Here is a 72089-nt window from a genome sequence, read left to right on the forward strand (position 1 = left end):
CGGGAGGCGTAGATGGAGTCAATGGATGGGAGGCAGGTTTGTGTGATGGACTGGGCGGTGTTCACGACTCTCTGAAGTTTCTTGCGGTCCTGGGCCGAGCAGGTGCCAGACCAGGCTGTGATGCAGCCCGATAGGATGTTTTCTATGGTGCATCTGTAAAAGTTGGTAAGGGTTAATGTGGACATGCCGAATTTCCTTAGTTTCCTGAGGAAGTATAGGTGATGTTGTGCTTTCTTGGTGGTAGCGTCGACGTGGGTGAACCAGGACAGATTTTTGGAGATGTGCATCCCTAGGAATTTGAAACTGCTAACCATCTCCACCTCGGCCCCGTTGATGCTGACAGGGGTGTGTACAGTACTTTGCTTCCTGAAGTCAATGACCAGCTCTTTAGTTTTGCTGGCATTGAGGGAGAGATTGTTGTCGCGACACCACTCCACAAGGGTCTCTATCTCACGCCTGTATTCTGACTTGTCGCTATTCGAGATCCGGCCCACTATGGTCGTATCGTCAGCAAACTTGTAGATGGAGTTTGAACCAAGTTTTGCCACGCAGTCATGTGTGTACAGGGAGTAGAGTAGGGGGCTAAGTACGCAGCCTTGTGGGGCCCCGGTGTTGTGGACTATTGTGGAGGAGGTGTTGTTGTTCATTCTTACTGATTGTGGTCTGTTGGTCAGAAAATCGAGGATCCAGTTGCAGAGTAGAGAGCCAAGTCCTAGATTTTGGAGCTTTGATATGAGCTTGGCTGGGATTATGGTGTTGAAGGCGGAGCTGTAGTCAATAAATAGGAGTCTGATGTAGGAGTCCTTGTTTTTGAGATGCTTTAGGGATGAGTGTAGGGCCAGGGAAATGGCGTCTGATGTGGGCCGGTTGCAGCGGTATGCGAATTGCAGTGGATCAAGGCGTTCTGGGAGTATGGCGGTGATGCGCTTCATGATCAACCTATCGAAGCATTTCATTACGACTGGAGTCAGGGCCACTGGACGGTAGTCATTGAGGCACGTTGCCTGGTTCTTCATTGGTACCGGTATGGCGGTGGTCTTCTTGAAGCAGGTGGGGACCTCGGAGTGGAGTAGGGACAGGTTAAAGATGTCCAAGAATACCTCTGCCAGCTGGTCAGCGCAGGCTCTGAGTGCACGACCAGGGACCCCGTCCGGGCCTGTCGCCTTCCGAGGGTTCACTTTCAGGAAGGCCAATCTGACTTCGGAAGCTGTGAAAAATGATAATCGCTTATTGTCACAAGTAGGCTTCAAATGAAGTTACTGTGAAAAGCCCCTAGTCGCCACATTCCGGAGCCTGTTCGGGGAGGCTGGTACGGGAATCGAACCGTGCTGCTGGCCTGCCTTGGTCGATGGTGGGTATGGGTGAATTATGGGCTGCTGGGGCACTCGACAGCGGGTTGTTGGTTACCTGCTCGAACCAAGCATAGAATGCATTGAGTTCATCGGGGAGGGGTGCGCTGCTGCCAGACATACTGTTCGGCTTTGCTTTGTAGCCCATTATGTTGTTTAGTCCTTGCCACAACCGCCGAGAGTCTGTCTGTGACTCTAACTTGGTTTGATATTCTCTCTTGGCATCTCGGATGGCTTTGCGGAGGTCGTACCTGGATTTCTTGTATAGATCAGGATCGTCTGTCTTGAACGCCTCAGATCTGTCCTTCAGTAGGGAGTCAATCTCGCGATTGAGCCATGGTTTCCGGTTGGGGAACATATGTACTGCTTTCTTTGGCACGCAGTCGTCCCGCTGAGTTCTTAAATATGGACCAGTCCCCTGTCTCTAAGCAGTCACATAAGAGCTCTTCTGTCTCCTCGGACCAGCACTGCACAACCTTCTTAGCTGGATTCTCCCGCTTGAGTTAATGCTTGTATGCCGGGAGAAGGAGCACCATCTTATGGTCTGATTTCCCAAAGTGCGGTCAGTGGATGGAACGGTAGGCGCCCTTGATTTTTGAGTAGCAGTGGTCAAGAGTGTTGTCGCCTCTGGTGGGACAGGAGATATACTGGTGGAATTTTGGCCGTACACTCTTGAGGTTGGCCTTGTTGAAGTCTCCGGCCACGCTGAACAAGGCCTCCGGACACCTCCCCAGTCTGATTCAACTCCACATAATCCCTAATCGCCAACCGCACCTTTTCACAAAAACCTCCATCCACCAACAACCCCGAGTCAAACCTCCACCCTCTGCTCTCGTCCCGTACTGAACCGAATATCTAGTCAGTGGGGTGCATGGTCCGAGATAACTATCCCCGCATACTCTGCTCCCTCCACCCCAACCAAAATCTCCCGACTCACTACAAAGTAATCAATCCTCGAATACACCTTATAGACGTGTGAAAAGAAGGAATACTCTCTTCCCCCTGGGTTCTGAAAGCGCCATGGATCCACCATACCCATCCTCTCCATAAACCCCCCTAGCTCCCTTGCCATTCGTACCCTACCCATCGACCTGGGGCTCGATCTATCCACCCTCGGCTCCAGGACACAGTTAAAATCTCCTCCCATGATCAACTGGCCAATTCCGGGATTGCTGCCAGCAACCCCCTCATAAAACGCACATCATCCCAATTTGGGGCATGCACATTTACGAACACTACCGGCGCCCCTTCCAATACCCCACTCACAATCACTTATCTCCCACCTGGATCCCTCACCTCCTTCACACTCACGAATCCCAGTTTTTTGCTAATTAAAATCGCCACACCTCTCGATTTCAAATCAAACCCTGAGTGAAAAACCTGCCCGACCCACCCCTTCCTTAACCTAACCTGGTCCTTTACACGGAAGTGTGTCGCCTGCAAAAAGCAACCCCCGCTTTCAAGCTCCTGAGGTGCACAAACACCCGTGACCTTTTAACCAGCCCATTCAGTCCCCGGATGTTCCACGTTACCAACCTTACAGGAGGCTTGCGCCTCCAATCCCCTCTACTGTCGGTCATCTTCCCCACTTAACTCCTGCCCCTTTAATTCCACTCTGTACCTAGTCCATCCCAGATGGCCCCTTTCTTCGCCCTTGACCATGTCATCTCTCACCCCCTGCCGCGTTGCAGAAATGAACTTCTAGTTAAAGCTGGAAAGAAGACACAACAAGATGTCACATTTTAAAACTTTTACTATAACAAATGGATAAAACACTGTTAACTAAACACTTTTAAATAAACACTGAGCAACTTATACTTTAAATTACAGAAAAGAGAGTCCCCATTTAATTTTTAGCACAACCAAAAATCTCCTGTTGTGGTTATATGTTATATTTTCCCTTAAGGGGACACTTCATCCTCCTGGAACTAGGCTAAAATTATTTTCAGTTTCTATTCTCTTGCCTCCTTTCCAATTTCCCAACCAGGTAAATCTGATTCCAGAACAGAATTTCACTGTGAGAATTATAATGTAGATGTATTCCTTCTAGCCCCAAGCTAGGTGAATGTACCAGCCTCCTTTAAATTCTGGTGAACTCAGTCTCCAATCTGAGTGAAAGAACTGGGGCAGGATTCTCCGTCGGTGGGATCCTCCGCTTCATCAACAGCGCATTTACGCCTGAGGATTTCCCGACGGTGTGGTGATGACCACAATGGGAAACCCCATTAGCTGGCTGCCAGGACAGAGGATCCCTCTGGCAGGGATCCTGAAATTCAGGCAGCGAGCCTGAAAACGGATCTAGCGGGATGGAGAATCCCACCCCCTACCTATGTTCTGCATGATGAACAATAGGGTCAGTATTTGTTCAGCTTAAGGTGCAGGCTAGGCTGCATCTATTACTTTGCTCTTACTTTCAGACAGGTACAAACCACACAAGTCAAAACTGCAAACAGCTGTCTTTCTGTAATATTTATGGATTTATAGGGAAGTCTGTAACCTGATGTCAAAAATGGCTTTCTCTACCCTGTCCGTGATGGCAATGGGAAGCATATTAGCTTCATATCTCAGTAGAAATACTAATTAGTTATATTTTATCCCAATTCCTTTCATCTTTGAAGTAAATGGATGGTTTACAGCATCACTGTTTACAACTTCATACATATAACAGCTTTCTGGGACGTTGGAAAACTCAGGGTCTCACCCATGTTGTATTCAGGGATTGTGATCATTGTCTACAAGAGTAAATACTTTTCACTTCCTTCTTAGTAAAACAATCTGAGTCTTCCTTTGAACACTAACAAGCAAACCACTGTCAGCCAGAATCATCAATATCTACCATAACAGTGGTGATCTGAATGGTGATATACAAACACATTATCATTGCTTAGGAGTTTGTTTGGGTATCTGGGAAGATTCTAACAATGCCACTTTATAAACTAATCTCACAAACAAAAATAACAATCGTACACAATCATAACACCATTATTAATTGGAGGGATTAGAGAGGAGGGTGGGGGAATATTGCTTAATTCATTCTCATTAGGGATACTTCACACTTCAATTCCTTCCGTTCTATATACAATGTATAGCCTGAAGGGGCATGGAGACAGGTTATTGAGAGGACAGGTCTTCAGTGGAAGAACTGTTTGCAGCTATTTGAATGGAGTGTGCTACAGTCACCGGAGAATTGAGTACATACCCTTGTGGAGGCAGAGGTTTCTACTAATTCCACTAGAAGGCTTTAATAATAACGTGAATAAAATATTTGTTTGGACTATTTGAAGAACTTAATCCTAACTCAACAGTATTGTTTCCAACCCAGAACATTCACACGTAGAAAGCAAGAGGCAGTTTGAAATGATTTTGTTTCCGTCAAGCTGGACAACCAACTGATGTTGGGAAGTGCAGTATGTTTGTTATTTCATTATTGGGTATTATTACATAACGGCAAATTGTAAGTTTGATGTAAATCCAGTCATAACAGGTGTTCTGTATATTCACTTGTGTGATAAAGGCCATTTAATCATTCATAACTGGCCTTGACTTCTTAAAGTGATTTCTCACTTTATTGACAAGGCTTATGTACAAAATATCCAGTTTGGAACTCATGCTAGAATCTAAAAGCATTTTATTCTCGAACAATTATCTTGGCACATTATAACTTAGATGCAGAAATCCTCCATTTTCCATCTCGTGAAGCTTCAGGTGTTGGGATGATGATTTGACTGTAAAAAGCTAATTTATTTCCTGCTAATATTGAAGTCATTGATTTTTTTTTGTCTGGCTCTTTAGCTGGTATAACATTCCAGCAGTGTGCCAATAAACCTTAAGACATTTTACCCCTGGAATAATTGCTTCCTGCTCAACGTTTTTCTAATATGGAGCACAAATGGCTTTAATTACCGGAGGACGACAGAGGGATCAGCAAAGTATTGGTTGGAATTTGAAGTTTTAGGAAGTGCCATGTGTTAAATTGAAAATATTTGAGTATAAAAAGCTTGCTTTCTGTCTCAATTGATTGAAAGTAACAAAACAAGAGAATTTATGTTTAAACCTTACAACGTCAGACTGCAAAGTTGCGCACGTCATCACCCTGAACTGGCAGGCCAGTGTTACCACTCCCGAATACCCCTCTCTTTCTACTGAGCTGTTGTCACCCTGTACAGACTAAAGGCAGTAACACAGTAACATCAAGGCACATTTTTCACAGATGACATTACACAGTTGGTTTCACTCCTAACTCTTTCTCATCTGCAGCTCCTCCTTGTATAAAAGTCAACTGTCAGCTTAGCCCATTTTAAATTATCAGAATTTACAGTGCAGAAGGAGGCCATTCGGCCCATCGATAGACCACCAAGTCAGGCAACTGGAATGACTTGTGATCCTAACGAGTAAGAACACAGGAACACAAGAAATTGGAGCAGGGGTAAACCAGCCGACCCATCATGCCTGCTGCGCCATCCAATACGATCATGGCTGATCTTGGGTTTCAACTCCATTTTCCCGCTCATTCCCAAAATCCCTTAATTCCCCGAGGCCAAAATTCTGTCCATCCCAGCCTTAAATATCTTCAACAATGGTGCATCAACAACCCTCTTGGATAGAAAGTTCCAAAGATTCAACACCCTTTGAGTGAAGTCATCTCTCCTCATCTCAGTCCTAAATGATTGGGCCCCTTATCCTGAGACTGCAACCCTGTGTTTTAGATCCCCCGCCAGCGGGAACAGTCTTTCACCGTCCACCCTATCAAAGCCTTCAGAATTTTGTGTGTTTCATTGAAATCACCTCTCTTTCTTGCAAACTCTAGATAATATAAGCCCAGTTTACTCAGCCTCCCATCATTGTAGAGTAACCCCCTCATCCTAGGGACCAATCATGTTCACTGCACCGCCTCCAATGCAAGTATATCCTTTCTTAAATGTGAAGACCAAAACTGCCCACAGTTTTCCAGATGGTAAACCCCTGTATAATTGTAACAAGATTTCAGTATTATTGTGCTCCTAATTGCTTGCTGCACCTGCATGCTAACTTTCTGCATTATTTGTTTGAGCACGCCACATCGCTTTGAACATCAACAGTTAAAAGTTTCACACTTTTAAAAAATAGTCTGCTTTCCCATTCTTATGACCAAAGTGAATAACTTCACACATCCCTGCATTATTCTCCATTTGCCATCTTATTGGCCACTCAGTTAACCTATCTATAGTTCTTTGCAGCCTCTTTGAGTCCTCCCCACAGCTTATCTTCCCACATAGCTTAGTATCATCAACAGACTTTGATACATGCTCTCTGTCTCTTCATCTCAGTCATTAATATAGATGATAAATAGCTGAGGCCCCAGCACTTATCCTTGCTGCACTCCACTATTCACTGCCTGCCAACTTTTTTAAAAATGCCCCATTTATGCCCAATCTCTGCTTTCTATCCATTAATCAATCCTCTATCCATGCTAAAATTTTACCCCCCAACTTCATGAGCCCTAATCTTGACAATTAACCTTCTGTGTGGCACCTTATCGAATGCCTTTTGGAAATGCAGGTAGAGTACGTCGATCATACCAGTTACATCCTCAAAAAACTTAAATAAATTTGTCACTGGGATTTCCTTTCAGTAAAATCATGTTGACTTGTTTTGAACACACTAATGGTGTTGTCAGTACCTTATTTCACCTGTTCATTTAGGTCTAATACCCACTTAATATTCCAATCACATACTTAATTTGCTGATTCTGAAGTCTATTTGAAAGCGTGTTTCGCAATTTTCCACGTGAAAATTTTCTCAAAGTTGGCAAAAGCATGGCCTGATACTCAACCGGACTAACAAACAGCTTTATGGATTATGCTCTTTTATGTAAATCTCGCCACAGCCCCATAGGTTGCACTCCTCTTTGAGAGCTGATTGGTGGTGATCTAACCTGAGAGTCACCACACCAGAATTAAATGTAATTGAGAAAATGGGAGGAGAGAGAATTTTCCCATGATAATTCCTATGTAGGCCACAATAATGGAATAGCCCCTCTCACATGATGATTTGCCTAAATTTCTGAAAAGCGCTTGACAAAGAATTATTAGCGAAGTGGTGAGATTCAGGATGAATCAAATATATGGGATATTGGCTGAAGAGTTGGAAACATCAGTTAGCTCTGTCAGGCTAGGGAAATATGTTCAACGGAGCAGTGCGCCTCAGAAATCAGTATTGGAGCCCCCCTTTCTACATTACATCAATGCTTTCAATTGAAGCTCAAGAAAAAAATGATCAAATTTGCAGATGAGATGAAACAAGATGACTACAAGATTATGTGACGCATGGATAGAGTGGATGGGCAGGCACTCTTTCCCAGGGTGAAGGGGTCAATCACCAGGGGGTATAGGTTTAAGATCTGTGGGGAAAGGTTCAGAGGAGCTGTGCGAGGCAGGTTTTTTACGCAGAGGGTGGTGAGTGCCTGGAGCGCGTTGCCAGAGGAGGTTGTGGAAGCAGATACATTAGTGGCGTTCAAAAGGCATCTTGACAAACACATGGATAGGATGGGTACAGAGGGATACGGCACAAGGAAGTGCTGAGGGTTTTGGCAAAGATTGGTATCATGACCGGTACAGGCTTGGAGGGCCGAAGGGCCTGTTCCTGTGCTGTATTGTTCTTTGAAACTACAAGTGACAGTTAATTTAAAGAAAATTGCACAAGAAATACAAGATTTGGTCAAAACATGTAAAATATGTAGAACAATGTTAAATAATGTTTTATAAGTGCTGGTGTATAGCACAGCTCAGAGAAAGGAAAAATGTATCACATGTATACCCCATTGTGTCAATGCTTTATTTACTATGCTGTTACGGTTTAATGGCAAATATATTGTTAAACAGGTGATGGGTATTCATACACCCACAAATGGGGATAGCTGAGACACTCCAGGGTGGAAGTAGTGTTGACTATGAACTAGGTCAATAAACGTTCTCTAGCAAAGCAAACTGCTGTGTCTTAAGTTTTAACTTCACCAACTAGTATGGATTCAATTAAAACATTGAAGGTATCAAAATAGCCCAAGATAAACTTAAAATAAACTCACAGATTCTACTAGATGCAGCATTAGAGTATAGGTTTGTAACTTTTTGATTTTTTTTTTCGACAGCGCTGCTCCAGGAGCAACGGCTGTGGTTCGGATCCATCAAGTACAATGATTTTGCAGGAAAGATGAATGCGGAAGTGCTACTACAAGATGACGATGCAGGAATAGAAAGAGAAAAAACTATGGGGGCGATTCTCCCAAATGGAGCCCAAATGTTCACGCCATCGTGAATGCCGTTGCATTTCACGACGGCGCGAACCGGGCCCGGGTACAACCTATTCTGTCCCCCACAGGGGGCCAGCACGGCATTGGAGAAGTTCACGCCGCTCCAGCCTCTTTTCCCAGCGCCAAATGGGCGCCGCACAAACCCGCGCATGCGTAGTTGGGCTGCGCCAACCTACGCATGCGTTGGGGACCTCTTTAGTGCGCCGGCCCCAACTCAACATGGTGTTGGTGTTCAGGGGCCGGCCACACAGGGAAGTAGGCCCGGCGGGGGGGAGAGGCCCGCCCAGCGATCAGTGGGCCCCGATCGCGGGCCAGACCCCATCGGAGGCCCCCCCCCCCCGGTGAAGGAGACCCCCCCCTCCCCCGACAGGCCACCCCCCCCAACCGTTCGAGCAGAGTTCCCGCCAGCAGAGACCAGGAGTGAACAGCGCCGGCGGGACTCTGTCGTATCTGTGCGGCCGCTCGGCCCATCCGGGCTGGAGAATCGGCGGCCCCACCGATTCCAGCGGCCCAGGGCGTTGTGGCGCGGTTGCGGTGATTCTTCGGCCTGGCGCGGGGCTCGGAGAATCACCCTCTATGTCCATGCCAAAGATATATTCCACCATTGAAAAGGAAGCCTTAGCATTGCTACTAGCCCTTCAGCACTTTGAAGTATATATCCAGCATGGCAATAAACAAACTTAGTTTGGATTTCCTCCGGGTGCTCCGGTTTCCTCCTGCAAGTCATGAAAGACGTGCTGTTAGGTGAATTGGACATTCTGAATTCTCCTCTGCGTACCCGAACAGGTGATGGAGTGTGGCGACTAGGGGCTTTTCACAATAACTTATTGCAGTGTTAATGTAAGCCTACTTGTGACAATAACGATTAATATTAGTATTATTTGTTTTTATTATTACAGATTATTATTACCATAGAAGATGATCCATTCCTGCTTGAATCTGCCCCAATTGTCCGTTACATTCTCGTCGAAGACAAGTGGGTCAATGTTTTGAAGTCCATGTGCCATACAGCGAGCTCTGACACCATGTAGTTCGGCGTGGTCCGTTTAGTCAACGACTGCACAAGGGACTTCCAACAAAACGGGAGATTTATTAACTAACCATATGAACTCTGTTTAACACACCTACTGTGCCCAAGGTCCCCGGAGAATTCTGCGAAACTCCACACCCATGACACTCCACATGACCGCCATGTAGTCACGTGATGACCCGGTCTACATTCAACATATTATTACCAGAAACTTTAGCAATAAGCAAATAGAATTCTGAAGTGTCCAGCCAAAGCATCAGAGCACAATTCAGAAGAAGTCACGCCCAAACTATATTGTATCCTGGTCAGAACACAACATGAATACTGCGTTCTGATCTTTTCATTGAAAAATACAAGTCATTCTAGAATTGATGGAGTTCAGAACTCCACACGACTGAACCCCACCCTCCGACATTTCGAAGGATTAGAAAAATGTGGGCATTTCAGCCTTGGAAGGAAGTTTCTGAGAATTGATCTTCTGCAAGATTTTAAAAAGGAATAGAAAAGGAGAGAATGGAGAAATCATTTTGAAATGCATTGCCAGAGGAGGTCCAAACGAGTGAAACTCAAACTTACAATTGGTATTGAAATGTTCTTCACATAATGGGAGAATCTTTTACCTTCACCCCTTGGATGGTCAACCAGTGGAGTGGATCGTCTGACCTTCAAAGAAACTGTCCAATAGTCAGAATTCATGGGCATCAATGGAAATGAAATGTGGGTGGGTTCTAGAACAGGCAGATGATCTGTTCCAGTGGATTATAACCCAAGCGGTGAAGGTCCAAACTACCACCAAAGAGTGACAAACACATGAATTGGAACTCTGATTAAGGTGGTAGGAGCAAAACCCCATACATTATAAAAATAATCATTTGGGTACTGCAGTATTGAGTCATTATTTTTATTTTTTCTTCTTCCCCACGAACATGAACCTCATGTGAATATTCATATTGCAAATATTTTCAGCACAGACTGCCTCATTGATAAATGTCACTGGGCTTTAACCTTCTCATGTTTTACTTGGGCCGTGATACTCAAAATTCTAGATTGGAATAAAATAAACATCAACATAGGCTGTTTGAAGGTACCTGTTCCAGCAGTTTCAGCTCAGCAGCACACTGCCTCACATGGTGCTTTTTTATGTTTACAAAGGAGAGCACATTTTGTCTCAAATCTAGCTTCTGGCTGTATAAATTAACCAGCAGTAAAACAAATTAACCATTAAGGACCTGGAAACAGATGTATATGGCACCGAAGCAAAGTGAATTGAAACCAAAAACTTTATTACCACATCTATGTCACAGGGTCACATTTCTAATTAGTAATTTTTGAATTTCCTCAGGAAATGCCACAAAGGACGCCTTGTCCAACCTTCCACGGGGAAGCAGAGTAGAACAGATCTGTCTTTCCACTTGGGAGAAAAATGTGTATTCCAGCCAATCATACCAGGAACAGGAAAATGAATTAAGCTGAAGCATTATACTTGTCACAGCTGTAAACTAAAACCTTTCAAATCATTTCCTTTGCTTTTACTTGAATTTTGCATGATTCATGCAACACATACTGTGCAGGATCATAGGAATTGCTAGAGGGAGAAAGGTCAAAGTTCACCTGGTTTGCCATCTACCGTCCTGGTGATTGCCTGGATGGGTGTGTAAAGGGCAGAAGAATTTCAGCATTGATAGAATATGATACGGTGCATTTTGGTCAGAAAAGAAATTCCTACCCCTTGGAAAATCGAAGTCTCAATGGGAAAGAGGCACAAAGGGATCTAGGAATACAGATTCACAGATCAATTAAAAAAATGCAGGTTAAAAAAGCCTTAAAAAGTGCAAACAAAGCACTGGGGCTCATTTCTAGAGGAATTAATTTCTAACTTGTTGAAAGGGTTCAATATGTTAAAGGAAAAAGAGAATTTATGTTAAACTTAGACTGAACTTTGTACAATGCACAGTCCTGGGCGCTGTATAACAAAAAGGGCACAGTCTGGGGACTGGGGAGTGCTAAAAGATTTATACAGATAATGACAGAACTGAGAGGGCGCAACTGTCAGCAATGATTGATCAGAATGGGGCTCAATTCTCTAGAAAAGAGAAGACTATGAATGGGCTGATAGGGATCTTTAAAATTATGAAAGGCTTGGTGGTGTAGATGTAGAGATATTCCCACTTGTGTCGGGAGTCCAAAGCTAGGGGCTGTACATATAAGATAGCAACTAGGAAATTCAGGAGAAATTCCTTTACTCAAGCCAAAGGTATCAGTAAGAGGTAAGAGTGGCAAACTCACTACTGCACGAGTGGTTGAGACAAAGGTGTATTTAAGGGAAACTAAGTACTTGAGGGAGAAAGGAATAAGGATTTGTTGACAGGATAAGATCAAAGTCAGGTGGAGGAGGCTTTTGTGAAACATAAACACCGGCATAGACCTGGAGGCTGAATGGACGTTAATGTGAAATTCTTTGAAGCAGTAATGGATTTGTTGACCAGGGAGGCTGTGGCTGCTGCTGGTAATGCAACCTACTGAGCCCCGCGATCGCAGAGGGACCCAGGCCAGATGGGAGGAGGAGAGTCACAGGGTGATGGTCACAAGCGTGGTGGGACAGCAGCAAGGGCAGGTGGTGGCTTCCCACCCTGTTTCTGGACTCTGGTTCTAGACAATGTAATACAGCTTGTGGTGGTATATATTATCGAGGCCCATTAGAATCCAGAAAGAGCAAGGATATCACTGAGAATGCCAAAGACCGACTAATAGAATCATTGAATCCCTGCAGTGCAGAAGGAGGCTATTCGGCCCATCGAGTCTGCACCGACCCTCTGAAAGAGCTCTCCACCCAGGCCCACTCCCTGGCAACCGCACAACCCATAACCTCTGGACACTAAGGGGAAATTTAGCATGGCCAATCCACCTAACCTGCACATCTTTGGACTGTGGGAGGAAACCAGAGCACCCGGAGGAAACCCACACAAACTCCGCACAGTCACCCAAAGTCTGAATTGAATCCAGTCCCTGGCACTATGTAGCAGCAGTGTTAACCACTGTGCCACCATGCCGCTCAGTGGAAGGGATAACTCACTGACATTGTATGAGGTGGTAGGAAAGGTAAAGCCCCATGCTAATATTCTAAAATTATGTCAAGATTCCATGGGTCACATTATTCACACACCTACACTTCCAGCATAATGTTTGGATTCTTGCTTCAAGCCGAAGGTATCCTAACATATCTGTGTTCTTTTATCAACCTTTCAGACCAAATTGTTCTGACCAAATAACTAAGACCAACATGCTTCCATTTTCACCAGCTTGGTTAAGATAAATGGAACACTCCAAATGATTTATTCCCAAATTCTTTTTAATGTTAACCATGTTTTGGAATTTTTCTGGATTATTCAAAATAGCATTGAGCAAGGAGTGGAGCAAGATAAATCCAATTATGTTCAATAGACTATTGGGCGCAATTCTCCCAAAGAATGACTAAGGACGGAATTCTTTGGCCGCGCTCGCCCGGCGACTGGAAATTCCTGTCCGAGGTCAATAGACCTTTACATGAACCTCAGCACCATCCAGGATAAAACAGCCTGCTGGATTGTCACCCCATCCACCATCTTCAACATTCACCGACGCACAGTGGCAGCAGTGCGTACCATCCACAAGATACACTGCAGGAACTCACCAAGGCTCCGGCAGCACCTTCCAAATCCATGATCTCTATCACCTAGAAGGTCAAGGACAGCACATGGATGGTAACATCGCCACATGCAAGTTCCCCTGCATGCCACACACCATCCTGACTTGGAAATAGATCGCCGTTCCTTCACTGGTGATGTATCAAAATCCTGGAACTTCCTTGCAAACAGCACTGTGGGTGTTGTAATGCCTTATCGACTGCAGTGGTTCAAGGAGGCAGCTTACCACCACCTTCTTATGGGCAGTTAGGGATGGGCAATCAATGCTGGTCTATTCTGCGTCGCCCAAGTCCGATGAATAAATTTAAAAATCAGATTATTAAATAATCAGATATTTTATAACAATTATTTCCCATTGACTGGCAGGGAATCGCATCTGTCGTATGTAAACGGTAGTAAACTATGATCCCAGCCTAGTAAGGGCAACAGAATGGAAACCATTGTTTTAAATGTTAAATTGACAGCACTTGGCCTGCAGTTCGCATGTGTGTAGACTATGAGTCACTTTGCCATACTACATTTGCTACAACACATTCCTCCTGGATTAGTCATTTCAGATGCACTAAGAAGGGTTATTGAGTTGATTCTCCAGGCAGCAGAAGCAGTTCCAGTATGTACTGTATAATGGAAAACTACACTGACGAGCTTAAACGATTTGCTAAATGCACCCTATTCCCTCCTCACGGTCTGAATATTCTTACTGCTGCCAATTCTGCAATCAACTTTCCAAACTTTAATCCACTGTTTACAAAGCATCAAATCCTGCAAGTGGAAGAATCATAGCTAGAAACCTAAAAGCTTTTGTATATTCCACACTATTTGCTTCAAATTGCAATGCTATATATCTGCAAATACCAGAGAGCTGTCAATAAAAGAAAAAAAAAGACTTCAGATGGTCAAATATATTAAATGTGGAACTTGTTCAAGGAACAGGTGCTACGTGTCCTTGATATGTATGTCCCTGTCAGGCAGGGAAGAGATGGTCGAGTGAGGGAACCATGGTTGACAAGAGAGGTTGAATGTCTTGTTAAGAGGAAAAAGGTGACTTATGTAAGGCTGAGGAAACAAGGTTCAGACAGAGCATTGGAGGGATACAAGATAGCCAGGAGGGAACTGAAGAAAGGGATTAGGAGAGCTAAGAGAGGGCATGAACAATCTTTGGCGGGTAGGATCAAGGAAAACCCCAAGGCCTTTTACACATATGTGAGAAATATGAGAATGACTAGAGCGAGGGTAGGTCCAATCAAGGACAGTAGCGGGAGATTGTGTATTGAGTCTGAAGAGGTAGGAGAGGTCTTGAATGAGTACTTTTCTTCTGTATTTACAAATGAGAGGGGCGATATTGTTGGAGAGGACAGTGTGAAACAGATTGGTAAGCTCGAGGAAATACTTGTTAGGAAGGAAGATGTGTTGGGCATTTTGAAAAACTTGAGGATAGACAAGTCCCCCGGGCCTGACGGGATATATCCAAGGATTCTATGGGAAGCAAGAGATGAAATTGCAGAGCCGTTGGCAATTATCTTTTCATCCTCACTGTCAACAGGGGTGGTACCAGGGGATTGGAGAGTGGCGAATGTTGTGCCCCTGTTCAAAAAAGGAACTAGGGATAACCCTGGGAATTACAGGCCAGTTAGTCTTACTTCGGTGGTAGGCAAAGTAATGGAAAGGGTACTGAAGGATAGGATTTCTGAGCATCTGGAAAGACACTGCTTGATTAGGGATAGTCAGCACGGATTTGTGAGGGGTAGGTCTTGCCTTACAAATCTTATTGAATTCTTTGAGGAGGTGACCAAGCATGTGGATGAAGGTAAAGCAGTGGATGTAGTGTACATGGATTTTAGTGAGGCATTTGATAAAGTTCCCCATGGTAGGCTTATGCAGAAAGTAAGGAGGCATGGGATAGTGGGAAATTTGGCCAGTTGGATAACAAACTGGCTAACCGATAGAAGTCAGAGAGTGGTGGTGGATGGCAAATATTCAGCCTGGATCCCAGTTACCAGTGGCGTACCGCAGGGATCAGTTCTGGGTCCTCTGCTGTTTGTGATTTTCATTAATGACTTGGATGAGGGAGTTGAAGGGTGGGTCAGTAAATTTGCAGACGATACAAAGATTGGTGGAGTTGTGGATAGTAAGGAGGGCTGTTGTCAGCTGCAAAGAGACATAGATAGGATGCAGAGCTGGGCTGAGAAGTGGCAGATGGAGTTTAACCCTGAAAAGTGTGAGGTTGTCCATTTTGGAAGGACAAATATGAATGCAGAATACAGGGTTAACGGTAGAGTTCTTGGCAATGTGGAGGAGCAGAGAGATCTTGGGGTCTATGTTCATACATCTTTGAAAGTTGCCACTCAAGTGGATAGAGCTGTGAAGAAGGCCTATGGTGTGCTCGCGTTCATTAACAGAGGGATTGAATTTAAGAGCCGTGAGGTGATGATGCAGCTGTACAAAACTTTGGTAAGGCCACATTTGGAGTACTGTGTACAGTTCTGGTCGCCTCATTTTAGGAAGGATGTGGAAGCTCTGGAAAAGGTGCAAAGAAGATTTACCAGGATGTTGCCTGGAATGGAGAGTAGGTCTTACGAGGAAAGGTTGAGGGTGCTAGGCCTTTTCTCATTAGAGCGGAGAAGGATGAGGGGCGACTTGATAGAGGTTTATAAGATGATCAGGGGAATAGATAGAGTACACAGTCAGAGACTTTTTCCCCGGGTGGAACACACCATTACAAGGGGACATAAATTTAAGGTGAAAGGTGGAAGATAGAGGAGGGATATCAGAGGTAGGTTCTTTACCCAGAGAGTAGTGGGGGCATGGAATGCACTGCCTGTGGAAGTAGTTGAGTCGGAAACATTAGGGACCTTCAAGCAGCTATTGGATAGGTACAAGGATTACGGTAAAATGATATAGTGTAGATTTATTTGTTCTTAAGGGCAGCACGGTAGCATTGTGGATAGCACAATTGCTTCACAGCTCCATGGTCCCAGGTTCGATTCCGGCTTGGGTCATTGGCTGTGCGGAGTCTGCACGTCCTCCCCGTGTCTGCGTGGGTTTCCTCCAGGTGCTCCGGTTTCCTCCCACAGTCCAAAGATGTGCGGGTTAGGTGAATTGGCCAATGATAAATTGCCCTTAATGTCCAAATTGCCCTTGGTGTTGGGTGGAGGTGTTGAGTTTGGGTAGGGTGCTCTTTCCAAGAGCCGGTGCAGACTCAAAGGGCCGAATGGCCTCCTTCTGCACTGTAAATTCAATGATAATCTATGATTAATCTAGGACAAAGGTTCGGCACAACATCGTGGGCCGAAGGGCCTGTTCTGTGCTGTATTTTCTATGTTCTATGTTCTACTTTCTCTTGTCAAACATTTATTTGCAATCTCTTCCAGCCCAATGACACTCTGGGGTATCTGTGCTCGTCTGACTCCGGCCTCTTGAATGCCTCTGAATCACTCCCCCATTCATGGCTGTGTCTTCAGCTGCCTAAGTCCTAAGCTCTGCAATTCCCTACCTAACCCTGTCCACCTTTTTAACCTCTACCTTGCTTTCCTCCTTTACCACATTTCTCAAATTGCTCCTCTTTGAGAAAACGTTTGCCATCTGTCCTCATGTTCTCAACATCAAATTTGTTTTGTAACACTCCTGTGAAGCACCTTGGAACACATTATTATAACATATAATGAGTTAAGTAAATCCTAATGCAAAAAAATGAGTATTTGGTTTAATAACTTGAAAATGCTCATAATTATTCGGTTTTGGTTTTGGTTTATCATCAGGCACATGAAGAATGGCTACAGTCGAATCATATATATTTCGATAAACATCCATTTAACATCAAATGTGTTCTAATCAATACTTTAAATGTTTTGCCTTCAATTCAATGTGCATCTGTATAAACGCAGATTTACATGTGCCTTTCTGGGAAGGGACTCTTAGATTATTCTGTCTCGCTGCACTGTTAAATATTCCATCAGACTGAAGAATATTCCTATCACTATTCTTTCCCCAAAATGTTCTACTCTTGACTTTGAATTGCATCCGCCACTTGTCTGCCCATTCTTCTAACCTGTACAGGCCTTTCTGCAATCTCATTCATTCTTGCGGTTTACTATAGGCACGATCTACCGGCTGTTCACACTGGTGGGATATTCCGGTCCTATGCCGGTGCACGGATTTCCCGGTGACAAGGGGTGCAGTCACCAGGAAGTCCCATTGACAATAGCAGGGTCGCTGGTGGGCTGCCCCCACCGCCGAAAAACACGTGATGGGTTGGTCAGAAAATCCCACCCTTTGTGTCTAATTTACTACCAGTAAGAAATGTAAGTATTCTTCTTATCACAAAAATATTAATATAAATGAAAAACAAAAGCATTAGTCAACAAAAGAGACACGTGTAAACTAGAAGAAAGTTTTTAAATGATCGCCAGCTCACAAAACGGTTTTCACTAAAAACGTTTCTGTTTAGTTTTTGAACAATTTCCTGTGAACACCTCCCTCTGCCAAGTGTCTCGTACACACAAAAACATATTTCCATATTTTAAGAGTCCCCAAACCAAACTATTAAGATATTCACGCATATAGAGTTTGTATTTATCTCATAAGAAGTGCATAAGCTCCCGCAAAATGGCCACTTTAACTTCAGGGTGCTACGAGCCAGCTTTTACAGGACATAAGGGCCAGATTTTGAAGTGGGAGCTGCCAGAGTGGTGTCAGCAGCAAAGGCAGACAGCAGCCATATTGGGGCCTGCCGCTGACATGCCGAGATGAACAGGCAGCTCCTCAGAGGGCCAGCAGTGTCGACGGGGCAGAAGGAACGATGAAGGAGAAGTGAAGTTCTGGCACTCTCATGGGCACAAGTAAGTCCAGGGAAAAAGCAAGTAAGGGCAGCACGGTAGCATAGTGGTTAGCACAATTTGCTTCACAGCTCCAGGGTCCCAGGTTCGATTCCGGCTTGGGTCACTGTCTGTGCGGAGTCTGCACATCCTCCCCGTGTGTGCGTGGGTTTCCTCCGGGTGCTCCGGTTTCCTACCACAGTGCAAAGATGTGCAGATTAGGTGGATTGGCCATGATAAATTGCCCTTAGTGTCCAAAAATTGTCCTTAGCGTTGGGTGGGGTTTCTGGGTTATGGGGATAGGGTGGAGGTGTGACCTTGGGTAGGGTGCTCTTTCCAAGAGCCGGTGCAGACTCGATGGGCTGAATGGCCTCCTTCTGCACTGTAAATTCTATGAAACAAAGGCAAGTAAACTTTAATTGGCCACATGTCCAAATGTGACAGCTGTGCGTTAAGTGCATCCCAAGCTAGGTGGTGGAGCATTAAACTGACTGCAAATACTTTTCTTGATAGTTAATTTATTTATTGAATGCAGCATTACATATGTCTGCCTGCTACCTATTAGCCAGTTTTAATATTTAGCAAATTCCCAGAGTCAAGCCGTCACTTCCTCTTTAGCTGAATTTAAGTTGATTAGTTCGCCACTTAGTCTGTTGTGGGGACATTCCTTGGCAATGTGCAACACACCATTGTTTGTGTCTCCTCACAAGTGCATAAGATGTTTGCCCTGAGGCACCAGTGGTGGAGGTTGGCTGCACACGGCCCTGATTTACCCTGAGTCAGTTTAGTCGGGACCAATCCTGTTGTGGAAGATCAAAGCCCAACATTCAACAAGTGGGATTAGTCACAAGCAGTTTATTAATGACTTCTCGTGTTTCCCATTTCTTGGTCCAAAGGGAGTCCGCTGGTAGGCTTGCTCAGAGAGATTGCTCTATATCGGGCACCAAGATGGAAGGTGGACAGTAGGTGGATTGAATATATCTTTGTGGAGTGGGTAAGCGAGGTGCATTAGAAATGTTTCCAACGAGCTTGTGGGTTTTCATCAGTTAGCTGCTATGTAGGGGGAGTGACGTTTGCGAAAATAGGAAGCCAGCTGAGGGGTGTTGAGTGCAGACTTTCATTTACGATGCGCATTGCTGCATTCAGTTGAGTCTCAACAAGATGTGAGTGTGTGATGACCTGTGCCAGACAGGTGCACAGTAAACTGCTGCGGAGTATGATAGGGTAAGTGTTGAAGTCTGGAGTGTTGTGGCAGCTATGCCCCCACATAGATCCAGCAAGTTTGGTTAATAAGTTATTTCTGGTTATGACTTTTGCTGCTGTATGTTTTTTAAATTTTATTAAGGGATTTTCATATTCTACAGAGTAAAGATGAGCGTGAACATGTACCGAAAAAAATCTATACATCGGATGACTTTCATTATTTTTCTTCGGTTACAGTTTCTTCGTTTTTCGTTTTTCAGTCGGCACTTAGTTTTAATTGGATCCCCTGCTTCTCTCTCCCACCTTTCTTCCACCCCCCCCCCCCCCCCCTCCCCATCTGGTCATCTTGTGTGCCCTCTTTCCTCAGTGGGTCTTTTACCCTGTTCCTGTTGGGGTGGCGTGACGCCGTGTATCTTGTTGGGCATGGTTGGGCTCCATATCTCGTTAAACCCCCTCTTTCCCCTCTCCCACCCATCCCCTCACTTTTCGTTTGTGTCTGTTGTTTTACTGTGGCTCCCCCCCTCCCTCCCTCTGGCTTATTGCCTGTTGGCTACAAACAGGTCTTGGAACAACTGGGTGAATTTCATTATCTCCATCTGGAGAAATCCTGACGGGTCAGACAGCCAGTCTGCAGCTTTGGGTGGTGCTTCGGTTCGCCAGCAGAGCAGGATTCTCCGGCGAGAGATTAGGGAGGCAAAGGCAAGGGCGCCGGCCCTCCTCCGTATGAAGAGATCTGGCTGTTCTGATACCCCAAAGATTGCCACTCTCAGTCACGGCTTCACCCTCATCCCCACCATCTTGGACATTGCCTTCAAGAAGGCTGTCCAGTACCCGACAAGTCCGGGGCAAGACCAGAATATGTGGGCATGGTTGGCCGGGCCTCCTTAGTACCATTCGCATTTGTCCTCCACCTCTGGGAAGAATCTGCTCATTTGGGATCTGTATCAGTTAGCTCTGTGTACCACTTTCAACTGCATTATGCTTTGCCTTGTGCATGTGGAGGTGGAATTGACCCTGTGCAGTGCTTCGCTCCAGAGTCCTCACCCTATTTCAAACCATAGGTCTTCCTCCCACTTTTCCCTTGTCTCGCCCAGTGGTGTGTGTGCGCCCTTCCCAGTAGTCGCCCATACAGGGTCGCCACAGTTCCCACTCCAAAAGATGTCCGCGTCCAGTAGGTCCTCTGCAATTGTTGCGGTGGTCGTGGTTATGTCCTTGTTTCCCTATGCAGGAAGATTTTGACCTACATATCTTAGCTTGTTTCCCCTGTTAGCTGTAACTTCTCTGTTAGTTCCCCTGGTGGCATCAATCTATTGTCTGTGTAGAAGTCCCTAACTCTCAACGTCCTCCCCGTCCTGTCTCCACCTTTTGAAGGTGGCGTCCATTTTGGCTGGCGCGAACCTGCGTTGTTGCAGATGGCGGCCTTAATGGATATTTTGGTTAATCTGAAGTGCTGTTGTAGTTAGTTCCACGACCCGAGTGTGGCTATCATACTGTGCTCGTTGAGTATTTGGTCGGTGAGGGTGGAAGCGCTGCCGTGGTCAAGGCCCGGAGGAAGGTCCCCATGCAGGAGCCCTCCTCCATTCTCACCCAGCCGGCTTCTGGCTCCTTTATCCATGCTTTCCTCTTTCTGCTGTTGCTGCCCAGTGGTAATATTGCAGGTTTGGGAGGGTTGGGCCTCCATTGCTTCTATTTCTCTGCAGGACCTTTTTCAGAATGCTAGGATTTCCCCCTAACACAAACACCATGATCAATTTTTTCACTGCGTTGAAGATGGCCTTGGGGATAATAGGTCAATATGGATCTGAACAGAAAGAGGAACCTGTGCATTACGTTCATCTTGATTGTCTGCACTCTCACTGCCAGGGAGAGTGGGAGCATGTCCCACATCTGCAGGTCCTTTTTAAATTCCCCCACCAGGCTGGCCAGGTTCCACTTGTGGATTTGTGTCCAGTTGTGGGCAATTTGGAGCCCAAGTAACTGAATTTGTGCCAGGCTTGTTTGAATGGCAGCCCCTCCAGCTCAGCCCCATCCCCTTGTGTTATCACCAGGAAGCTCTCACTTTTGCTCAGGTTGAGTTTGTAGCCCGAGAAGGTGCCAAACTCTTCCAAGAGCGCCATGATTCCCTGCATGCTGCTTTGCAGGTCCCAGATATAAAGGAGCAGGTCATCCCCATAGAGCGAGAATCGGTCTCCTCTCCAAATCCCCTTTTAAATCTTTGCTGCCCTGAGCGCGATCACTAGTGGTTCGATCGCTAGGGCAAACAGCAATAGGGATAGCTGGCATCCCAGCCTTGTGCCTCTATGCAGCTCAAAGTACTTAGAGCGGGTGGTATTTGTCCATATGCTCACCTTGTGAGCGCTGTACAAGAGTTTCACCCAGACGGTGAACCCTGTTCCAAGCCTGAACCACTCCAGTTCCTCTACGAGGTATTTGTATTCAACTCAGCTGAACGCTATTTCTGTGTCCAGGGAGATGATCACCTCTGGTGTTCTCTCACTGGGTAGGTCTTTATCACATTCAGCAGATGCCTGGTGTTTGATGTTAGCTGTCTACCTTTGACAAAGCCCGTTTGTTCACTGCTACCACCTCTGAAACGCAATCCTCCAGTCTCTTGGCCAGTATTTTTGCGTCTACGTTTAGCAGCAAAATGGGTCTGTCGGACCCACATTCTGTTGGGTCTTTGTCTTTCTTAGGTATCAGCGAGATTGAGGCTTATGCTAGCGTGGGTGGCAGGGTGCCCCTCACCAGCGAGTCTGTGAACATCTCCCGCAGGTGCGAGGCCAGTGCTGTCGCAAATCTTTTGTAGAAGTTTGCCTGGAATCTAGTCCTGGTGTCTTCCTCGCCTGCATGTAGTTGCTGCTCTCCATAACTTCTTCCAATTCTAATGGTGCTTCCAGCCTCCGTTTCCTACCCTTCTCCATGACTGGCATGTCCAGTCCATCGAGGAACTGTTTAATCCCCAAGTCCCCAGCGGGGGGCTTGGAGTGTACAGTCCCCAGTAGAAGGCCTTGAATGCGTCGTTGACCTTTTCCGGTTCCGCTACTCGTTTGTCTCTGCTGTCTCTAACCTCTGCTGTTTCTCTTGTGGCTGCCTGCTTTCTCAGCTGGTGAGCCAGCAGGTGCCTGGCAGAGTTGGTGCACTGCTTTCCTTGTGGAGAGCAGGTCAAAGTCCATTTGTAGCCTTTTCCTCGCCGCCAGGAGCCCTATGGTCGGGGTCGTAAGGTTTTGCAGGTCTAGCTCCAAAATGGAGTCGACAAGCTGTTGCCTAGCCACCCTCTTTTCCCTATCTCTTTGTGCTTTATAGGCAATAATTTCACCCCTGATCACAGCATTCAGCGCCTCCCGGAGCGTGGAGGGTGTGACCTCCCTATTCCGGTTATTAGTAATATACTCATCTATGGCCTGTGATATTTTCTCGCAGAAAGACGTATCGGCCAGAAGGCCCGTCTCCAACCTCACATCCATGTAATGTGAAGCATGGTCGGAGATTACAATCGCGGAATATTCCACTCTTACTAGCTCTGGAAGCACCAATTTCCCCACTACAAAGAAGTCGATCTGTGTGTATACATTGTGTTACTGGGAGAAGAACTCCTTCCACCCTGGGTGGATGATCCGCCATGGGTTCACTACCTCCATCTGCCCCATGAATATGCCGAGTTCTTTCACCATGGTGGAGGTCTTCCCCATTTTGGGGCTCGACCTGTCTGTCCATGGGTCCTGTACACAGTTAAAGTCCCCCCCCCCCATGATAAGTTAGTGCGTGTCGATGCCGGGGATTTCCGCCATTTCTTTTTTTTAAACTCCGTGCCATCCCAGTTGGGAGGGTACATGTTCACCGGGACTAGCAGGGTCCGGTCCAGGACACTGCTGACCGTGATGTACCGTCCCCCTGGATCCGTAACCGTCATCATCACAGTAAACATCATCTTCTTATTGAACAGTATGGCTAGCCCCCTGCTCGTCCCGAGCAGCTCTTCTTTACCCACCTTTTCCTCAGTGCGACTCTTGAAGGAAGACTATGTCAGTTTTCATACTTTCCAGATGGGCGAAGACTCCGGATCTTTTCACTGGGCTGTTAAGTCCCCTGACGTTCGGCGGCACTGTGACACAGTGGTTAGAACTGCTGTGTGACGGCGCCGAGGATCCGGATTCGATCTCAGCCCCCAGGTCACTGTCCCTGTGAGTTTACACATTCTCCCCGTGTTTGCGTGGGTCTCACCCACTGTGTGTTCGCCATGTGGATGAGCCCCTGCACTCCAGGGTTTCCCTTTGTACAGGGACCATTCAAAATGGTTTCTTGCGGTGCCTTTGTGTTCCAAGTCGCCACATGTGGCCTGTTCTTGCCAGCCTAATGCCCTTACTACCCTTGTTCCTATGTGTCCCCTTTGGTTCTTTCACCCCCCTCCGTCCTCTTCCAACCCCCTTTCTGTTGCTGTCCCCCCCCCCTCCATGTTCCCTTCCCTCAATTTCTTCCCCTTCTTGCCCCCCATTAGTGATGTATATCACCCCCACTCCCTCATCCCATTGCCAGGTGTTCTCTCCCTTGCGGGAGACAAGGCACAGACCCTCTCTCGCCTGTGCTTCCTGGTGCTAGCTTTCCTACTAGTGTGGTGACTCCCCTCCCGGGGTCGGCTATATATCTACTCTTCGCCTGCTATCTGCTTCCCCTCCTGCAGTTGTCCTCACCCTTTCCTGCGCTCTTCTGCCCTCGCCCTTGCCTTCCTATGTTGTAGCTCCGCCCTCCCTTGCAAGTGTCTTTCCAATTGGTTAGGTAAATAAATAAAGTCCCTTCAGGTGCTATTTTCACCGCTGTCCCTGCTGCTGTTTTTCCAGCCCGTTCTCCAGTGACCTCACCACAGGTGCCGTAAAGAAGTGCTCCCTGCCCTGGAATGTGACCCAGAGTTTGGCCGGGCACAGCATCCTGAGGCACGATCAATTGAACAAAGACTAGAGTTGGATACAACTGAGGCTTTATTGCTCTAAGATGTGTGGCCTCCCACAGCAGCTGGCGAAATGGCTGCTGAATGGAGGACACGCATATTTATACTCCGCCTACTGGGCGGAGCCAGCAGGCAGGGACTACTGGCGAACCTGTAGTACAGGTCCTAACTTACATCACCTAATATAGGTGCAACAGTGGTTTACCACATTCACCCCCTGTTAAAATTGAGTCCGGTGGGGTTGGTGGAGAACTATATACAGCAATGAATCTATATTTACAGTATTTGACCAGAAACAAAAATGTCTTTTGAAGTCCGGCGGACCAGTTAGAGGTTTAACTGGTCCGGTGCCTTGATGTTCCGCTGGGAGCGAGGTAGTAGTGGCAGCGATGCCGATGCTGGCACGATGTTCGGTGACTCCAGGAGCGTGCCGAAATCCTCTTCCTCCTCGGGCGTGGGCATGGGAAGGACGGATGGTCCTGGTGGGGTTAATGCTGGGAGCGCCGGGGGAGGGGAGGGTGGCGCCGGGCCGGAGGGGTGTGTGTGTGTGGAACCTGCTGGTGCCAGGTCCCTGAGGGAGATAGTATCCTGGTGGCCGTCGGGGTACGCCACGTAGGCATACTGGGGGTTTTGCATGGAGCAATTTCACCCTCTCCACCAACAGATCCGCCTTGTGGAGTCGGACGTGCCTACGGAGCAGGACTGGTCCTGGAGCCGCGAGCCGGATGTGGACTTCTGGGGAAGGCAAAGAGACGTTCATGGGGTGTGCTGTTAGTGGCAGTGCACAGCAGTGACCGAATGGAGAAGAGTGCATCAGGGAGGCGAGAGGCTGGGAGGTTCCTGGACTGTAGGGCCAGTTGGACGGCCCTCCACACCGTCCCGTTCTCCCTCTCTAACTGCCTGTTTCCCCGGGGGTTATAGCTGGTCGTCCTGCTGGAGGCGATACCCTGCTGAGCAGGAGCTGACGCAGCTCAAAGCTCATGTATGAGGATCCCCTGTCACTGTGGATGTAGGCGGGGAAACCGAACAGAGCGAAGATAGTGTTTAGGCCTTTGATGACGGTGGCAGACGTCATATCAGGGCATGGGATGGCGAAGGGAAATCTGGAGCACTCATCGACCACACTGAGAATATATGTGTTTCGGTTGGTGGCGGGGTGGGGCCCTTTGAAATCCACGCTGACGCGTTCAAAGAGGCAGGAGGCCTTCACCAGGCATGCACGGTCCGGCCGGTAGAGGTGCAGCTTGCACTCCGCACAGACCTGGCAGTCCCTGGTGATTGTCTGTGCTTCCTCGACGGAGTAGGGTAGATTGCAAGCCTTGACAAAATGGTACAACCGTGTGACTCCCGGGTGACAAAGGCTGTCGTGCAGGGCCCGGAGTCGGTCTACTTGTGCGCTGGCACATGTACCTCGGGATAGGGCGGCTGGGGGCTCGCTGAGTTTGCCGGGGCGATACAAAATCTCGTAATTATAGGTGGAGAGCTCGATCCTCCACCTCAAGATTTTATCATTTTTGATCTTGCCCCGCTGTGTGTTGTTGAGCATGAAGGCTACCGACCGTTGGTCAGTGAGGAGAGTGAATCTCCTGCCGGCCAGGTAATGCCTCCAATGCCGCACAGCCTCAACAATAGCTTGGGCCTCTTTTTCGACGGATGAGTGCCGAATTTCTGAGGCATGTAGTGTGCGGGAGAAGAATGCCACGGGTCTGCCTGCCTGATTGAGGGTGGCGGCTAGGGCGACGCCGGATGCATCGCTCTCTACTTGAAAGGGCAGTGTCTCGTCTACTGCATGCATCCCGGCCTTGGCGATATCGGCTCTGATACAGGCGTAGGCCTGTTGTGCCTCGGCCGCCAGGGGAAAGTGTGTGGATTGTATGAGTGGGCGGGCCTTGTCTGCATAGTTTGGGACCCACTGGGCGTAGTATGAGAAGAACCCCAGGCAGCGTTTGAGGGCCTTGGGGCAGTGGGGAAGGGGGAGTTCCATGAGGGGGCGCATGCGGTCGGGATCGGGCCCCAGAACTCCGTTCTGGACCATATAGCCAAGTATGGCTAAGCGGGTCGTGCTAAACACGCACTTCTCCTTGTTGTAGGCGAGGTTGAGGAGTGTGGCGGTGTGCAGAAATTTGGCAAGGTTGGCATCGCGGTCCTGCTGGTCATGGCCGCAGATGGTGACGTTGTCTAGGTACGGGAAGGTGGCCCGCAAACCGTACCGGTCGACCATTCGGTCCATCTCCCTTTGGAAGACCGAGACCCCGTTAGTGACACCGAAGGGAACCCTGAGGAAGTGATAGAGACGACCGTCCGCCTCGAAAGCAGTGTATGGGCGGTCCGATTTACGAATGGGGAGCTGGTGGTAGGCGGATTTGAGGTCTACCGTTGAGAAGACCCGGTACTGTGCACTCTGATTGACCACATCAGATATGCGTGGGAGGGGGTACGCGTCGAGCTGCGTGTACCAATTGATGGTCTGGCTGTAGTCCATGACCATTCTGTATTTTTCCCCAGTTTTAACAACTACCACTTGGGCTCTCTAGGGGCTGTTGCTGGCCTCGATAATGCCTTCCCGAAGCAGCCGCTGGACCTCGGACCTGATGAAGGTCCTGTCCTGGGTGCTGTACCGTCTGCTCCTGGTGGTGACAGGTTTGCAATCCGGGGTTAGATTTGCGAAGAGAGATGGCGGATCGACCTTTAAGGTCGTGAGGCCGCACACAGTGAGGGGTGGTAGGGGCCCACCGAATTTGAGGGTTAGGCTCTGGAGATTGCACTGGAAGTCCAGGCCTAGTAGTAGAGCAGCGCAGAGGTTAGGGAGGACGTAGAGGTGGAAGCCGCTGAATTCTACGCCGTGGACCGTGTGTGTGACCGTACACTACCACCGGATCGTGACAGAATATGATCCGGAGGCCAGGAACATTCTATGGTTGGTGGGGTGTACCACGAGGGAGCAGCACCTTACCGTATCTGGGTGTATGAAGCTTTCGGTGCTCCCGGAGTCCAGCAGGCAAGAGGTCACGTGGCTGTTGTTTTTCACGCTGGTCGATGCGGTGGCCAGGTTGTGCGGACGAGACTGGTCAATTGTCACTGAGGCGAGTCGTGGTCGGTCGTCGCTGGCGTCGGATGATGAGGAGCCTAGGGGGCCCAGGTCCTGGAATGCTGTCGGTGTCCATGCCCCGTGGGGGAGGCAAGATGGCGCCGCCTGAAGATCCTGCGGGGGACAAAATGGCGGCGCCCATGGGCCACACGTTGCGGGGGTTGGACAAGATTGCGGCGCCCATGGGCCGCACGTGGACTGAGGGGGGGAAGATGGCGGCGCCCACTGGCCGCGCGTGGTCCGCGGAGATGAAGATGGCGGCGCCCATTGTGTGTAGACTAGGGGGGTGGGGGTGATAGCGGCGACTGTGTGGGCCTGGCACACCGCGGCGAAGTGGCCCTTTTTGCCGCAAGCCTTGCAAAGGGCCGTGCGGGCCGGGCAGCGTTGGCAAGGGTGTTTCTGCTGGCCGCAGAAGTAACATCGGGGACCCCCGGGCTGCGAGGGCTGGTGCGTGGCGCAGGCATACTGGCTGGGTAAGGCCCCCGCTGGGGCGGCCGTCTCTGGGATCCACAATGCGTAGGAGGGGTGGGCCGCGCGGCTGGGGGTGTAGGCCTGACTGTTGCGCGAGGCTAAATCGAGCATGGCCCCTTCTAACAGTCTTTGACGTATGAGGTCCAACCCAATGCCCATAACGAACACGTCCTGCATAAGGAGGTTCGAATGTTCAGTGGCCATAACGTCCTGACAGTCACAGTCCCGGACGAGTGGGATTAGGGCCCGGCAGAAGTCTTCTCTGGACTCACCAGGGAGTTGAGAGCGAGTGGCGAGTACGTGCCTGGCGAAGAGCATGTTCGGCTTCTGTGCGTAGTTTTCTTTGAGAAGCGCCATGGCGTCGGCGTAGTTCGGGGCGTCCTGGATCAGCAGAAACACGTTGAGTACAGGATCTGTATCTTCTGAGCCTCCTGAACAGGGGTGGTCACTGAGTTGACATACGCCTCGAAGCAAGCTAGCCAGTAATTAAAGTCCTTTTTGGCGTCGCTTGATTGCGGATCCAGCTGCAGGCGATCTGGCTTGATTCGGAGGTCCATCTTTTAGAAAATCTTAGAGCAATAAATTGAGGCACGATCAATTGAACAAAGACTACTTCCCCTTGTCCAAGATGGTCTCTAAATCATCTGTTCTGAAAGAGTATTTCCTGGCCCAGGTTGGAAGCACTTTGGGCAACTAGAAGAGTGTCCTGGAAATCTCTCTTTATAAGTGGTCTGAGTATTTCCTTAAACAATGCCCTTCATATGTGTACCTAAACAATATAATTACCATGCCATTAACACTGTGCACTAATTGCACCCGATAAGTCAGCTTCACCAAGTTTGAAAATTCAATTCCGTACCGGATAGACCACTTAATGAACTCCTTGAGGAGTTTAATTTGCAGCAAGGCAATTTCCTGTTCCTTCCCCAACTGACTCTTTGAAAATTTGAAATTGTCCCTGAGGCAATGGGATCCAGTGGCCCCCATCCAGGAACCCAATTTTCAGATCCTGCACGCATTGGTTCCTGACCCTATGGCCCGCTGGCAATCTGGCTCCAAGTTTGTAGAGCAGTATTTCAGGAGATCCTGATGACTTTTACCACCTGCCCCAAGGAGGATAGTTACCAGTTAACCATTAGACAACCAGCACATGACTGCTTAACCGCTCACACTAGATAAGAATTCCACACTGATGGCACTTGGTTGGGGAAGCGGCTGTAGTTTGATGTCAAGGTTAAAGACTGGCTTCCGCTGACACAGGAATGGGCCTCTCAAGGCAGGATTTCAGAATGTGGACAATGGTCTAAATTGAATGGCCAGTCACAAATTCAGCTATTCCTTATGCTCCACTTGTGGTGCAGGTGGTCACATCTTCCCTGGTTCATCCTCACGTGATTGAGGGTTGCCCAAATTTTCTGTAGAGGTTGAAGCCTGGGACTTCACCACACGAGTCAGTTACCAGGTTGCAATTGACTCAGATGTGAGCCATCAAGAGGTGGGGCTGTTGCCAGTTTGTAGTGTGTAGTGTGTGTTACAGTCGGCAAAATGAGGTATCAGATGGGTCCTGTGTCAATGGACTGCTTTATTAGCTGTCAGCCTGTGGTGCTCTTTGAGGAGGATATATTCCCTGCAAGCAGCTGGAGGTTTGATATGTGTGAGCACAGGAAGCCACTCGAGCTGTGTTGGTCTCAACGTCCCAGAAATTATCCTCAAGACTTCCTGGAGGTGGATTTCTACCATGCTTGTGTGCTGGCTCCTCAGCCCAGCTGAGCAGCAGTATTCTGCTGTCAGGTAAATCAGGGCAAATGAAGCAGCACATAGTGTGCTTGCTCTGCTGTCTCAGTGGTACCCACCAGTTTCCAAATGAGATCCGCTCATCTTGACCACTGGCTCTGGCGCTCTGGAGGAGTTGCCAGTAGCCAAGAGCGATGCCAAGGTATTTAGGCACTGAATCATGGATGAGTGGCTGGCCACAATACTGGACATGAAGTACTTACAGACCTTTGGGTTGTCCATGTGGAAACTGCAGACAATTATTTTCAAATATTTAAAGGGCAGGAGATTTAAATACATCGACAGCTTGACAGCTCTTAACAGATCCAATGAGTCTACGCATGTTTACGCACATTTGGGTCTATTTTTAACCATCCCAAAGGATGTTTGATCTCTCCCAAAGTGTCCTGAGGCCACATCCAAAAGAGAACCTTACCTCTCCAAAGTACTCCAGTAAGTTTAGCTCTTCTCCTACGAGGTCTAAAGTGCACAAATCATGTTTGGTCATTCCATTAGCGAAAATCAGGCCTGATTGAGGCAACTGGATTTTAACACATCAAATTGCCTGCATGAACCATGGATATGCTATTTTGAATTAGCCCTCATTCCTCCCCCTCAGCTCCTACCCAACCCCAGTGAAAATGGTGTGAGGGATGGGACTTCCAAATTTGTGCCTCCACAGCAGCTTTTGCAAAGCAGGAGAGCCTCCCTACCTGCACATAGATTCAGGCCTAAAACCTTGGGAGAGGTCAAGTGTCCTTTAGAATTGTTAAAAGTAGACATGGATGTGCATAAATAGTGCAGAAAATCATATTAACTTGATAAATATTGCGTGCCATGGCTTCCTTTGCAGTTCCATTAATTTAGATTGAAAAAGACCCCCTCTTTACAAGCATGTACTCAATTGCTCCCCTTACTAATAATAATAATCATTTATTGTCACAAGTAGGCTTCAATGAAGTTACTGTGAAAAGCCCCTAGTTTCCACATTCCGGCGTCTGTTCGGGAAAGCCGGTATGGGAATTAAACCTGCACTGCTGGCCTTGTTCTGCATTACAAGCCAGCTGTTTAGCTCACTGTGCTAAACCAGCCCCTACTAATGGAGGCCTTGAAGCATTGGAGCCAATGAAGTGCAAAAATCTTCATGCCAACTGGAAGACCCACCAAACCATCAGTTCTCTGAAACAGATATTTAGAATACTTGGGGAATAAATATGGAAAACACCCTTAAACTGTGGTAGAAAAGCAAAAGTGAAAATTAATTCAGGAAGACACCTCTAAATGTTCTCCAGAGGGGATATTTAACAGACATTTAACACATCTGCCAATGGCATGAATTAATTATGTCCCACCTTATACTTAGCACAATCCTTGGGAGCCAAGAATTCCATAGCAGTGAGGTGACTACCACAGCTAATGCCCTAATGGCAGCATAAAAAAACAACATAAATTAAAATCAAAAGCAAAAGATCCAAGGAGTAATGAGCGAGACATTTAACGAGAGTGGGATATCCCTCGCAGGCAAGTGTAGAAGCTAGCTTCCAGTGTGAAGGAGCATTAGCATCTGGACAAGTGTATGGCATTTTACTGCAAGGGTACACCGACATATTGAGTGATGCTGTAACAAAGTGTAAAATAATTGATTATGAAATTCTTATTATTTCTTTACTGAGTCTCTTTGTTTTAATTATTTTTAAAATATCAAACTTGAAATTGAAGTTACACACTCAATCAAAAACCTGCATATTGGCAAGAGAGACAAAGAGTTAAAATTTAATGCCTGCAAAAAAGGTGGCACATGCCATGGGCGAGAGGGTGCTGCCTGTGAGGAATGTAGGAATTTCAGATATATTTGGATTGTATGTATGTTCAACACCCATGTTAGTGTCTGTATGATTGCTGCAGTAATATTTTTGGTTACAATTAAAGCATCATAAAAGTTTGGCTAATGGAATTTTGTCTCTGTGAAGAAGGTTCCCTGGGAAGTAGGTAATTAGAGACATTTGGGTGAATTCTCCACCACACAACTGCGTGTTCCTCAGTGGCACACCATCACTGGCAGCGGGATTCTCCATTGCCGCGCCGGCCAATCGAATTTCCCATTGTAGCCACCCCACGCCACCGGGAACCCGCAGGCAGGGGTGTGCTGCCGACAGAACGGAGAATCCCACCGGCGGAGAATTCACTCCTTGTGTTTCATGTTAGTGAGCTGATATAGTTAATGGGAGGAGCCAGGAGCTGAAGCAGGCAGATATTGAGTTTCAGTGTTGAGTTCAGTTAAAGATTTGATTGTAGACAGGCTAGCAGGTTCTCTTAAAAAGATTATGCCTGCGAATGGAACAGAAGTTTCTGAAAAGGCTGGCAGGTTAAACAGCAGTTTGAAACAGGCAAGAATCTGCAAGCTGGCTCCTGAATTATCTCTCTCTCAAAGGTTTATCCAAGACATTGCTTTACAGCAAGTATTCCTGGGTTGGCTAACTGTGTTTAAAAGTGGATTTTAGAGTTTCGCCCCCAATCCCGCACTCCAAACTCCTACCAACCTTCCCCTAACCCCTCCTCCAAACTACCCCCAAACTGCAGAAGGCCATTTGGCCCACCGAGTCTGCACTTACCCTCTGAAAGAGGATCCTACCTCAGCCCACTACCCCACCCCACCGAACCTGCACGTATTTGGACATGAAGGGGCAATTTAGCATGCCCAATCCACCTAACCTGCACATCTTTGGACTGTGGAAGGAAACCAGGGCACACGGAGGAAACCAACGCAGACACTGGGAGAAAGCGCAGACTCCCCACAGTCGCCCAAGGCCGGAATTCAACCCAAGTCCCTGGCACTGTGAGGCAGTAGTCCTAATCACTATGCCGCTGTGCCTATTCTATGAGATTGCAACTAAGTAATTTATGTAAAATCCACAAATCTGTTTGTTTCTTTCCGCAAAGTATTTTAATCTGAAGTTCTCCAAAGATGTTTTCAAAAAAGTTGCTTCTCACAGCATCCTCTGTTTAATTCTCCATGGCCAAGCCCAAACTGGTTTAGGTTGAATGTGATTTCTCCTTTTTAGTGCTCATTGTTGTGGATCAACAAACAACAGTTTACATCTATCATAACATTTGGCACAGTCAAATATCACATTGTTCCTCATGGCAGCATAATCAGACATTGATTCAGAGCTAGAGCTTGATTGCAGAGGTAGATTTTAATGAGAATCTTAAAGGAAGGACAGGCAGAGATGGTTGGAGAGGGAATTTCAGAGCTCGGCCTAGATTGGCTGAAGGATAAGGCATGGCCACCAATGGTGGACAAAGGAAATGGGGATTGCACAACAGGCCAGAGCTGGAGGAGCACAGGGTCTTAGGAGATTGTGGGGCTGGAGGAGGTTCCAGAGATAGGGAGGGGCAAGACCATGGAGGGATTTGAACACTAGCATGTGAAGTTTCAAATTGAGACTTTGGACCAGGAGCAACAAGCAACGGGGTGACGGATGAGCAGGACTTGGTGCAGGTTTGGACACAGGCAGCAGAATTTGGAGATTAAGTTAATAGAGGGTAGAATATGGCTGGCTGGCTGGCTTGCTGGGAGGTAAGCATAGTCTGGCGGTAACAAAAGCATGGTTGAGGGTTTCAGCAACAGAAGAGCTGAGACAGAGGTAGGGGCAGGCGCTAATACAGAAGTGGGTGGTCATGGTGAAGGAGAGGATGTGGGATTGGAAGCTCAATTGGAGTCAATGTTGATGACAACAGCCTGCGTCAGTATTTAATAAATTGTGGCTGGTTTGGCTGCTTTATCCATTATACGAACTGCTGTCAGACATAATAAAATTCGTACTATTCACTACGACTAAAAAAGTTCACTGTTCATACAGGGCAATCTAACAGGAAGCGAACTTTGCAGTAGGCATGAGGAAGGCAGCTGGAGTGAGCGTGAATCATAAGAGTCACAGTTGCTAGAGTGATGATGCCCTGAGGCCCGCTGCTAAATGAAGAATAATGGGTTAAAATTCCACTGTTTGATGTAGCAATAAATATCTTAACACATCTGAATCAAATTCCTGGTCTTCTCTTTCTCGCCGAGGGTGTAGTCCTTGGGAATTTGATACAGACTCATCAGCGTGTTTATTACTAAAATTGCACACTAAAGTTTGCAACTGATTTATATTTCCAGTTCAAACTGGAAAATGAAAACCAAAATATTGAATAATTTAATGTCAAATAAGATAGTGGCATTTTCTTGACAAACATTCCAAGCGCCATTCAAGTGTAGTTTTCCGAAAAGTTTATTCCTTGCACTCTGTGATACGGAAACTCCTTTATACAGCAATGCTTCTCTGAGTTCAAAAGGACTGTTTTCATTTTTTCTGAACAAAATCTCATAACTCTAATAACCTCAAACTACTGCAATTAGGCAGTTTGACTCGATCACAAACTTCAATGAGCCTACATCAGACAAAAAATGCAATTTTATAACGTTGGTGAAAAGAGAGCCATGTTGCTGAAACTTTTCATCTTGCACTCATTAAGACAAACACAAGAATACCAAATTTCAAACTACCACAACAATTTATACTACAGGAGAAAAGGGTACTGATCAGTTGGCAAGTTGACTCTTATTGGCCAGAGGGTTTGTATTGGATTTGATATATTGTCACGTGTAACGAGGTACAGTGGAAAGTATTTTTCTATGAACAGTCCAGACAGATCGTATACATGAAAAAAACATGGGATATACATAGATACACAATGTAAATACATAGACAGACATCGGGTGAAGCGTACGGAGTGCAGTGCTACTCAGTAGAGAAGATGTGTGAAGAGATCAGTTCAGTCCATAAGAGGGTTATTCAGGAGTCTGGTAACAGTGGGGAAGAGGCTGGGCTGGATTCTCCACCGGCGGGATGCTCCATTTTGCCGGCAGCCCGGGGGGTTTCCCGACGGCATGGGGCTGCCCCACAATGGGAAACCCCATTGACCAGCCGGCGTAACGGAGCATCCCGCCGGCGGGGTGAAACAGAAATGTGGCACGGTGGGGTGGAGAATCCAGCCCATTGTTTTTGAACCTGTTAGTATGTGCTCTCAGACTTTTGTATCTCCTGCCCAATGGAAGAGGTTGGAAGAGAGAATAACCAGGGTGGGCGGGGTCTTTGATTATGCTGCCCACTCTCCCAAGGCAGCAGAAGGTGTAGACAGCGTCAATGGATGGGAGGCAGGTTTGCGTGATGGTCTAGGCTGTGTTCATGATTCTCTGTTGTTTCTTACGGTCTTGGGCCAAGCAGTTGCCATGCCAGGCTGTGATGCAGCCAGATAAGATGCTTTCTATGGTACATCTGTAAAAATTGGTAAGAGTCAATGTGGGCATGCCAAGTTTCCTAAGGAAGAACAGGTGCTGTTGTGCTTTCTTAGTCATAGTGTCAACATGGGTGGACCAGGACAGATTGTTGGTGATGTGCACACCTAGGAATTTAAAGCTGTCAATCATCTCCACCTCGGCATCAAAAAGCAACATGGTACGATAGGTTTCCCAGACTCCCAGATAATTCAAAAATGTATCGTGTGCATTTGAGCATATGTGTTTAAAATACATATTTATTATCAATTTAGTCACAGTTTGATGGCTGTTAATGTACTATCCTCTAATTTGCTTCTTTTCACAATGGCAACATCTAGTAATCTAAAGTGTTCTTGTTGATCCTTTAATAACTTAGTGAAGTCAATGCCAAGAATGGAACCAATATGCAAGGAGGGTCCTAAGTGTGGTCGCTGGCCGTTGATGAATCAGTGATAGGTGTGCTACCATTGATCTACATACCCTTGTGTTGCAGGGCATTTGCCAAAACGTCAGTCAGTATTCTAATACCTGTTGAAAAGTGTGTATGTTGAGTAAGAGCAGTCTTCAATATCCGACATGGTCATTCACTATCTGACCTTATCTTAGTTTATACCACTTACACAGGGAACAAATTTGCACCAGAACTATTGAATTATTTTAACACCTGATCTGCAAATGTGTTCTCCCAATTTGGATAATCTCGTCAATTCTGGCACAATTGCTAAACATCAACAGTGAAACATTACTTCTTCTAATACCCAAACTTTTCCATTAAAGCACCTAGCTGTGATTTATGTCCCCCAAAAGATACACACCCCCATCTGGAAAACTGCAAAACATAAATTACACAGTAAAGAAATTGACACAGAGACATATTTGAGAAGGTGCGGGGTTCAATGCAATGGCACAGTATAATATTCATTAACACTCACTGATCTTAGAGAGAATCGAGGACTCAAATTTCTATTCTTTCATAAAACAGAGAACACACATTTTAATGACCCATTGTAATGAAAGCTAATAGTCAGTCACAATATAAAAAATGATCTGGTCATCATAACGTTGTTAGTGGAACCTTGTTGTGCATAAAGTGGCTGCTTAAAATTGTTTCAACATTACAACGGTACCTGCAGTTTATAATGAAATAGTTGTATTGGCTATAAAGTGCTCTGGGACATCCAGAGATTGTTAAAAGTGCCAGGTGAATGTAATTTTTTTCTTTTCATGATTCTGTAAAACTAAAACTTACTGCAGTAAGTGTCCAGAATATTGCTAATACAACTAGGTTTTAAAAGATCGGGGTGGCATTTTTAAAGGGCGTCCTGATACAAAACAAATAAAACGAGAACCCCTCCGACACCATACCCCCCCAACATTCGCCCCAACTCCCTTCCCCGCCCAACATCCACTCCCATCCCATGGAACTCCTCCAAACGGAACACTACCACCTCTTCCCACTGAAACACCCCCATAGGGATCACCTCCCCTGACACTGCCCCCTGGCATTGCCATCTGGGACTGCCTCCCGGTACTGCTCTCGACACTACCCACTGGCGATGCCCACACAATGCCTCTGGCACTGCTCGGGGCGATGCCAGCGGCAGTGCCCGAGCGTGACCACCTCCCCCCCCCCCCCCCCCCCCCCCCCCACACTCCCCCCAAATGAGCGATGCACTTACTTGAAATCCTTTGTTGAGTTCTGTTGACCTGCCATAATTCACGTCGGTGTGCCCTAATGCCAATGTGAATGGATTGTGTAATAAAGAACAAAGAACAATACAGCACAAGAACAGGCCCTTCGGCCCTCCAAGCCTGTCCCGGTTATGTTACCAACCTTGGCCAAAACCCTCAGCACTTCCTTGTGCCGTATCCCTCTGTACCCATCGTATCCATATATTTGTCAAGATGCCTTTTGAACGGCGGGGGGGGGGGGGGGGGGGGGGGGGGGGGGGTGTTATCAGGGGTAAAGACCTGACATTCAGATGTCAATATATTCTATTGGGGATCCCAATGTTAAACCTTGGGATTCCCATTTTGCCATTCACATGGGGTGTGAACACTTGCAACAGGAAATCCCGCCAGCGTAAATTGCGTTTTGTGTCTCCCACGGACATTTCCACTCCCGCCACTGATCGTGCCCCTCCCCCTGAAAACAGGAGCAGAAAATCCCCCCAATAACTCATGCTATGACATGTGGTCAACTCAGTGACACATCTCAATTAAAAATAAAACAAGCTTCCTCTCATTTATACAGAATACTTTCCTCAATGTGACAGAAATTGGGTCAATCTGTCCTTTGAACAGAAAACAAAATTCCATCCTGCACATTCATGGGACAAATTGCTTGCCAGGTTTACAGTTCCTGGGACAATTCTCTCGTTCAGTATGTGCTATGAATTCCTGTGGGTTAATTGTAGCTTAATTCAGTAAGTTTTAAGCACTATGAGGCCAGCAATCTTCACTGTGTCTGCTCCCCAAATTCATGGTAGGAGCAATTCACAGCTGTGGCGATGTGAAACGATATCTGGTATTAAGCTATTATGTTATACAGAAATGTTCACCTACAAAAGTACACTCTTGTTTCAAGAGACTTACCTGAATAGTTATCCGGGAAATGTCAGATAGATTAAAACCTAGTCTAACATCTGGGTAACTGCCCACCTGACTCCTCAGTCACTCACAATGAGGCACCCCACCCCCCGATCTACCACTGACCCCCGACTAACTCCTTGAACCTCTGTCTAGCCCCTGACCTGCTAGGTGGCATCCTGACCTCCCAACTGGCGCCCCCTGCCTTAACCACCTGACCAACCATCCCCCAATCATCGTCCATCATCCCCCAACCATCTGACTAATCCCTTGACCTCACCTGACTCATCCCCAACTTGGTAACCCTTCTCAGCCCGACCCGACTACTCCCCAACCCACCGATCCACCTGTCACACTATCCACCTACCATCTCATTCACCTGCCACACTACCCACCTTTCTTAGCTCACCCACGTACCAACTCTTCCATCCAAGCCATTCACTCATTCTCAAAGATTCACACAGGGCATTTAAATGTACCACACAACCACTGGTGCAATAAAAGGGTGTTGTTTCCTGACTCCCTGTCCTTGTTCCACTGCCATGTCCCCCACCAGTCTACTGCAATCTGAAGGAATAAAAACAGAAAAGCTGGGAAAACTCCGCAGGTCTGGTAGTATCTGTGGAGAGAGAAACATAGTCTGTTTGGCTCTTCTTCGGAAGTGGAGAGAGGTGGAAATGTGATGCATGGATCTTATGTTCCAGGGGCTGGTTTAGCACAGTGGGCTAAACAGCTGGCTTGTAATGCAGAACAATGCCAGCAGCGCGGGTTCAGTTCCCTTACCGGCCTCCCCGAACAGGCCCCGGAATGTGGCGACTAGGGGCTTTTCACAGTAACTTCATTGAAGCCTACTTGTGGCAATAAGTGATTATTATTATGTTGTTGTAAAAAGGGGTGGGGGAGGACCAGCGAGATCAAATGACAAAGATGTCAAAGAACACAAGACAAAGGGAATGGTAATGATAGTGTTGAAGACTAAAGCTTTAGTCCTGGGTAGGTGTTAATAGCAGAATAAAAGTCAGCACTGTCTGAAAGCAAAACAGCAGAATGATAAATAACAGAAAAAGGGTCAGTGCTGTCCGAAAACAAAAATATAGGCCGGAATTCTCTTTTCCCGCTGGCAGCACGCCCCTGCCCTTGGGCTTCCCAGCGGTATGGGGTGGCTTCAATAGGAAATCACATTGACAAGCAGCGGGAAGAAAGAATCCTTGCTGCCAGCGAATGACATGCCCCTTGAAACATATGGCTAGGGGCGAGAGAATCCTGCCCTCGAGTGGGGCGGCATGGTGGCACAGTGGTTAGCACTTGAACAGCACAAGCCAATGAGGAAGTTAGATTCACTGACAGAAATTTCTGGATTTTAATTTTTTCTACCTGTGTGTACTTGAGGATTTACAATTAGTTCAGTGTAATAACGGCAAACGCTGAAATTTCCCCATCATCGCCACTGCAAGGTCTGTCTGAACAGCAGCTTTCAAAATAGAATTGGATATGTCTATGAAAAGGGAGAAAAGTGAAGGACAATAATGAAAGAAAGGGGAGTAGAATTAATTTGATGAATCTTCCAGATAGCCAGCATAAATGTTATGGGCCAAATGGCCTCCATCTATTCTGTATCACTAACAAAAAATCCTGATGATTGCCATAGTCCAGGTAAACCCCCTGTTGCCAGTCACAGAATATTACTACAGAGAACGCCACAGTCGAATGGTCCCAGCTCCAAACAGACTGGAGTGTTTGGTGGGTGGGGGAGTTGGGGAATGGAGGGGGAAAAAAATGTCAATTTCAAAATGGATACTGGAACTTCAAATCTCATTCTAAAAGGAAATCTTATCAGAGCAGCAACACAGTATCACCATGACAAATGTAGCGCAATAGAATTAGCAACTTTGTTTGAAAGATTATTTAACAGTTGCCTTTCTTAACCATCTCAGTACCTGAGAGTAAGGCTTCAACAACAAGCAAAGAGAAGAAACAAAGCAGGTCACTGCCAGTGTGGCACAACCCATCTTCCTCGTTTATGTGTGTGGAGAAAGTATATTTTGTCCCTCAGCAGTTTGATGCACACAAAATGGGAAGATCAGCACAATGCAACTTCAATACATACTAAACATTGCACATGTGCCTTTACAATTAACCCTCAGTGATAATGCAAGGAGAATGTGACCACAGTGGCATTATGGATGTCCAGGTTCTGAATTCACTCCATTTCCATTGTTGAGAGGGTTTCAAAAACAGAAACGACGCAGGATTTGCACAAGGGCCGTTGCTGAAAGGTCACTTTTGAGTCCGAATGAAGGTCTTCAATCTGGCAAGAGTGCTTTCAGGTTAGCAATGTGAAAAGTTCATGGCTGGTTGATACATTCAGGTCTGAAGCTGAGCTTTAGCGTAAGCAGCAACAGCTAGTGCGATTTACCACGGATAGTACTTTAACCCTAGAAACAAAGACCCAGTACAATGACTGTAATGTATCACATTAAAACCTCCTTGCTAAGAGATGGTTCCAGAAATATCTGTCACCGCAGTAACCAGGTGGCCTTTATTCATGCGAGAATCTTGGTCCAGCCCATAGGAACATCAATGGTGGAAACCTTAACCAACCTACCTCTTCCTAACTCCAGAAACTCCAAACTGAATTCCAGGACCATGAACAACGTCCTGATGAAGGTCAACTAACTCAGCACTGTGGTAGTGTGGCCCCTGTAAGGAGCAGTCTTTCATGGGCCATGGGACCTTCCTAGGGCGCATAGATCTCGACCAATGGGGAGAAAAAGCACAGGGCCCTGGGAGCAGGGGCCCAGGCAGTGTGGACCTGGGAGTCAAGGAGTAAAGGCCTGTATAAGAGATCTCTGTGCCTGTTAACCCTCATTGTTGTTTCCAATAAGCCTCTTTGTTGTACAAGAAGCCTCCTCAGTGATACCTCGCACTGTATACATTGGCGACGATAGTAAATTGGATAACGATCGCAAGTCTTGGAATTTGTGGTTGCTTCAGGACTTCCAAGAAATGGAAACGATGAGGTCGGCAGGAAAAGAACAGTGAGAAGCAATGCCTGTGATAGGGAAATTCGATCCGTTCGATCAGGGGGCCAAAGACTGGATCAATATATCGAGAGGCACTGGTCCATTCTTCACCTCAAATGTGATCACGGGGGGAAAGAAGTAAAGATCATTTTGTTAATGGCTTGTGGGCCCCAGACCTACAACCTCATTAGGAATTTAATGATCCCCGGACGCTCCAGGCACAAAATTGTTTGAACAATTGGTGACACTGGTGAAAAGGCATTCCAACCCCAGACCCTCCATTATACTGCAGCAGTGTAAATTTAATCAGGGTCCTGGGGAGATCATTTTGGCATTTGTAGCCAGACTTCTCCAAATGGTTGGACATTGCGAATTCAGCCCATCATTAAGCGACACGCTGCGTGCCTGTCTGGTATGTGGCATCAACAATATCAATGTACAAAGAAAATTGTTAGCAACAACAAAAATATCCCTGGATAAAGTAACAGAGATAGCTCAAGCCAGTGAATGCGCCAAAAAGGGTGCTTCTGAGCTAGAGTACGTGCAGGAAGGTGAGGTGAAGGGGAGAAGGCAGGAGAATGGGGGTGAGAAATATATCAGCCATGATTGAATGGCGGAACAGACTCGATGGGCCGGATGGCCTAATTCAGCTCCTATGTCATATGGTAAATCAGCATTGGAGTGGAATGGCTGTTAGGCGAGAACCACAAGCAACAGGCAGAGGCAGCTGAACAGAGATCTCAGGAGCAGGATCATGGACAGAAGCAAGGGAGAAAAGTGGGCCATCAACCCCGGAATTTTGATGAGTGTTAGAGATGCAGGGGAGACCACCCCCAAGAGATGTGCCATTGCAGAGATTTTGTTTGCTTCAAGTGCGACAGGAAGGGCCACATTCAAGCCCATTGCCATGCCAGACAGGGCACATCCAGGTGAAAAAGAACACACCACAGCTCCAATGCATAAAGTAGAGAAAGATCCCGAAGAGGAATCCGAGATTTGCAGGTTAAACATGATTAAAGTACAGTAAGAAGTCTTACAACACCAGGTTAAAGTCCAACAGGTTTGTTTTGAATCACTAGCTTTCAGAGCTCAGCTCCTTCCTCAGGTGAAGGAGCAGTGCTCCGAAAGCTAGTGATTCGAAACAAACCTGTTGGACTTTAACCTGGTGTTGTAAGACTTATTACTGTGCCCACCCCAGTCCAACGGCAGCATCGCCACATCATGCTTAATGTAAGCAAGATAGCCCCCAACGTGCAACCATTGAGAATGGAGGTCGACAAAGGGATGTCAGCTACAGGGGTGGATGAACAAACCTACAAGTGCCTTCGAGGAGGAGTCCAACCCCCGAGTCTAAGCAGCACGACTGCTACGTTGGCAGCATATACAGGGAAAACCTTAAAGATGTTAGGTACCACAGCGACACCGGTGTCATATCGACAACAGTCTGCTCAATTACCCATGATCGTTGTGGAAGGACAAGGGCCAAGTCTCATGGGGTGAGATTGGCTATGTCAGAGGAAGCTAAACTGGCTGGAAATTTTCAAGATATCAGATGCCACTTTTGAAGAAATCCTGTGCAAATACAAAGATGTGTTTCAAAACGAATTAGGTAGAATACGAGTGGTAAAGGCCCCAATTTACGTGAACCCCAAATCCACACCAAAACTCTTCAGAGCTAGGCCGATCCCATAAGCTCTACACCAGAACGTCGAGGCAATGCTGATACACTTGGAAGAACTAAGCACGGGCAGCACGGTAGCACAAGTGGATAGCACTGTGGCTTCACAGCGCCAGGGTCCCAGGTTCGATTCCCCACTGGGTCACTGTCTGTGCGGAGTCTGCACGTTCTCCCCGTGTCTGTGTGGGTTTCCTCCGGGTGCTCCGGTTTCCTCCCATAGTCCAAAGATGTGCAGGTTAGGTGGATTGGCCGTGATAAATTGCCCTTAGTGACCCAAAAAAAGGTTAGGAGGGGTTATTGGGTTTCGGGGATAGGGGATGAGTGAGGGCTTAAGTGGGTCGGTGCAGACTCGATGGGCTGAATGGCCTCCTCCTGCACTGTATGTTCTATGATCTATGATCTATAACTAGGGATCATAATACCGGTACAGTTCTCTGAATGGGTGGCTCCTATCGTCCCTGTCTTAAAGCCTGACTGCTCTGTCAGAATCTGTGATGATTCTTTTTTTTTAAATGTTTCCAATTAAGGGTCAATTTAGCATGGTCTATCCACCTACCCTGCACATTGTTGGGTTGTGGGGATTAGATCCACGCACACATGGGGAGGTTGTGCAAACTCCACATGGACAGTGACCGAGGGCTGGAATCAGACCCGGGTTTCGGAGCCGTGAGGCAGCAGTGCTAACCACTGCACTATCGTGCCACCTGATCTGTGGTGAGTACAAACTCACCATAAACCAAGTGGCCCAGCTCGATAAATGTACCATCTCTCGGATAGAAGACCTCCATGCAAAGTTGGCTGGGGGGGCCTCAGAGATACAACTTGAACTGGACAAGGACTCCAGGAAATATGCAACCACCAATACACACAAGGGACATTTCCAATATATCAGGTTGCCCTTTGGTATATCATCTGCTTGTACAATGTTTCAACCGACAATGAAAAACTTGCTGCAACGAATCCCAAAAGTCTTGGTATAGTTGCACGACATCTTGGTAACAGGAACTTCACATGAGGAACTTCTGGCTAGCCTGGAGGAAGTCCTTGAAAGGTTTGGAGACCCTGGCATCAGATTAAAAAGAGAAAAGTGCACGTTTGAGACCAGTGAAGTCATGTATTTGGGTTTTAAAGTGGGCTCCCTTGAGAAGATAAGGTGAAGGTGATCAAAGAGTTCCCTCGCCGAAAAACGTTGTAGAGTTGAAATAATTTCAGGGCCTGGTAAATTACTACAGCCTGCTCAATCCCCAACCTGGCAGCAATGTCAGCGCCACTGCACCACCTTTTAAAAAAACACCAACAATGGCACTGGAGCGACCCACAAAAACAGGCTTTCCAATAGCTTGAACTTGCCCTACAGTCGTCCAGCTTGTTAATCCATTTCAACCAAGACAACAATTAATTTTAACATGTGATGCTTCATCTTATGGAATAGGGGAGGTCCTATCAGACATGATGGAGGATGGCACTGACAGGTCCATCGTCTTCGCCTCCCAAACACTCACCGAAGCAGGCCGAACGCATGCACAAATTGAAGAAGAGGGCCTGGCTGTGATATGCGGAGTGAAAACATTCGATCAGTGTGTGTATGGCCGCCATTTCACCATCATAAATGACCACAACCCTTTGCTGGGGTCACTCTGCGAGGATAAATCACTTCCGCCATTGCTTCTGCCAGGGTGCAAAGGTGGGCCTTGCTATTGGCAGCCGAAAGCTGCGTGTTCCAACATCGACCGGGGATGCAGATTTCCAATACTGATGCTCTGAGCTGCTCCCCAAAGTCTGGTGCCGCAAAACCAGTGCCGCAAAAAATTGTCCTGGCAAAAACTGAGATGAAAATGTTGGGCAGGAGCTACATATGGTGGCTGGGTATTGACAAAGCTATTGAGACCCTGGACCATCAGTGTGACTTCTGTCAGTCACAGCAAACCTTGCCACCTGCGGCTCATCCGCATCCATGAGAGTGGCCTGGCCCTCGGTGGAAATGGGAACAACAACTTCCGCGACCACCATCGAAACCTTGAGACGCATTTTCGCCATTCGTGACCTTTATGAGATATTGGTTTCTGATAATGGCACAGCTTTTACAGGGCAGGAATTCCAGAATTTTGAGCACACAAATGGCATCAACCACATCCAAACGGCCCCTGATTACCCAACCTCGATTGGCCAAGCAGAAAGAGCAATGCAACCTTTCAAATCTGCATGGGAAACACCCAAATAGGCCGTTGCGCCTCAAATTGTCAAATTTCCTCCTTTCGTGCAATACCACCCCTCACATTACTACTGGGGTCACACCAGCAGGGCTATTAGGATCAACCCCTTCGTACTCAGTTAGACCTGGTGCTCCCCATGTGTCAATCAGCGATGAGGATGAGACCGACACCAACACAAGGACGAGCCCAACGAGGACGAGTCCAAGGTGATACTGACTTCCCGTCACAGCTGTCTCCAACACACTCACCATCCCAGAGAGCTTACTGCTCTGGTGTCCCACCACCGGCAACCCCCCCCCCCCCCCCCCCCACGCCCCATCCCCCCACCCTCCACCGTCTCCACCAGCCACCCCAGGGATTCGATGGGACCGTATGATGGAATGGCCAGTTCGCATGCAAGGATCACCCATGGAGGGTGGAGGGTGGAAATTGCTACCGTGGGCAGGAGTCAGACGCTGTCAAACGCTGTGGAGCACCAGATCTCATCCCAGAGCTGGATGTCATCATCCTCCATCCTATGAGCCAGTCCCGCTGTTACTGCCAAACCAGGGCCCGCACCTCATAGTGAGGCCGGTAGGAATCACGGAGGGGGTTACAAGTAGGGTGAAGGGGTGGAGGGGCAACGGGGGGTGGAGGGGGGGGGTGGAGATGGGATGCCGTGTCTGTGTCCCTGGCCATTCCTCCCACGCGCTAGTCGGTGAGTCCGGAGGCCCATCCTCACCCTCCCCTGCATCCTTCTCGTTGGTCGTGGACCTGCGTTCATTCTCCTCCTCCACACGTCGCTCCTCTGCTGTGCAATGTTGTAGAGGAAGCAGCGGCCCACCACGATGTGGAAGACCCTTCCAGCACTATACTGGAGGGCCCCTCCAGAGTGGTCCAGACACCTGAACCGCATCTTCAGGATGCCGAAGCATCGCTCGATCACGCCCCTGGTAATGGAATGGGCATCGTTGTATCGGGTCTCCGCGTCGGTATGTGACCTCCAGATAGGCATCACCAGCCATGACGCCAATGGCGGTGAACTCCGCTGCCTGGACATCCTGGAGGGCTCAGTCCACATTGGAGCACTGGCTCAATAATAACCTTTATTAGTGTCACAAGTAGGCAGACATGGGGAGAACGTGCAGACTCCATGTATTGTGCCGTCCGGGCATATAGGGCCCCCATGATGGCGCGGATGCACCTGTGCATCGAGCCCTGTGAGATTCCAGACAGGTTCCCACTCGGCGCCTGGAAGATCCCGTGGAGTAAAGGTTCAGGGTGATAGTCACCTTGACGGCCACCAGAAGCGGGTGTCCTTCCAATTCCCCCGTGTTGCCAGGTGCGCCATGATCTGGCAGATATGACGCACCGTCCCCCTGCTCAGCCAAAGTCTTCAGTGGCATGCCCGGTCTGGCAGGTCCTCGAATGACAGATACTGTCAGTACACGCGAGGCCTCATGCGGTGCCTCCTTTGTACCTTCTCCTCGGCCTGTTGTGCAGCCGACTCTCCGTCCTCACTGGCTGCCTCCTGTTCCTCTGGGGCAGGCTCTGCTGCTGCACGTCCTCCTCCTCAAGCAGCTCCAGCTCATACAGCCTCAGTGCATCCCCCAGGGCTGCGGCGACTAGCAGGAAGCCCACCATTTCTGGTTGAATACCAATATCCATTGACTGCAGGAGGTGAAGGGCAGGCATGTTAGCAAGGTGCATATCCCCATGCCCTACCAGGTCCAACGGGTTACATGGTGGCCTGGTTGGCACTGCTGACCCTGCCCCCCCATGTTATCCCTCCCCCATCTCTACATCCCTGGCCAAGTCGGTGCCTGGCACCGTGGGAGCCCATCCCTGCTAACAGGGGTACTGTTGTCTGGTTCTGCCCTTGCCAGCGGTACGCTCCATGGCAACTGTCCGGCGCGCCCTGTACTGGCTACTGTGTGCGTTGCCCGTGGGTGGGCATTGTGAAGTCCCGCTGGTGGTGACTGGTTGGGTGGGGGGGGGAGGTATGGTGGTGGGTGGGGGTGGGAGGGTGGGGGGGTGGAGAGTGGGGGCTGGGGTGCAAGTGCTGTGGGGTGGGGGTACCCATATGGCCAATGTCACTCTGCAGAACCACAGGCCAAGGAGGGTGGTCAGTGGGCTGCGCAGCAAGTTAGCTGCCTTGCAGGCCGCGACAATGACCGTCCATGCCTGGACACCGGCCTGGTCCCATGGGGGGGGTCGCCCTTGTCCTATAGGGGGGTCACTCCGTCACACACACCCCCCACCCCGCCACCCCCGCCTAGTCGGGCAGCCCAGCCCGTGTCAAGACTGACAGCTCACAACCGCACCCCTGCTTGTCCCAACTCCTCTCTCTCCCTCATCAGCCACGGCGCTGTTTCCCTATTTATTTTAAAGCACTGCCGGGAATTCATCCTGGTGGAGACGGAGCATCGCAGAGACCCCGCAGAATACCGGGTCAGGCCCACTAATGATATGCAAACAGCGTTTACTGTACGTGCGGAGTGGAACGCATTGATGCCGCTGTCAGGGCACCAGAGAATTGCGATTTGACGTGAACCCGGCGCCGGCCTTGCTTTCGGCATCAAGACCGATTCTCTGCCCAATCGCCTTTCCCGATTTTGGCGTGGCCGACAGAGAATTCCGCCCTGTCTGTTTTCAAGAAGCAGTTGGATATAGCACTTGGGGCGAAGGGGATCAAAGGATATGGGGGGAAAGCAGTATTAGGCTACTGAGTTGGATGATCAGCCATGATTACAATGAATGGCAGAGCAGGCTCAAAGGGCCGAATGGCCTCCTCCTGCTCCTATTTTCTATGTTTTTATCCACTCAGCACTTCTGGCTTAAAATGTTTTTTTTTACCATCGGGAAAGGAAGATTTGCAATTAATTATAGCAACGTTCACAACCTCAGGAAGTCTCAAAATGCTTTATGGCCAATTAAATGCCATTAGTATCATCACACAGAAAATACAGTGGAAATGTGCACACAGAAAGCTCCTACGAAAAGTCATGAAATAAATGGCTAGGTAATCTGTTGATTAAGGTGTAAATCTTGGCCAAGACACAGGGAGAACTCTCCCATTCTTTCTCATGTTGTTGGTGTATTACTGGATATTTTTCTACAGTTGTATACTCTTCCCATCATGAATGCGAGCTAACTGTACCTATAGAAGGACGCACAGAACTATACTGCAAGTTACCTTGAAATTGCAGTCATTTGCTGTGCTCGGCCATTATAAAGACCCTGGAGAGAGCAATACTGAATTCTACCAGATGTGCTTACGTTTTCTCTTAAGGGGAGGGGGAGGAGAGGGGGTAAGAAATAAAGAAGTACAAATACTTCTGAATTTCTATGTTGTAACAAAGAACTACAAAGGTGAACGCCCTTGGCACTGAATCCTAGGGATCATAGTGGAAGAAATACTTTGCTTTCGATACAATGCGATCTGTAACCATGAATTCACCTCCTAGCCCACTGCTTTAACATCGAAAGAGTAGCTTTACATTTTATATGAGCGTTGAACAGGCATGCTTTGTTTGGCCACTAGCCAGAGTCTAATTCAGACCCTAGTCTACAATATGAAGGACAACTTTTCTTTATGAGAGCTGGGTTGATTTTAAGCAGAAACGTGGTCAGGAGTTCCTGGAAGGACAATGCTAGCAGAGCAAGATGTGGCCATCGTAAATGAGATTTGGGTGAAGTTACCAGGATACCTTCCCAGTAGATTGCCAGATTGAAATGTTAATAAAACATTACAAACTGTTTCAATTGGACAATTTTCAAATAAGAGATGATAAAATATAACATTAAAGAAAGACTTGAACTCATAAAAATCTGGAGTATAAAGCTAGTCTCTGTAATGATGACCATGAAGCTGTCATCGATTGTTGTAAAAACATATCTAGTTCACCAATGTCCTTTAGGGAAGGAAATCTGCCATCTGTGCCTGGTCTGGCCGACACGCGAGTCCAGACCCACAGCAATGTGGTTGACTCGTAACTGCCCTGTAAAGTGGCTGAGCATTCCACTCAGTTCAAGGGCAATGAGGGATGAGCAACAATTGGTGACCTTGTCAGCGATGTCCACATGCCATGAAATTTTCTAAAAAATCTATATAGTTTATTTCACAACCACGGACTTCAAAAAGCACTTCACAGCCAATGAAGCATTTTTGGAATCACTATTACACCCAGTTTACAGAGAGCAAGCTCCTATAAATAGCAATATGATAATGACCAGATAATGAGACCGTAAGACATAGGAGCAGAATTAGGCCACTCGGCCCATCGAGTCTGCTCCGCCATTCAATCATGGCTGATATTTTTCTCATCCCCATTCTCCTGCCTTCTCCCCATAACCCCTGATCCCCTTATTGATCAAAAATCTATCTATCTCTGTTTGAAGGCACTCAGTGATTTGGCCTCCACAGCCTTCTGCGGCAAAGATTCACCACCCTGTGGCTGAAGAAATTCCTCCTCATCTCTGTTTTAAAGGATCGTCCCTTTAGTCTGAGATTGTGTCCTCTGACTCTAGATTTTCCTACAGTTGAAAACATTCTCTCCACGTCCACTCCATCCAGGCCAAGCAGTATCTTGTAAGTTTCAATAAGATCCCCCTCAGTCTTCTAAATTCCAATGAGTACAGACCCAGAGTCCTCAACCGTTCCTCATATGACAAGTAGATAATCTGCTTTTGTGATATTGATTAAGGGTAAATATTGGCTGGAACAGCAGGGCTAACGCATATGCTCTTCTGATAAATCAGACCCTGAAATCTTTTATATCCACTGGAGAGGGAAGACAGGCCTCCTGTTAACATCTCATCGAATAGGTGCTGCCTTTGAGTGATATCAACATGACATCACGAGAAAGGAAATAAGTCATGTGATTCAGTCTTAGTTTCACTTTTGCTTTGAGCAGAGCACACACACACAACTCTGATGCCTTCAAGCTTAGTACCTCCTTAGAACAGTTCACATATGCCTAGTCTTAATAATTGAACCCACAATGTGTTTACACAATCCCTTATGAGCGATTGGTGCCTTGTGTCTCGTACAGGAAATAAGCCCAAGATATTCTATCATTACAATAACACACCTCTGACAGTGCCCGCTTTGATTTTTGTGCTCATGTCCTAGAGTGGGACTTAAACTCAGGACCCTGTTACTTAAAGACAATTAGGGTTTTGGCCAAGGGTGGTATCAGCCCTGGTACAGGCTTGCAGGGCCAAAAGGCCTATCCCTGTGCTGCATTATCCTTCATTATGTATTTCAGTGTACTTTATATTCAAGCTGCCTTTTCTTTATTAACAAATAAACGTGTCCAAATCACAGCATGCTCCATAAATGGTGTCACCACTGTATCTTAGCCAATCAACAAGATCTCGTTGAGTAAGGAAGAGACTGAAGTCAGGTTGATGAATCTTGCCTCACTAGATAACCAAATCTCATTGCAGTTAATTTAACAGGAGTTCAAGTGTGACTGTTGATTGAGGCTGAGATTTGAGCTTGGTTCTTTCATTGTAATCTGCTCCTCGGGCACAGAACAACACTTTCTGTAATCATTACACTGAGACTCAGTTAAATTCAGACTTCTGGACCAAGTGGGTGGATTAAATAGTTCAGTCCCAGCTTTATCTGTCAATTTCTTTGTTGCCTAATTTGCTAGCACAAAAAAAAATGCAATATCTGTTCAAATTAGAAATGTAGCAATATACACCCCAAGCAGATGGGACAAATGACAGTGGGCAGTAAATAAAACATAAGCCGATCTATTGAAAGAGGGCTTGTAAAAAAAGACTGCCATAATTAACATGTATTCATGTAAAACTAGCCCTTGAAGTTCATGTTGGCAGCAATTCAACTGTCATAAACAACTGATTACATTGTTTTCAAAGATTATATTTTGGGTTTCAGACAGTTTATGAAATAGAGTTTAACCCTGATGATAAACAGACACAGAGAGATTTAAAGACCATGTACTGAAAGCGAATACAATCCCAGCTGACTCACAGCTCCGAGTCACCAAGACCACAGTCATGATGGCAAAAGACTCCCCACAAAATCGACTCAGGCTTTAGCTAGGTAGAAACATGCGATTGGAATACCCCTAAGGAGAATTCACAAGAATACACAAATGAGTAATGTGGTGTTGCTCTGACAAAGAGTCATCGGACTCGAAACATTAGCTCTTTTCTCTCCCGACAAATGCTGCCAGACTTGCTGAGATTTTCCAGCGTTTTCTCTTTCGTTTCAGATTCCAGCATCCGCAGTAATTTGCTTTTATATAATGTGGTGTTGCTCTATTTATTTATCTTGGTGAGCCACAAGCCTTTCCCTTATATCGATCAAATGACCACACAACCAGTTAGTTAGTTCAAAAGATGGTTTATTTACATACACAAGAGTTATCTCAACATGCAAACACAATACCTACTATGAGTTAAACTACACCTATCAGCTACAATAACCTTCAGGGTGACCGGCACTGTGCAAATGGATAAAGGCCTTTATCTGGATTTCACTTGGCTGGTTCGAAGAAAGTGGCTCTGTCTCTGCTGGGTTCAACCGTCAGGTAGCGATCGTTGGTCTTGAACTTAGCTGGCTGTTCCTGCTGCAATTGGGTTAGGCACAGGCCGGATCCAAGAGAGACAGAACAAATGGCTGCGCTCTCTTTTAACCCCCTGGGATTTCGTGCTCTTTGGGGCGGTCCTTAACCTTGGGACCCAATAGTTCAACAGGGCTCTGATCACTCTCTTCGATTTCGGCCAATAAAGGGCGGGTGCCTTGGTAGCTGGGCGAGTCCTTAGCGGTCATAACCTTGGCAGCTGTGCTTTCTGACCAAGGGAGTGGCGTCGATCAATCTGTGGCTGTACTGGTTGCTTGATTGGAGTTCTATTGTCCTGGGAAAATGGGCCATTAAAATGTAAACAAGTGGGGGTTTTGGTCAGGTCTGGTTACCCGTGTTTTGGATACATATAGGCTCTGTATCTGTCTGAGTCCTGGGTTGGCCATAATTCCCATGGTTCTTTGGAGGTGGCCATCTTAGATGGCTACATTCCGTCCTCTTGATCCTGAACGCGAAGCGTGGTGGATCACACTATTGATCCCTGTTCATCCTTGGTGGATCGGTCACCCCTTGTCAAGACAAGGTTCTACTCTACTCTATCTTATAGTTTGGGACATTTACCTAATATTCCATTAATACATTCATAAATTAATTCATCTCTAATGGTCACTATAATTTCGGTCACTATAACATTTAATTTATCCGCACAGTTGATCTCTAGCTAACGCTATCTCAGCTACTCTCATGCTGCTGGTGAATATCAAAGAACTTATATTCAGTACAAAATTTAAAACAGCAGCATCACATTTCTACTTAATCCAAATAAAGTTAAAGAGGTACATGGTTTATTTTTAGCAGCGATTGTTACATGAGTTCAATTTTGTTGAATTCCAAAGAAGGGGGCTCGGACTGTATATATCGGGGAGCGGGAGACTTTTGCTCGCCATTTACGAAGTGTCTCGGGTGAGGGAGGGAGTGGAGGTGGGAGGGGGGTGACGGAGGGAGTGGAGGTGGGAGGGGGGTGAGGGAGGGAGTGGAGGTGGGAGGGAGGTGAGGGAGGGAGTGGAGGTGGGAGGGGGGTGAGGGAGGGAGTGGAGGTGGGAAGGGGGTGAGGGAGGGAGTGGAGGTGGGAGGGGGGTGAGGGAGGGAGTGGAGGTGGGAAGAGGGTGAGGGAGGGAGTGGAGGTGGGAAGGGGGTGAGGGAGGGAGTGGAGGGTATCGTCCATCCGCGGATGCCACATGTCAGCCGCCCTGATATGGCAGGACGGTGACGAGGACACGGCCGCAGGTTGTCATGTGGCTGATGGGCACAGGCGACTGGCACACTGGTGAGGAGAACGGTGTGAACTGACCGTTGGACGCAGACAGCGACCAGGTGTTAGGCTGGCTGCGTTCCTGCAGTGCGACCAGGCCACCGGGGCACTCAGATATCCCATGCAACCCGGCTGGCGAGGTGTGGAAGAACCTCTGTGTAACATGTTGTTTCTCTGCCCCCCACCACCCGCCTGCAGGTCACCATGTATGCCAACCAGACAGCGATGTTCACTGCCATGGTTGGAGCCGCAGCTCTGCAGGTGGCCATCCGGCAGCGTCGACTCAAACGGCCCACAGTGGCTGCAGATGCAGCGGCTGCTGCTGCTGCAGCAGAGGGGATGGCCGCGGAGTGGCCCGTCATCGCCGCGCAAGCCTCAGGCACTCATGCCCGGAATATCCAGGGGGATGCTGAGGGGAACATTGACACCCCTGACGTCGAGGAATGCACAGGAAGCGGGCAGTGATATCGAAGTACTTGGGGGGGGGGTGGGGGGAAGGAGGAGGATGGCGTGCATCAGGGTGGGGAGAGGGGCACAGGACACAGACACTGCCCGGGTGCTGGTTACGTCCAGGAGGCTGCACGACGGCACCATCGAGGACAGCGGGCATGCGTTGCGTTGGTGGCCACACGGTTCACGTGTTGAACACTGCCACCTGCACCGCCAGTCCTGCCCACGGGCACCACACTGCACCCCCCCCCCCCCCCACCCACCCCCGCACCTCCACACCGCGTACCCGGCACCAATTCCACATCACCTTACCACTGCGGCACTACGGGATTGCACAACATTGATGATTGTGTAAGCGGTTGTGATCAGTGCCATGTTGGATGATGACAGCCCGCTCTGCGATGAGCTGCGAGCTGAGATTCGCCAGCCATGGTCTGACTCATGGCTATAGCTCAACGATACACTCCGGTGGTCACAGCCTTCGTAACGGGCATTTCATCACGTGCCCGTGTGGGGTAGCTGGCTTCCGAGTGCCGAGGACCACGGTGTCCGATTTTGGGAGGCAGGGGGGGAAAGGGACAGCACATCTGGCACCGGCGTTGAACCGCTCATTAGCCACAGCGCCACTCGGTCACCCTCACGAGCCCCCTGGCACCGGACATAGCACAGGGTCTTACAAGTTAAGTGCAACAGTGAGTTTATTTGTGACATTCACATACAGATGCCCTACCCCCTACAACTAAACTGTGCCCTGCACCCGTGCCAACTTATTCTGTGCCTAACTTCTTTGCCTTACGGGCCCTACCACTACGTCTAGGTGTCTCCCCAGATGGTACAGCAGGAGTGGAGGCGGACTGCTGAGAATCACGCCCTGTGACATGGCTCCCCGTCGGCACGCGTTTCCTGTGGCGACCCGGCTTCGATGGGCCAGGCTGCTCGGCGGGCGAGCTGGATGGCATTGTGCCACCCTGACCTGCCCGCTGCCCACCAGATGCGCCAGGGACGGAACGGGGGGAGGCCGAGTGTTCCGGGACGCCCTTGCTGGAGGTACCGGGACGGGACCCAGAACCTCCTCCTCCCTCGGGGAGCCCGGTGGCCCCCGGGCCTCACTGTGGGACGGAGGTGCGATCGGAGACATGCCCGGTCACACCACCGACACCTGGCACTGCCAGTCCTGGAGGCCTGCAGCGGTATCGACCACGGTCCGAATGCTCGCAGAGCCGGAGCCCAGGGAGTGCGACATTCCTGCCAGGGACTGTGCTATCTCTACCTGTGTGTCTGCTACGCCATCCATCACGTGTGCCAGGCGGTCTATGCTCTCCGCGACTGACTGCTGGGACTGTGCCATCGCTTGCTGGGACCGGGCCATGGCATGGTGAGACTCAGCCAGGGCCCCGAGAGCGGCAGCAATGTCGTGTTGGCTCTGTGAGATGGCTGCCTGTGAGAGGGCAGCCCACTCCTGGGCCATGGATGACGCGTGCACGTGAAGCCCAACGCCTTGCAGAACCTGACCAATGGCCGATACCGTTTCACCCATTGCCTCCACCGCGGACGTCACCTGTGCAGTATCGGCCTGGGTGGCTGCAATGAGCTGCACCACTCCCTGCTCCTGAACGCGAATGGACTCCTCCAACTGCATGTGCAGGTCCTGGAAGATGGCCCTCATCCCATTATTCAGTCCCTCGGTGTCCACATGCATCGGTTGTCCGGGTGGGTCAAGTACATCCAGGAACCCGGGAACCGTTTGGGCGGCAGCTGTTTGCTGGGCCTGGGCTGCCCTCCTACCGTCCAGCCCCTCGGCTGCTCCAAACTCCACCTGCTGTACCGGCTCGGCTGTGTGGTGCGCACCAAACCGTGACCCGGGAGCCTCATCACTTATCTGCCCAACCGAGGTGAGTGTCTCTGCGATGGTGGATGGTGTGGGAGACAGCAGTGCCGCTAGCTCGAGGTCATCGTCCGTTACGAAGTCAGGTGTGAACTGGTCCCCCTCATGGCCCAGCGCAAGCTGCATGCGGCCCATGTCGTGTTGCCCTCCAGGTGAACCCTTGGACTGTGTGGCCGTTCTCTGTGCGTCATCGTCACTGTCTGTCCTGTGCCCCTCAGTATTGTCTCTGTCCGTTGTATGCGCGTCCCCGTCCAGCGTCCCAGACTGAGAGGATGACCCTCCTGTCCGACCGACTGCCACCCTCTGGCGTGCGTCCCTGGGTGCGCTTGGGGTTGGAGATGGTCGGCTTTGGCTTGGTCGAGACGACCCTGGACGTTCGGCAACTGGCCCTGGGGAACACAACGATACGGGATTCGTTAGACACGCTGGGCCGGGTGTATGGTGGTGGTGGGGGCAGTGTGTGAGGGGGGGGAGGGGATCGAGGGTGCAGTGGCATGAGTGTGTGGGGGGAGGGAATCGAGGGTGCAGTGGCCAGAGTGTGAGGGGGGCGATGACAGGTTTGGGGGTGGGGGGGGGGTTGAGGACATGCAGGATTATCTTACTCGCTTCTGCGCCTCCGACCTGGCATGTCGCGGGTGGCGGATCCCCCAGCGAGGTCCAGGGCCCTCTGCTCGTGAACATTTAGGGGGTGCAGCACAGGAGAACCCCCTCCGGTTCTCATACGCTCATGTTGGTTGTGAGCTGTCTTGTCCTGGGGGGTGGGTTTGGATAAAGCATCACAATTAGGCGGGTATCTTCAGGAGGGCGTGCAGATATAAGCTTTATTAATGCTGGGTGAGGATACAGTTGGAGCCACCCCATGGCATCTCTCCAGGGGGGGTCCCGGTGCTCATGTGGGTCGAGTACAACATTGTGCACCCCGAACCCCCACCCCCCTCATCGAGGAGGGTGTCCAGGTCCGTGTCCCGGAACCTCAGTACGGCTCGTCGGGGTTCAGCCATCTCTCCTCCTTCTCCTCCTTCTGGGTCCTTCCGTGCGCGGATCGCGCCATTTATGGCGCAGCGCTGCGTCATTCGGGCGTCGCGCGCTTACGATGCTGCTTTCGCACCACGCCCCCCGAGTTCCTCGCGGCCCCGCTCCAAGCCCATTTTCGGGCCCTGAATCGATCGCGATCGGGGCCGTTTCGCGCCGTTGTGAAACTCGACGGCGTGGGCACTTAGTCGCGGGAACGGAGAATCGCGCCCAGGGACTCTCGCAGTTTGTGGTCGATGCGGGGAGTGGTCGGACAATTTCTTTGACCAGTCTTTTCTTTACTTGCAACCAGTGGTGGTTGAAGCTTATCTTAACCAGCCGAATTTCAGGGCGGCCAGTTTTATATATTTGTTAGCCACAATCACATTTGGCCCGGGGTGTAACTAGCATATGGAGTCGGTGTAATGTGACCGAAGAAGAGAGGAAGGAGGAGAGAAACAAAAATGAAGTGGCATTGCTGAGGTGTCCCTGCCATGAGAAGTGGCGGGTAAGCACTCACAGTTTGCATGGGGCAGCTGGGACCTTGTAGCTGCTGTGGGTGGTGTTCTCTTTCATATCTGGGGGCTAGTCTAGCTGGTGGGGGTCTTCTGCAATCTCGGGCGAAGTGTCCTGACTGCCCACAGTTGTAACATGACCCCTGGGGCACGTAAGGTGGCGCAGGCTCTCTGGTGTATTGCTCCCTTGGGTATGGTTCCCTGGGATATTGGACTTCTCCTCTACCCTTGTTTATCCATGCGGGCCCCTGACTAGTCCTTACTGGATGCATGGTGGCTTCCTGGCCATTCTGTTGTATCTGTTCCTGCAGTGACTGTTCCCCTGCTCGAGATAAATGTTTCAGTACCCATGCTTCATTGTGTGCCTGTTCTGAGGGATCGAAGTTTACGCAAGCCTTTTTACCTGCTTCTGTGGCGTGGGAGACTAAAGTGTGGGTCCATCTAGGTTAGCGCGGTTTAAATCCCCAAATACTGCCTTAAAATGTATCCAGAGGCGACTAGCAAAGGAGTCGGATGTTCCCTTTCCTCTGTCTACATTTGTTCAAGCCTTTCACAGGATCCTCTTTATTGTATCCGATGGCATCTAATATGGCTGTTTTCATTTCCTGTAGAGTTTCTCCTGCTACATTTTGGGGTTCTGGCAAAGCTGACCTTACGGACTGACTAAGGCTCATAACTATTAGTTTTATTTCCTCCCTCTCATCTAGGCCGTACATAACTTTTTGTTGGCGCACCTCCTCAAAGGAGCTGTGCAGGTCTGCGGTGGGCTGGAATGGAGTAATTTTCGTGCAAGCGTTTCTTAATTGGGTTATGGATAGTGGGGTGGTGTAAACGATATCAGGCTCCTCCTGATCCGATGACCTGCGTTGTGTGGTAACCAGGTTCATGGGGGCCGAATTGTGAGTGGGGGTTTGTGCTGCCTGTGCAGTCGGTGCTGTGGGTGCTTTTCTTTTTGGGGCGTGGGGGGTTTGATTTTGATTTCCCGTGTCCTCTACGTATTTTTGGGAGCTTTCGTTTAACTCTTGCCAATCGGGAGCATCTTCCTCATCTAAATCCTGCCCGAAAGTGTACCTGAAGCCATTCTGTACTGAGAGTAGCGGCTGTAATTTTTCTATCTTCTGTCGGCATTTAGCATGGTCAGTGGTACTCTGCCTCTGTTCCTTAGTGGAGCTGTGGAGCGCTCTAAAAGCTGCTTTTAAATCTGTGCATTTGCTAGTTAGCTGGGCGACCTGTTCTGCTTCCTCTCTTACCAGGACTGTGCACTGTGTATCTTTGTAGGCTTTATCGTACTGGGTCTGGAAGCTACTAAGGTGATCTAGACAAGATGAATGTGCACGTTTTACATCGGCCATTTCTTTATCTTTAGCTGCTAACTGTTCCCGGAGTTGCTGAATTATCTTCTCGCTTTCGTTACTGTTTCCCTCATTCTTTTCTTCCTTCTCAATTAGCTGCCTACGGAGCGTGTTCACGACCTCGCAACTGTGCCAAACAATACACTATTGTCATCGGCTTTCTGACTTTCCCTACATTTTTCTTGTGAACCTCGCTTGGGTCCTCCCACCAAGTTTGTCCTATCTTTCCTGGACCTGACTCACCATTAATGCAAAAATTCGACCAAAGGGGCCATCCTTTCCCTTTTAAGTATTTCCTTAACTCTTCCTCCCATATGGGGCATTGCTCTGCTCTGTTGGTCGCTGCGACCTCGGGTTCCTGTGGATTCATCAATTTTTCCATTGCTTCTTTTATCTCTTTCCCTACTTTTAATTTGGGACAGGGGAATAAGGCAGCAATTTGAACAGTGGGTATGGCTTAAGCTATTCTCCGGCTCACAATCCCTCGATAGTTGTACACAATTCTAACGGGTTTACCTTACTCTTCCTGTTCGGTACGCATGTGGGTTAGTACACACTTCCGAAATTCAGTTATTTGGTCGATATGGGATTTGCACTTGTGGTTCTTTCTCGCAATTGGATTCAAAGTTTGTGGGTTCTCTCAGAGTGACAAAGTCACTTCTAATCGAGTCCCATCAGAGTTCGCCAACAATGTTGCTCTATTTATTTATCTCGGTGAACCTCAAGCCTTTCCCTTATATCGATCAAATGACCACACAACCAGTTAGTTAGTTCAAAAGATGATTTATTTACATACACAAGAGTTATCTTAACATGCAAACACAATATTTTCTACGAGTTAAACTACACCTATTAGCTACAATAACCTATACTTAACTTCAGGGCGACCGGCACTGTGCAAATGGATAAAGGCCTTTATCTGGATTTCACTTGGCTGGTTCGAAGAAAGTGGCTGTCTCTGCTGGGCTCATCCGTCAGGTAGCGATTGTTGGTCTTGAACTTAGCTGGCTGTTCCTGCTGCAATTGGGTTAGGCACAGGCCGGATCCAAGAGAGATAGAACACATGGCTGCGCTCTCTTTTATCCCCCTGGGATTTTGCGCTCTTTGGGGCGGCCCTTAACCTTAGACCCAATAGTTCGACAGGGCTCTGATCACTCTCTTCGATTTTGGCCAATAAAGGGGCAGGTGCCTTGGTAGCTGGGCGGGTCCTTAGCGGTCATTAACCTTGGCAGTTGTGCTTTCTGAGCAAGGGAGTGGCGCCAATCAGTCTGTGGCTGTACCGGTTGCTTGACAGGAGTTCTATTGTCCTGGGAAAATGGCCCATTAAAATGTAAACGAGCGGGGGTTTCGGTCAGGTCTGTAGGGCTCGCAGTGTGGCACATTTACGTGTACTGGAAGCTACATATATTAATACATGGGGTCCTGTTTGCAGACAGAAAGAACATGTACACACATTGTGCCTGTTTCAGCTAAACAAATAAATGCACGCCATTTGCCGATTCATTCCTCAGGGGGAATACCTTGACAATCAGAGTCAAGCTACCTGGTTTAAGTTTCAAACAATGCTTGGCAATTAACAGTCAGTCACCATCAACAGGTGCAATCTCCATACCAATCACAGTCCACTTGCCAACCAATCTGCCTCTGATATAGAGTGTAAATTTGTTTGTTTCCCTAACATTGTATTTCTGGACGTTGTCCTGATCAGTGCAAGCTGAAAAAATGTCTCCTTTTTTTTGACAGGACCCAAATTAATTCAAATCAAGTCGAGGAAAAACATCACACAGGAGGTTTTTGGTCAAGCTTGCATTGTCCAACCCTATAACCTTTGCACAATGGGCAATGCTGGGAGGCAGGTTTTAGCTTCTTAAGAGTCAAATTCTGTAAAAGGAGGATAGATCCAACCCGGTCAATTACTGTTCATCAGTCTACTCACAGGCATCAGTAATATGAGGAAGGTGATATTAAGGCAGTGCTATCAAGCAGCTATCTTTGTCAAATTTCTCATGCACTCCCACCTACCCTGGATCTTTGATTTTGCTCCATCTGCTCCACCACCTCATAAACAATCCATCACATTTCTCCCTCCCGTTAGCTCTGAACTCACATAGACTTGAAACGTTGTTTGTCTCTCCACAGATGCTGCCAGCCCAGCTGAGTCTGCCAGCACTTCCTGTCTTTATTTCAGATCTCTAGCATTCAAATTAGTTTGCTTTTAATACAAAGGGAGACGGTTGTGGTGGTTGGATGTCAATCATCTCAGTCCCGGGATATCACTAAGGAGTTCCTCAGGGTAGTGTCCAAGGCCCAACCATCTTCAGCTGCTTCATCAATGACCTTCCTCCCCTAAGGTCGGAAGTGGGGATGTTCTGATGACTGCACAATGTTCAGCATCACTTCTGACTCCTCAGATGTAGAAGCAGTCCCACTGTCCAAATGCAGCAAGACATGGATAATATCCAGGCTTGGGCTAACAAGTGGCAAGTGACATTCGCACCACACAAGTGCCAGGAAATGACCATCTCCAACAAGAGTGAATCTGACCATCTCCCTATGAAATTCAACAGCATTACCATAACCGAATCCCCCAATATCAGCACCCTGGGAGTTACCACTGACCAGCGATTGAACTGGACCAGCTATATAAATACAGTGGCTGCAAGAAAAGCTCAAAAGCGAGGAATCCTGCAGTGATTAAATCAGCTCCTGAATCCCCAGATCCTGTCTACCGCCTACACGGCTCAAGTCAGCACTGTGATGGAATGCTCTCCCCTTGCCTGGATGAGTGCAGCTCCAACAACATTGAAGAAGCTCGACACCATCCTGGATAAAACAACTGTTTGCTGAGCACCCCATCTACATCTTCAACAATCGCTCCCTCCACCACCAATGCACAATGGCTGCAGTGTGTAGCATCTACAAGGTGCATTGCAGGGACTCACCAAAGCTCATTCAACAGCACCTTCCAAACCTATTAACCTCCACCACCTAGAGACTCATGGGCAGCAGATGCATGAGGACACCACCATCTGCAACATCTCCTCCAAGTCACACATCATTCTGACTTGGAAATGTATCGCCGTTCCTTCACTGTTGCTGTGTCACAATCCTAGAACCCTCTCTCTAACAGTGCTGTGGTGTACCTACACCATATGAACTGCAGTGGTTCAACAAGGAGCCTCACAACCACCTTCTCCTTTTTTTAAAATGTTTTTATTATGGTTTTTCTTTTTATACAAAACAAAGATGAGAAGTGAACATGCATAGAAACTAGATACATCGGTCACAATTCACATTGTTTTACAAGTACTCAGCTTTGACTTGGCCTCCTAATCCTAACTCCCCCTCTCGCTATATAGTGTGTCTTCTTTGTTCATTGGTTTATCAAACCAGAACCTATTGGGATAGCGTAGTGCTACATATGTTGCTTCGTGTTAAGTTGCTCATATTTGGTGTTCCTGTTCATAAGCATTTGGTCTGGAGGGGGTGTGCCTGCCCTCACCTGTGTGGGGTATGGTTGGGTTCTGAAACCAAAGAGAAAATGCTGGAAAATCTCAGCAGGTCTGGCAGCATCTGTAAGGAGAGAAAAGAGCTAACGTTTCGAGTCCAGATGACCCTTTGTCAAAGCTGATCCTCCCTCACAACTGGCATGTCCAGTCCATCGAGGAACTGCTTCATCCCCAAGTCCCCTTCAGAGGGCTTGGATGTATACAGCCCCTGGTAGAAGACCTTGAATGCGTTGTTGACCTTTTCAGGCTCCACTACTAGTTTGTCCCTGCTGTCTCTAATCTGTGTTATTTCCCTCGTGGCTGCCTGCTTTCTCAGCTGGTGAGCCAGCAGACGGCTGGCTTTGTCTCAGTGCATGTACAGGGTCCCCCATGCCTGTCTGTGTTGGTGCACTGTTTTCCTCGTGGAGAGTAGGTCAAAGTCCACTTGTTACTTTTTCCTCTCCGCCAGGAGCTCGACAGTCAGGGCCGCGGAGCATTGCCGGTCTACCTCCACTATAGAGTCGACTAGCTGCTGCCTAGCCACCTTCTCTTTCCTGTCTCTCTGTGCTTTGTAGGCAATAATTGCACCCTTGATCACAGCCTTCAGCGCCTCCCAGAGCGTGGAGGACAAGAGCTCCACGCTCTAGTTGTTAGTATTATACTCGTCTATTATCTCGCAGAATGCCTTGTCGGCCAGGAGGGCCGTTGGGCACCGCCAGTCTCCAACCTCACATCCAAGTTGTTTGGAGCGTGGTCGGAGATTACGATCGCAGAGTATTCCACTCTTACTAGACCTGGAAGTACCAATTTCCCCACGACAAAGAATTCAATCCGGGTGTTTTCGTTACGTGCCCGGGAGAAGGAGAACCCACCCCTGGGTGGGTGATCCTGCATGGGTCCACTGCCTCCATCTGCTCCAAGAATGTGCTGAGTTCCTTTGCCATATTCGAGGTCCTCCCTGTTTTGGGGTTTGACCTGTCTATCCATGGGTCCTGTACACAGTATAAAGTGTGCGTAGTTCTTGTCCCGTAGCAGGAATGGTGCGTCTGTCCCACCCAGCCCTTCCTTCCTTACACGCAGTCAGTCCTTCTCCCTCAGGTCCGTCCCTTGGAGGAAGACTATGTCGGCTTTCATACTTCTCAAGTAGGTGAAGACTCTAGATCTTTTCACTGGCCCGTTAAGTCCCCGGACGTTCCAGGTGACTATTCCGATGGGGGGTTATTGTCCCCCCCTCCTAGGGGAGCAACTATACTTACCTTGTGGCTGCGCCCCTGTACTTCGGGTTTTCCCTTTGTTAGGGGGCCATCAAGCATGGCTGTGGTCACTGTGTTCACCATGAGGTCGGGACCCTGCGCTCCGGGGTTTACCTTTGCCCAGGGGCCACCCAACATGACCGCCAATTATGTGTACACCTCTGCACTCCGGGGTTCCCCTTAGTTTGCCGACCCTCCAAAGTGGCTGCTTATGGTGCCATTGTGTTCGAAGTTGGCACCTGTGGCCTGTTGTAGCCAGCCTAGAACCCTTACCATCCTTGCCCCGTCTTGTCTTCTCCCCCCTATTATTGTCCCCCTCCCTACTCTCCTTCCTCTGTTTACCCCCTTGGTGTCCTCCATTGGTGTTGGGTATCCCCCCCCACCACCCCCCCCCACCACCCCCCCCCCCCCCCATTGCCAGGTGCTCTCTCCTCTGCGGGAGCTGTGCCACAACACCCCCCCCACACAGCTTGCACCTCGTGGCACCAGCTTTCCCGCCAGTGTGGTGGCCCCCCTCCTGGGTCGGTTAGGTGCCTACCCTTCACCCGCTCTCTGTTTTCCCCTCCTGCCATCCTCCTCACCTGCTCTTGTGCTCCGCTGTCCTCACCCCCCTCCTTCCTAAATTTTTGTTCCTGTGTTCGGAGTGAGGTAGTGCAGTCCCGCACAAACTGTCTCTCCGGTTAATTCAGTCCCTTCAGGTGATCTTTTCACCATTATCTTTGCTGCTGTTTTCCCAGCCCAAATTTGTCTGCGACTGCAGGAGTCGTGAAGAAAAGCTCCCTGCCCTGGAACTTGACCCAGAGTTTAGCCAGGTACAGCATCCCAAACTTCACTTTGCTCTTGTACAGGGCTGCCTTTGTCCTGTTGAACTCCACCCAGCGCTTGGCCAGGTCTGCCCCAAAGTTCTGATATATCCTGATCTGGTGTGCTTCCCAGTTGCAGGTCCTTGTTTGCCTGGCCCACCGCAGGATTCTTTCCTGGTCTTGGTGCCGATGCATTTTGGTGATTATCGCTCTCGGCTGCTCTCCAGCCTTGGGTTTCGGCCAGAGCGACCGGTGGGCTCTGTCTATTTCTGGCGGGTTGGGGCAGCTGTCATTTACTTCCAGGTTTCCCAACATCTGGGTCACACAGTCCGTATGGTTCCTGCCTTCAATCCCTTCTGGCAGGCTTACTATCCTTAAGTTCTGACGCCATGACCGGTTTTCTTGGTCCTCTATTTTCCCTTCCAGACTTCCCTGCGCACGACCAACCTCACGATTTCCGTCTCTAGGGCGGTGATCTGATCTGTTGTGGCTTTTACTAGTTCCTTGAGGCTGCTCCCCTGGGCTTCCCGTTGCCTCTCTGCCTTGTCCACGGCCACCTGCATGGTGGCCAGGACCTCCGCGACCACCACCTTGATTGCAGCTTGAATGTTTGTCTTTATCTCTTCCCTGAGCTTTCCCTGGAGAGGAACGTCCTCCATCCACCCTCCGGTGAGGAGGAGCCCAGTGTGCGATTCCCCACTCCTTCTCGTTCTGGTGTGGATGGCACTTTATCACCTCGTGCGTCCGCCGTCTCAACTGCTCCTTCCTCTTGGTTTCTGCCGCTTTATCTTTCTTTACGGCCTCCGGAGCTACTGCTGCTCGGCATCTTCTCTTGTGCTGTTGTTAGATCGGGTGAGGGGATACTTTTTTTCCCCCTGTTTTAGTGGGCTATTTTGAGTAAAAGAGCCTAATTTCAGATTCTTAGGAGGGCCGTTGCTAACTTTTGGTTGGCTCTTAATTCGTAATTTGCTCTGTTTTATATCCTTTGCTCTAGAGTCGCCAGGTATCTTTATGATACCGCCACGAGGTTCAAGTTCAAGTACTGATCAATAACTCAACACACCAATTAGTAAGATTCAAATCAAAACACATTTATTATATACAGTAAGTCACTACTTATGTATATAACTCTACTTTCTAGACTATTTCTATCACTAAAAGGCCTAGACTTAGCTGCGGAATTGGCCCGCCAGGTCAGGGGAACAAATGGCCTTTCGTTCAGGTCCTGAGTCTGCAGGCATGGACTTGTAGCTAGGAGTACCTATCTCGTAGTGTGCGTTGACTGGAGACTTACTTGGTTGATGTGGCCGCTTGGGCAGTTCACTCTCAGGGGTTGATTCGCGTTGTTGAGTGACCCTGCCAAGAAGACCGATTTGAACTTGGGGGCTTTACTTTATAGTCCCCAGGGGCTTCCCGCCCTTCGGGGCGGACCCCGTACCTGGTTCCAAATGATTGGACTGCGTCCCGATCACTTGGATCAATTTCTCCAATGCTGGAGTTGTTCCTTGATCGCTGGGCGGTCACTAAATGTCCGTTGGCCTTCCTTTGTCTTGGCTCCTGCTGGCGCCGAGGAGTCTGGCTTGGCTTTATTCACCTTAAGTGTTGCAATTACGGGCAGCACGGTAGCATTGTGGATAGCACAAATGCTTCACAGCTCCAGGGTCCCAGGTTCGATTCCGGCTTGGGTCACTGTCTGTGCGGAGTCTGCACATCCTCCCCGTGTGTGCGTGGGTTTCCTCCGGGTGCTCCGGTTTCCTCCCACAGTCCAAAGATGTGCAGGTTAGGTGGATTGGCCATGCTAAATTGCCCATAGTGTCCAAAAATTGCCCTTAGTGTTGGGTGGGGTTACTGGGTTATGGGGTTAGGGTGGAGGTGTTGACCTTGGGTAGGGTGCTCTTTCCAAGAGCCGGTGCAGACTCGATGGGCCGAATGGCCTCCTTCTGCACTGTAAATTCTATGAATTGTGCCTTGGAATCGCTCATTACTGTGCAGATGGCTGCTGGTTTCAGTGCTGTCTGATTTTTGCAAGTTCCAATACACAGGATTTCTGCACTTGCTCGTTTTTGCCTGTGTTGGCTGAATTTCCCTTTAGTCTTTGCGGTTCTCCATTTTAAGTCGGGAAGTGGCCAACTCAGGTGGCTACAGGGCCACCTGATGTGCGACTGTTCAGCACATCCCCGTCACGAGAAATCGCCACAACCACTTTCTCAAGGGAAATAAATGCTGGGCAAGGCAGAAAAGCCCATCTCCTATGAATAAATAAAAATCATTGTACAAATCAGCGATATTCCAACATATACAACTGCTGTTTACCACAATGAACATTCTCTATGGAAAGCTGCAAGAACCATCAGAGTAAAGAGCACTTTTTCCATGTGACACAGTTTCCCAAAAGTACAGAATATTTTCAATGGCAGACATGTGGCTAACCAGACCCCAAGCTTCAAGAATATTCATGGGTTTCATTCTCTTTGTGCCGCATTGGCAGAGGGGAAAATAAAACTAAGATAGACCAATTCAATCCCAATAACAGCCAAGGCAAACCCTCTGTAGAACCTAGTCAACATATCTGGCTAATCCACTCACTTACACAATTAATTACATAATTAACTTATTTTTCCATATTTTTCAGAAAACTAAAAAATTCCCGTAGCAGTGGTAGTAAAAGAACCCATCGTAAAAGTAGTCAAAATGCTGTTACGTGCAGCCCCAATAAACTCCATAATTATTGTAAATATCTATCCTTTAATCTGCTGTTATTTCATTCTGAACTATCAGAAGTGAATCTTTTGGGCAAAGCTGAAGTCAAGTGTCAGATATTTATCATCCTTCAAGTCATCAATATATCTCTGATTAAATGTTTAATATTTTCCCTCTGGTAATATTGCTTGGTGATTTTCCAAGGTGAGTGTTTAAGGGGGTCACTGTAATCTGGGGCGGGGGGGGGGACCTTGTAACTGATGTTGAGTCACCTGGCTATTGGGCCGTGTGACTTTATCCTGGTGCACAGCTGCTTGATCCATGACTAAACCAGTTTAGGCCTTAGTCCTTTCACAGCATGTCCAGTGATTAGATTAGAAGTATCCCTCTGGGCAGCTGTGAAGTCCAATGCAATGTCTCCCTCTATCCAGTCTCCCAGCATGTTGAAGCCCATTGGCCTAGAGCAGGACTCTGAGAAACCTTTCTTAAAGTTGATGGACAATATGTCATATTCAAGATCATTTTCATCCCCCAGCCCATGTCCTACCTTGTGTTACTCACCTATCGCCCCAGTATTCACTGGCGTACACTGGCTCCCGGCATGGCAATGCTTCACTTAAAGAACTCTCATTTTTATTTTAAAATCCCTCCATGGCCTCAACCCTCTACATGTATCTAACTTCCCCTGGCCGGACAAAACGTTTAGATATGGTCACTTCAATTCTAGTCTTTAATGCATCGCCGATTTCTACAGTTCCACCATTGGTGGACCTGCTTTCATCTGACAAAGTCCTAAGACCCGGAATTTGCCCCCGAGACATGTCCGTCTCTGGCCAACTCCGTCCCTCGCCATCTCCTTCCCGCGCCATCTCCGTCCCTCGCCAGCTCCGTCCCTTGCCATCTGCTTTAAAGACACTCATTTTAAACCTCGCTTGGCCTAGCTTTTTGTCAGCCGTTTTGATCATTATCACCTCATTTGGCTGAGTGTCAACTCTTGTTTTCTGGCGCTGTTTTACGACTTTAATTGAGCTATATAAATGAAGGCTGCAGTAAGTGTTTGAGGAAGCTAAAACACAACAATGTGACACCTCAGGAGGCATGTAGAGGAAAGTATAAAGATGAACTAAATGTGGGAGGGTGTTTCATTGAACAATATCACCCATCAGAGAGAGCAGGGGATGAGTATCAGGCAATGAATTGAGACATGAGGCATTTTATGAAAATTTATAACAGGTTAAAAACAGAAAAGGTTATTAGCGCAGAAGGTAGAGCAGAAGTAATTGGTCGGACCATTGGAAAAACTAAGAGTGACAATGTTGGACAACCTGGCTTCTCCACTAATAGCTCGAAATGAAGGGCAGGATCCAGAACACATACCATGCAATCCCCTCCATCGTGCACACTGACAAATAAAGGTAATTCACAAAACCTACTGCACACCCAAAATGAGGCATCAGCGTTTGGGGCATTAGAACAGAGTGCAAAGCCCTTCGTCTTTTCTATCCTAATAATACAGCACATTAACTCATTTATTTTGCAGTGAGTAACTACTCCCTTTATTTTTTTAACGTAATAAAATTGCCACCTCCTCCTGTAATCAATTCAAAAATAGCAATTCCATAACAGTGCATTTTAAGGCTGTGTTTGGAAGTAAATTGAAAGGATTATCCAATTAAGAAGTGACTTATATTTATAATGGTGGAATGCAGTTATCAAGGCTACTTGCAAGATAAGGCATGCCTACATTAGTTCTAATAATAAAAATAGCATCTGCTTTCTTTATAATAACTGTTTGCTCAGCTATTAATGTACTGCCATATTCTTGGAAAGTCATGTCTAATCTACAGTCCCTGTTGTATTATTGCTGTTTAATCTTTCTCACTTATTGGAGACATTTGGCAGTGAATCTAGTCATTCACCGCCCTCTGGTGGAAGTAAGGTATAACAGCACATTTCCCCCCACTCTTGAGCACTATAATTTTATCTGCAATTATTCAAGTGCTTTTCCTGGCGATAAATTAAATGTTGAAATCCAATTCAAATTGCAAGATTACAGCTGATTGTTTGGGGTCATGTACTCTGCATATAATCCGTGATACATTTCAGCAACACTTGGCGTCACCATACAAGAACAAGAATTACATTTAGGCTCAGGGCAACAATATTTGTTTGGCTCACTTTTTTCAGAGGTGCAAAGGTTAAACGACATTTCAAAAATTCTGCCATTTCCAACAATTGCCGGGCTCTCACCAAATAATAATAATAATCTTTTATTGACACAAGTATGAAGTTACTGTGAAAAACCCCTAGTCACCACATTTAGGCACCTGTTCAGGTAAGCTGGTACGGGAATTGAACCCGTGCTGCCAGCCTTGTTCTGCATTACAAACCAGCTGTCTAGCCCACCGAGCTAAACAAACGTGTGTCCAATGACTCCAGCCTTTATAATCATGTCAGGTACGTTCAGCTATTTAACAATGGAAGCAAAGAGGAAACCATATATGTCACTGCAATTTTCCAGTGTCAATCAATGCATTCTCATTTTGTGCAAGTCATTCTTTAGTGACTTTGTTTTGCGGGTGAAGCTGAGCCCATTAATCTGGAATTTTCAGCGTTGCAGCCTAAAACTTCCGATTAGGGCAGTCAAGTGATTAATTCATGACAATTACTCCAATGGTTCACATATTTTAAGCTCAGTTAAACTAGGTTTTAGTTGAATATTTAACCATGACAAACACTTCACCTATCTCACTCAAGCTGGTTTTGAACGGCAAAGCAAATCAGGCCATCCGATTCGCTGTCGCCAGCTTTGTGCCACCCTCATGTCAAATTCTCCCCCAACACGGGCACGTTTCTCAGGCACTCAACGGGCATATCGGGAACATTTCTACGCCCCCATTTTGTTTTGTGTCAGATGTGCTCTGCCATCACTGCCTTCGACAGGCATTCGGCCCAACGCATGTGAGCAACCTGAAGCCTGATTAAATTCCCGACTTGGAAGATTTGTCAGGACAAGTAGAGCAAATATTGGCCGTGGTTCAGGCCTGCAGAGTATCCCAAAGCACTTGCCAATTAAGAAATATTTCAAAGTGTTGGCATTGCTGTTACATTGGTAAACACAGCAGCCAATGTGCACACAGCACAGCGTAATAAGCAGCAACGGTGATTGACAAAGCAATCTGCAGTCATGGTGTTGGTTGAAGGACCACACATTGGTCAGGAGACGAGGCAGACTCCCCTACTCTTTCTCACATCAATTCTCCCTCCCCACACGCCCCTTTCTCACATCAATTCCCCCTCCCCACACCCCCCTCTCTCACACTGACTCCCCCTCCCCACACCCCCCTCTCTCACACTGATTCCCCCTCCCCACACCCCCCTCTCTCACACTGATTCCCCCTCCCCACACCCCCCTTTCTCACATCAATTCTCCCTCCCCACACCCCCCTTTCTCACATCAATTCTCCCTCCCCACATCCCCCTCTCTCACACCGATTCCCCCTCCCCACACACCCCTTTCTAACATCAATTCCCCCCCCCACATCCCCTTTCTCACCCACACACCCTTTTTCTCACATCAATTCCCCTCCCCACACCCGTCCCCTTTCTCACATCAATTCCCCTCCCCACACCCGTCCCCTTTCTCACATCAATTCCCCCTCCCCACACCCCCCTTTCTCACATCAATTCTCCCTCCCCACACCCCCCTCTCTCACACTGACTCCCCCTCCCCACACCCCCCTCTCTCACACTGACTCCCCCTCCCCACACCCCCCTCTCTCACACTGACTCCCCCTCCCCACACCCCCCTTTCTAACATCAATTCTCCCTCCCCACACCCCCCTTTCTCACATCAATTCTCCCTCCCCACACCCCCCTCTCTCACACTGACTCCCCCTCCCCACACCCCCCTCTCACACCGATTCCCCCTCCCCACATAACCCTTTCTCACATCAATTGCCCCCGTATCCTCCTTCTCACATCAATTCCCCCCCCACATCCCCTTTCTCACCCACACACCCTTTTTCTCACATCAATTCCCCTCCCCACACCCGTCCCCTTTCTCACATCAATTCCCCTTCCCCATACCCCCATTTTCTCACATCAATTCACCCCCCCCCCACACACCCCTTTCTCACATCAATTGCCTCTCCCCACACCCCCCTTCCTCTCATCAATTCCCCCTCCCCCCATTTCCCCCTTTCTCACATCAATTCCCCCACCCCCCATACCCTCCTTTCGCACATCAATTCCACCTCCTCCCCCTCACTTTAATTCCACTTCACTGGGAAGTGGGTCAGCTGACTCTGATTGGATCAGTTATCATGTGACATTCTATCCGATGACATCACATAAAAGTTTCCGAGCTCACGTGAAGAATGTGCCACATGGTGGCAGCTCGCACCTTCGGCACCATGCCCGGTAGGTTAGTGCCAGGTGAACCAGTTCCCAGCGTGAGTTGGTGCCCAGCGAGACTCCGTGGCCTATGGGAGAGAATGCAAAAATACAGATAAAAATGCTCTTGAGGAGATTAATTTAGGGAATGGAATTCCACTTAAAATCAAGCTATTTCCCTGTACACTCTGAGTTTACTAAATGTGTGGCTGACATTTGGTCCAAAGTGCTCAGATAATTATCAGGAATTAATGAAAGTCGCTGAGTCAGATTCACTCTTCCTTCCGGATGATTGAGGAAGTCTGTAAACTTCAGCTGGTAGGTTTGGTGAGATTCAGGAACAGGCGGTCACTGTGCAAACCACTGGGCAGCTAGACCCGGCCTCACTTACTCAGCGGTAGAGCAGTGCTCTGTCCCATCATTTCTGTGCAGCAATCCCAGTGTTCCTGGACATGTCTCTGTTGGTAGGTGTTGCAAGAATTTTTTCTCTCAAAGATCGGGAGAATCTTTGGAGTTATTTGACCCAGGAAGCTGTGGAGGCCGAGTCCTTTAGAATTTTCAAGACTGAGATGGATAGGTTTTTACTCAGTTGGGGAATTAAGGGCTACAGAGAGAAGGCAGGAAAGTGGACTTAGTGAATGTTGGATCAGCCATGATCATATTAAATGGCAGAACAGACTGGACTTCCGGTGGCGTATGCGAGCAGGGCGGCCGCATCAAGAAGAGCTTCCGCCGGTGGCCACGATTTGCGGCGCTTTTGGGGATTTCCACGATTCATCGATCACCCCCCCCCCCCCCGACTATCATTGGCCTTTGGGGCCGTCACGGGCAGCTAGCAGGGCCGGTTTAAAGACCGGCGATGAACCCCGCGCGGGTATCGGGTGGCGGGGGCTGAGGCGTTGGGCCCGGCGCGGCGCGGAGGTCGGAGCAGCAGGGGCGGAGCCAAAAGGAGGCCGAGGCGGCAGGCCCGAGGCCAGGGCATGATGTAGGTGGGATGTCCCACATCGGATGGCTCCCACCTAGGATGAAATAAGAAGGCTGAAGTACGATCCCAGGGGAGCTCTGGGGGAATGTAAAGGAGAAGAGAAAGAAGTCTTAAAGAAATTCGGTGAAAGTTTTTTTTTTCTCCCCTTTTTCCCTTTTTTTTGTGTGAAGGAAGAAAAATTGTTTTTTTTCCCCAAAAAAATCAGATTGATGAAGGACAGGAGGGTGAAAGGGAGAGGAAAAGAAAGGAAAAACAATAAGCCGCTAAAGGATGCGAAGAGCAGCGTCGAAGAAAGGAGGAAACGCGGGTTCGCCGCTGAATGAGATGACGAGCAAAAGTGTTGACAGGATGGCGGAAGCCGAACTGCAAGGCGGGGCCGCACTACTTACGGTGGAGAAGACGACCGAGGTGATGGCGGTGGAGTTGGAAAAGCAGTTTGCGAGGCACATGGAGGCCTTGAGGAAGGAGACAGCGGTCGCATTGAAGTCATTGGTGGAAGAGGCAATCGCCCCGGTGAGGGTGGCTGTGACAAAGACATCGGCCGAGGTGAGACAGCAGGGCAAGAAGATGAAGGAAGTGGAGGAGGCTGTGTCACGGCACAGCGACCAGTTCATCTCGATGGGGGACGAGCTGCGGAGGGTGGTGGAGGTCAACAGAGAGCTCCAAGCAAAGCTCGAGGACTTGGAGAACCACTCAAGGCAGCACAATTTGACAATTGTGGGCTTGCCCGAAGGGACAGAGGGCCCAAGGCCAACGCAATACTTCGCTAAGAAGTTGGCGGAGCTGATGGGGGAGGGTGAGAACCCCTCCCGGTACGAGGTAGACCGAGCTCATCGGTTATTAAGGCCGAAGCCCAAAGTGAACGAGCCGCCAAGAGCTGTAATTATCTGCTTCCATAAGTTTTGCATGAAGGAGAAAGTATTAAGCTGGG

This window comes from Scyliorhinus torazame, chromosome 18 (assembly GCF_047496885.1).
Source record: "Scyliorhinus torazame isolate Kashiwa2021f chromosome 18, sScyTor2.1, whole genome shotgun sequence".
Classification (NCBI taxonomy): Eukaryota; Metazoa; Chordata; class Chondrichthyes; order Carcharhiniformes; family Scyliorhinidae; genus Scyliorhinus; species Scyliorhinus torazame.